Below are 72,089 nucleotides of genomic sequence, written 5' to 3'. Positions count from 1 at the left end.
AATGTTTTAAATGAAATCCAAATCTTTGAGACAAATTGTAAAAGTAAAAAAGAAAATAGTATGTACACTGACAAATCTGTACAGTGTTTATGGTATCTGGGAAGAGACCGAGAAGCAATTGGATATTGTTATGGCAGTAGGTGTCTGATTTATTACTTTGCACAGGATTCCATTTTTCAAAAATCCTACTCTTTTGACTCTGGAAATATATACAGTAATAGTATGGAATTATCAGACATTCAAGTAAGTCAGACCTCTAGTGAGTGATGTCAGAGGTGGATAGCTATTCCTGGTGACAGATAAGACACAAGGAATTCAAAAATATATAGGTGTCCAGCAAGATGCAACCCTCTCCCCCAAAAAAGAGAAATCAATATTTTGTATACTGTAATATTTCTGATTTTTGTATGTCATGTGGGTTGTTGAGCAAAAAATGCTGCAGTATGCAGCATTTATATTGTCTTTAGTTGGTTTGCTTCATTCATTCATTGCATTAAAGAATGCATTAATTGATTAATAGGTTTGGATTGTGAAGCATAGTTTAAACGTGCTGCATTTAGTACTCTAAATGTCTTGCATTTTAGTAACATATTTTTGGACTACCTTCTTTACATCCTCCAGCAACTGCAAAGGGTTGACTTTTTTTCAGGTCATATAGTCTGCATTTTTTGGAGTAATATTCAGAACTTTCTGGTCTTCAGCATCCCTTATATAATCATTGTTACATATTATTGTGATGCAGTCTTCTCTGCAAGATTGGATTGCAAAGGATTTCTGCATTTAGTTGAAAGTTGTTACTTTAGCAGTCAACACAAAGGACTAAAGGTCGGACTTGTTAATGAGCTGCTTCCTGTGGCATAAGTGCAGGGTTTCAATCTTTCCTCCTTAGTTTACATCCTGTGTGACATCAAGCAAGTCTCTTAACCTGACAGTGCTTTGGAGCAATTGGGAATCTGAATTTATGAATCCACTTTATAATTTGAGTTGTTTTTGCAGGCACACGGGCATGTGAAATGCACTGTGCTTGTCTACAAGAGTCTGTCTGATACTTAATTCAGATGACTAAGGCTATGAGCTGTAAATGAGCTGCTTCTATAGTGTGTGGTATGATCTCTCCAGCCTTCATTTGTCAACTGCGTTACTCTAATTTCGGCAGTTAGCCAGACAATACCCCTAAAAAGGGACTTGCATCCAGTGAGCTGTCCCAAGCTGTAAGCAAAGGCATTACATGTTTTTTTTAATTCTTGCACCATTTATATCCTCCAGATTCACAAAGCTCCATGCAAGAATAAGACTATACTTGCATGGAGTGGTTTGTGTCTATTTAGAACAGCAGCATGCCTTGCATATTCATTAAGGAGTGCTGTTGTTTAATCTACCTGTGCACATGTCAGCATGAGTAGGTGTATCTGGCCCCCCCTCATAACAACAGACATGGGATGCAAAATGTCAGTTAAATAAGCTGTACATATTGTGCACGTGTGTAATCATAGTTAATATGCATCCAACACAGTGACATTTCTACAGCTACTGGTTGTTACATTGCCATGACACCACCATAGGTACTACAATAGACATGATTATCTGTTTGAAATTGGAGAGGTGTCTAACTGTGTTATGACTGTGTGTCCATGCCTACTACAAACAGCTATATGAACACCAACATAGTTGTATGGACTCAGCAATACCTTACTTGTAAAACCTGCCTCCACCAATGTAGAATAATCCCCTTTGCTGGACAGCAGCAATGCACAAACCACAGACTTGGTCCCTATATTGGCTGTACAGGGCAAATTAGGAGCTGACATCAACTTGGCATCAAGTCAACCTTTGTCTAATAAAACATATAAGGTCACAGGTGGAGTACCCTAAGGCTAACTATGAGTATAAATTTGGCACATCCACCAAGGCCAATCAGAAGATCATCTTCACATATGTCTGCAATCTCAGAGGCAACAAACCAACCCACCCTGTAATAGTGGTAAATCAGAACACATACACATACAACACAGCTATAGCCAATCTGCTGCAGATAGATTTAGGGCAAACATCACCCCCTGGCTCAGCATCATTATTGGTGGATATGCACAGCACCCACACCCCTCCCCTCATCACGAGTGAGCAGGTACACATTGCCTACTGAAAGGCAACAAACGTACATATCCTTGGGACCTGATAACATCCCTGTCTACATCCTACATGAACTCAGGCATGTGCTCTCAGCTCCATTACACACTGTAGTCACACCAAGCCTTGGCACCATCCACACCCCATCAACATGGCAGATGGCCAATGTCATCCCTCTACACAGACATGAATGAGGAGTAGAGGATTATGAAATTAACTAGCCCTCATTGGGGGGAATATGACACATTAGGACCAGCAGTGTAATGCAAGCAGATACAGTGCTGATAGATTATAGGGGTATGTTGTGGTTGTGAATGGTGGCTTCTGGTATTTAATGTAGCTGTACAGGTTCTGTATATACTGTTGCCAAATGTATGAGGTCCTGTGATGTGTTTCACTTTTTATGTCTTCCAGGTGCAATGTCGCATCAGCAAAGGTCTAATTCTCAGTGACTGAGACAAATATAATCATAGAAGCCATACCACAGAACCATGCCATAATGTTTGACCAGAGCCAGCAACATCTGCGGGAGAGGACCGGCCTGTGGGATGACCTTGTTCAAAGGGTAAATGATGTTGGCCTGCATGCACGTACATATGAGCAGCTCCGGCATTGTGCAAATGACCTCATACTCCATGCCTGGCAAAGGGATGCTGCAATGGCCAGTGACCGCACAGCCACAGATGGGGGCCCAGCCATGCAGTCCCCACTGACATACACTGAGGAGCTCCTTGTCAACCTTGGGGCACCCATCACAGTACAACATCAGGGTACAGACCCCACACATGCTGGAGGTGGGTGGCACCCAGACAATGGAAGAGGAGTGTACAGGTAAGGCCCCAGTGGAGATTACTAGACTAGTGTAGCAGACATACTTGTATTTGTAGAGTATATATGTGCATGTGTCAGGTCACATTGCAGTTCTGGAAGGAGTTTTCTAATGCATAGAAGCACATATCTATGGTGAATGACAGCAAATTGTGTAGTATTGGGGGTTGTACTGTAAATGTGTAGACATGCTGCATCCATCCTGTACTAATGCCACATGTGCGTCTGTTGGCAGTACTTCTCTCCCACAACTGCCTAGGTCCATCTGGTCTTTATGTGGGACGGCAGCCTGAAGCTGGTGTGTATGGAATTGTTCTGTTGTGGTTTGCCAATACCCCAGGCATGTGAAGGCCATGCAATGTACCATGCACAAAACTGTCACTCATAGCCATATTGCTTTATGTGCATGATCACTTGTGGTGGGGTTAACTGCATTGCATCATAGTGGCCACCACAGGGGCCTATCTGAAGAGAATGTAACATCCCTGTAGCATACCTCACAATCTATCAGTGCAAGACTTCTGGACAGAGACCAACAAAATGGGGGCCAAACGGCCTAAGATAGGGACATGTGTGAAACATTTCTCTAATAAAGTGGATATAAACAGTGTACACACCCCTATTAAAATGCCAGGTGTTTGTGATATATATACAAATTGAGACCACAATATGTCAGTCCACACATTTTTCAGTCTGTAATGTGACCTATGACATGACAAATTCACTTGTTAAACCAATAAATCTGTTGGGCACCAAATATGGAGTATACAAACATTGCAATAAGCTGGATGCATATGTGTGCACACCCTTCAAATAATATTTTATTGCAGCAGCTTGTGATATACTGACAGCCTTCAGTCTGCTTGGGTATCACCTGCCATCAAGTAAAAGCACTCTGAGTAACACCAAATAACAGCCTGCTGTCCAAGTAGGATATTCATGACATTTACTCAGTTGCCTGCAACAGCAAAAGTCATGGCTTGCCGACAGCTTACAAAGCAGCAAAGGGATCTCATATTTCAAATGTATCAGTCAAGAGTAGGGTACAACAACATTACCACAGCATTGCATACACTGTGGAACACAGTGGAGGCAGTTGTCAAAAGGTGGATTGAATATGGGACAACAGTGCTGTTGAAAAGAACCTCACGTCCCTCCAAAAATGATCACAAAACATGTCAAAACCTAGTCAGGGAGGCTGTCAGGAGACATACAGCAACACTGAGGGAGTTGCAGGAATTTCCTGCAAGTACTGGTGTTGTGTACTATATGTGAGCACACTCTCCCATATTCTGCATATGTCTGGCCTATGGTGTATGGTCAGAAGATGGAAGCATTTCCCCACACCAAAAAACATCCAGGGGTGAACACAATTTGCACTACAGCACATCAAGTCTCCCAAAGGCATGTGTGAAAATGTGTTATGGTGTAATGAGACTATGGATCGACCTTGCAGCCACAATACCAAAAGGAATGTGTGGTGCACAAGCAACACCCCTCTTAACCTGAACACCAACATCCCCATTGTGAATCATTTATTTATTTATTTATTTATTTGCAGTTGGTTTGTTTGTTGTGCTGTGTTCACAGAAAGAGGAGGAGGGTTTGAGAGGTTGGGATGGAGGATACGGATAAAAAGATTGTGTGGAGAGGATGAAAATTGGGTTCAAAGATATATGAGTTGAGTAAGAGATGAGATTTGGGTAGAGAAAGAATGATCAGTTGAGTTTTAGTTGAAATAGGATATAATTTTTGAGAGATGAAAGACTGGTTTCAGATTTTGTGAGGAGCTGTGTTATTGAGAGAAGAGAAGACTTTGAAGAGAGTGTGATTGTGAGTTCAGATGATAAAGAGTGTGAGAGTGAGAGGAGTGATAGAAGAGTATGGGTTCAGGGTGAGGGTATGTGTGATAAAGTATTTTGGGTAGAAAGTGGTGAGAAAGATATGATATTTTTATGATATTAGAGGATGAAAAGGATGGCAGAAAAAGGATGGGTAAAAAGTGTTAAATAATGTGTATTATAATGTGTTTGTGCAGGTGATAAGAGAATATAATGTGTATTATTAGAAGGGGAGGAGCAAGAAAAGAAAAAATGTAGCAAATGTGGAGTAGAAGGAGGAGTATTAGTAGATATGAGTAGAAATCAGAGGTGAGTGTGAGTGGATTAATTGGATTATAAGATCTAGGGGTGTGTGGGTGGTAGGTTGATGGGGGTGTGGGTGGAGGTGGGATGTGGGTGTGAATGGCGAAGGATTGGTGGAGGTGTGCACTGGGGGTGGGATACTAGAAGTGGGTAGGAAGGCCGGAGTTGGGTGGGAAAGGGCGAAGCAGGAGGGAGGAGTGAGCCCGAAGAGAGGATCGAGAGGGCCGAGAGTCCGCAGGAGATGAGAGAGAGTAAGTAGGGACAAGAGGAGCAAGAGTAGTGTAAGTAAGCAAGGAAAGCAAGGTTCCTGTATTTATGAGGGTGGGGGCTAGTGAAGTGAGTATGAGGAAAGCAGAGTGTGAGATAATATAGGTGTATAATATAGAGGGGAACAAGTAGTGAGTGATCAGGTAAACTTTTTGGGTGGCCTACTAGAGAGGGTTTGGACTATAGAGGATGGAAGGGGGACAGTTAGGATGGACAAGAGAGGATGGAGAAGAGATGTTGAGGAGCAGAGAAAAGTGTTTGACCTGGTAGTGTGACCTGTGACTTTAATATTGGACAATATTATCAAGCAGGAGTTACAATGGTAGAATAAGTGGCAACAGCTAGTGGTGGTGGCCTGCTGTGGGGATGGCGTTCAAAGCCAGAACTGGGCCTGTAGTCATGGTGGTGGGAATTCTGAACAGTTCCAAATAACACCCATGTCTGGCTGAAATCCATCAAGGATCTGCAAGAACTCTGAGGATGAGGAGGGGTGTCAGCCTTCAACATGACAAAGACTCAAAACATACATCCAAAGCTACCTAAGAAAGGCTCCACCTGAACACACTCATGGTTATGGATTGGCCCAGCCAGAGCCTAGACCTACACCAGATAGACAGACCCCACTGTAACCTGATGAGGGTTGTGCACATGAGCTGCCCTTGCAATTTGGCAGAGTTGGCTGACCTTTGCATGGAAGAGTGGCCAAATAATGCTAAGTCAAGATGTGCCATGCTGATAGACACCTTCAGAAGAAGAGTGAATGCTTTAAGTCACTTACAAGGTGCTTCAACAAAGTATAATTTTAAGGGTGTGCACACTTATGTAACCACCATATTGTACATATTGTAGTCATTATATTTTACCCATAACACATTTGTTTGCTTATAGATTAGACTGCACAGGTCATATTTTACATGAAAGGTGTGTAAAATATTTGAATGCATTATTGCGGTGTCATCTCATATATTATAAGAACATGGCATGTTAACAGGGTTGTGTACACTTATCATATTCACAGTGAGCTTAGAAGGTTGGTGGTGTAACAGGAATTGTGTGACCAAACATTTACTGCTGGTTTGGAGGTCTGACACTCAAATGTATGTCATTAATCAGTGATGTCACTCCTCCGATCATCCCAATTATGTATCATAGAAACACAGGGGTTATGAGAAACAGGGCAAACATATGAGCCAGACATCTACACATCCTGCGAGGATCTGTACAGTTGTGAGGTATGTTGTGTAGTACTTGCCACTGTGCTATACAGGTGAACAGCAATGATGTGTACATGGGTGCAGTATTTTCTGGGGAAGGGCCATCACCTACTAACACTAATCATATATCCCAGATCTATATTGTTAGTTACATTTAGTAAAACTGGCTGCAATGCATGATGTTGCAGGCAGTGTGTCATGTATGTCACCATTTGTGTAATGTGTGATCTGTGTAACAGATTTGTGCAACCTCACCTGTAAGTGCGTGTGTGTTCTGTGTGTGTGTGCGTGTGTGTGTGTGTGTGTGTGTGTGTGTGTGTGTGTGTGTGTGTGTGTGCATACCAGCCAACCTCAAAGTGCAGGTATTAATGTGGTTAAGTTGTCTTTCCCTCACAGGTGGCGATGGGGTTTAGGGTCCCTCCCACTTGGAAATTGATGTAATTGTCTCTGTAGACTCTGACAATGATGATAGGAATATTGAGGCACATGTGGGGTTGGCAGGGGCTGAATCTGTGCCATTGGTTGGCATCCCACTCTTGTTCACACCATCCCCGCACACAGTGACAATGCCCACACATACCCCATCACCAGTGGTCACAGATGATGGACAGTTGGCAGGTGGTGGCATTGAACAGGCTAGTGTAGTGACTATGGCAGGTGTGAGTGTAGACACTGGCCATAGCCAGAATGCAGGTGAGGTCCTACACAGGTAGATAGACAGGGGTGCTCACAGGAGGACCGCTGCTCATCAATCCGCTGTCACAAGTGCCACAGCAGGAGTCACCAGATGAATGTTTCAAGTTGTCATGGATGCACTACCATGTAGTGAATGCCATGCCAGAAAAATACTCAGGGTGATGGATGCGACTCTTCCTGATTTACATGGTGACATACATGACATTGATGAGGCTACACATCAAAATACTGAGGTCATGAATAGATGGTGGGGTGAGACAATGGCAATCCTCGACCATGGCATGTCTGTGCTACAGAGTGTGGTGGAAGATGGGCATCAACCACATGGACGTAGATCAGCACCAACAACAGCTGAGAGTCTATGGGGCCATGTGTCTTTACACTCCCATAGTAGCAATGACACCAGCACTACCAAAAGGGGGTTGCTGTCCACATCACACAGGAGCAGGCCATGGTAAGGTGGTCCTGTCCGGTCCTGTCAGGGGCATGCATCCAGCAGACAGCAGTCATTATCAGGAACCAGTACTGCATCTGGCCTTGGGCCTGGTGGTGCCAGTGATACCCCTGGCAGGACTAGTTCCCACGTCCATGGCCAGAGATGATGAACTGGACACCCTGCCATTTACGGTCCACAGCTGTCCAATGTACCCCTGTGTAGGACAGCCACATGGTGTGACTCTGTGTATACATGTACACACACATCTGTGTCATAGGCAGGTCACCTCCAGACACACACAGCATGCTGCACAGCCCATCTATTGGATACCCTTGCAAACACACACACACATGATGTCAACTGTCTGGCCCAGCCTAGACCTCTGGCAAACCCACACCACAACCTGTGCATATGATGATACTTGTACCACATCCCTGTCATCCATACCATCAAAGCAGGGACATGCTAATAATTCACAGGGTGAATATAGTACAGTGTAGCTATGTAATACTATGTAAGGTGCTGTCTGCTTGCATTTATTATGGGTACACATACAGGTCTATGTACCTTATTAGCCAGGAAGCATTATTGCTGTTAGTACCACTGACTGAATGTAGTCTGACATGTTGTGTTCTGTTTGTGTTCCAGGTGCCTGTGTGCCTCCAGGCTGTGGCCCTGCAGACATTCACAAGAGGGAGTATGGCAGGATGGGAATACACTGACCATGTCATAGGCAAGGTACACCTTTATATGTACATGTACCAGGTGTGTATGCATGCAACAGTGTGTGATGGACACTGTTGTCAGACAGTGTGACCTTGCATACATACCTCTTCTCACAGTCAGGTAGCCTTCAAACATGTCAGCTTAGTGTTGTGTAGTAACACAGGTTCATGCATGCAGAACAGGTTACTGCAGTACTGTCAGCAGGTCCCTCACAAATGTAGCATTTACATTAACTGCAACAGATTCACCTGTCAACACCTGTTGGCTCTGCCATTTCTTTCCCATACACTCAACCCTAATGCAGTTGATGAGGGCATGCATGATACTGTGTATGATAGGTTTGTGGTATGCATTCCTGAGTTCACCGGGTGGAACAAGGAGACAAAATGATATATCCTATGCATACACACAGTAAGGACTGACACAGTGGATGTGCACACAGTAACATAAACACAGTTGGCAATACACAGATTAGTAAACCTACATTCCCACCTTGATGTACTGTACTACTACATACACATGACAAGCCCCACATAGGTTATATGCATGGGACATACACTACAACATGTAATGTTCTGAATGCCTTCATGGATGGTGAAATAACCCACCAGAAATAGGATGTGGAGTCACATATTGCTCCTACAAGCCTGGACAAGTGATACTGTAGCAGATGTTGTAGCAGCATGATGTTTCAGTCAGGTATGATGCCTGATGCTGGCATGTGTGTCACTACACTTACTGTGGCTAATTTGACAATAATATCACATACATGGGCATTGTTAAGGGACACAGACAGCATATAGGTTGCAAACATTTGGATATTCTATAGACATCTGTACAGAGGACTGGTATGGCGTGTACAATGGTTTAATATGCTGCATGTGAGGCAGATGCTGTTACCACGCTATATAAAGCAATGCTATTGGGAGGTGGTAAACAGGCATGGATGGTACATGAATCAAAATGGTATCAGCAAACAGGATATGATCTTCACCCAAAGATACACATACACAGATGCCAGTATTGAAATTAGAACTCCAACCTATCTATTTATTTCCACTATAGTGTTATGTAGTTATCAGATGTGTCACGTTGCTTACATGATTTCACCTAGTCCCAAGGTACTTCTAAGGTGAATGACATCAGCAAGCCTAGTAAAGTAGGGTGATGGGAAGTTTACAGTGTGGTACAGAACTCAAAATACTATAACCCACACAGTATATGATTCTCACACAAACACTTGACAGTAGTGAGATTAGAACCTCTACGTATCTAGTTGTTTTTACTATAGTGTTACACAGTTATCAGATGCACCAGGGAGCTTACATGATTTCAGCTATCCCAAAGTACATCTAAGGCAAATGACATCAGCAGACCTAGTAAAGTAGGTGATGGGAAGTTTACAGGGTGGTACACAACTCAAAATGGTATAACCTACACAGTATATGATTACCACACAAACACAAACAGTTGATAACAGTGAGATTAGAACCCCTATCTATCTATGTAGTTATTTCTACTATAGCATTACGCATTTATCAGATGCACCATGGAGCTTACATGATTTCAACTACTCCCAAGGTGCTTCTAAGGTGAATGACATCAGCAGGCCTAGTAAAGTGGGTGATGGAAAGTTTACAGGCTGATACAGAACTCAAAATGGTATAAACCACAAATAATATAATTCTCACACAAACACACCTGTCAGTATTGAGATTAGAACCCCTGCCTAACTAGTTGTTTGTACTATAGTATTACACAGTTATCACATGCACTACAGAGCTTACTGTGCTGACAATTGGCCAAAGATGCTAACTGCAGAGCTAAGGTAAACTGTTGCAAATGCCAGAAAGTCTGCCTTCAGTTTTTCCCTTAGATCTTGCTAGTTCTTTCTCTCCTGCACTTCAAATAGCCTAACAGCTTTGCACTTCACCAGTTTTTTTATCAATTATTCTAGCACCCCTGAGAGCCATCATCAGTAGTCATTCATCATGGAATTAGCTCCAGTACTTATTTGTTTGACCACCCACCTGGCATGATTAAAGTTCAGTTCTCTATGCTTTTGCCCATTAACCTGGTGCACTTGGGCATTCTGAGGCACTGTTTCAACTGCCTCATGTATACAGACAACCTCTCCTCTAAACTCCCAACACTTAGACTTGTGAGAGATAGCCCTATATCACTGAATTGAAAGATATGCACTCTCCAGCAAAGACTGGACTAGCTGGTCAAGAAGAGAACTGTCAACACCTGCAACACACCACATGGAACACATACCCATCCAGAACACCCACTATCACAGCTCTGACATACAAACAACCACACACACCTTCACAGAGGGACTCAATAGACATTTATCCAAACAGCAGAGACCAGCAAGACAGACACCCACTCAACCACCACAACACAGCACAAACCACAAGACACATATCTCACCAACACAGGGTGCCCGTCAACCTAAGCCCCAAAGGTCAACCACCTTGCCTAATACAGTAATCATAGGTGAATCAACAGTGAGGCACACAGATGTCCCACTCACTAGGTTGAACATGGGAGGAGGTAACAGTCAGCTGTCTATAAGGTGCCAAAATCCAGCACATAACACACCTAGTCAGGTCACTCCTCAACAACTACAAGTATCACTCTGTCAATCTCCATGTGTGTGTGAATGATCAGAGACGCACCTCCATGGATTATATGAAAAGAGACGTGGTGGAGCTCTCAGATTATGTGAGCCAGGCGGGTATGACAGTAGCCTTGAGCAGTATACTACTGTCACCCAGAATGATACAGCAGGACAAACAACAAATGATTGACTTCAACAATTGGATTAAGTGTCTGGTGTCACTCTCATGAGATCCAGTATCTGTCTGCTTGGGATGACATGATTGACAGACTGCGATGGCTCACCAGAGATGGCCTGCATCTGTGGTTTCCAGATACTGGCTAAGTGCCTTGCCACCCCTATAGTGCCTTTTTAGGCAGTGTTCCAAATCAAATTACCACTGCAACAGCTATACATATATGTAGTCTGAGGGTCATGCTGCTCAACATTAGACATCTACATCTCAAGATGCAGCCACTTGAAGAACTCCTCAAAACGGAGAACATTGACATTTGTGCTGTAATGGAGACCTGGTTTACAGCAGCAGACAATACCCCTGCACTTCTTGCATATAACTCATTCCACATCTGTCAGCGCCAAAACTTGGACCACAGCTACAAAGGCAATGGTGTCTCCATATTAATAACAAATATGCACACATCCAGAGTAGTATCCCAGCATAATGCATATAGGTTCATAGGTTCATAGATTCATACTAAGCTAACTGCCCTTGAGAGCCATTTTAAGCCTAGCCAATTATCCCTTGTGAGACTCAAACCCTGCACCTTGTGTTTGTAAGGCAAACACCATAACCATTAGGCCACCCTCCCAACCCCTTATGAGTTACTTCAGGTACAACTGGTATTGGGTAATGGTGCAATCCAGGTCATAGCCAGTTATAGGTCCACATCCATGTCCCTAGACTCTCAATCCACATTCCTAAACAACCTGGAATTTATCAGACTCGTGAGGCTACTGGACTGATAATTCCCAGGGTTTGTAGTTGCCACACCACAACAGTCTCATACTAGGAAAGTTTAACTACCCCCTCCATCAACTGGGTAAAATACTCAAGCACCAATACACTGGCCCAACACTTCCTGGTATTGATCAGTTTCAATGCCCTGTACCAGCTCCTTCTGACACCCAGTAGAGGAAGCAACATATTTTACCTGTGTTGATTACTAACATATGGGACCATTGCTTGACAACAGTAGTCAATCACTACCTGGTCAGATTCAACATAGAGTAATCACCATGGAAATCCACATCTCACCCACAACCCCACAAAGGTAACCATCTTGAAAAACTTCTCCAAAGCTGACTTTGGACTCATAAGAACAGAGGTGGCTAACTTCATAGCACCCATGCCAATGGAAAACACCTGCATGACTGCCGAATCCTAGACAAATGCACTGTACAAACATGTACATCAATGCATGGAACTAGCCATACCCAACAGAACCATGACACTCTCCTCCAAACACTGGAGGCCAATCTGGTGGTCCCCTTCCATTAATAACCTGTACAACAGAAGGAAGAAACTGTTGCAGAAAAAGGTGCAGTCCAAGAGTGGTAAAACTCCCTTATTAGCCTCAACAACTTGAGATCCCCTCATGAAATCACTGAAAGCTGCCTATGATGACAGAATTACAGCAGACACTGACAAGAATCACAGATCCTTTGATAGTGATATCAAGAACCTCCATGCCAATACCCAGAAGTGCTCTCAGTTACTCCACAATGCTATCTCCTATACTGAACCAAGAGATTTTGCCAACATTCTTGCCAACACATTCAGTGCAAGTTTTACCCCTCTCACCCCCTCCAGGGGAACAGTCAGAATGCCAGAAGAGTTCCAGGCACCCAGGATTACTGCCACCCAGGTTACATCTGCATTGTCCATGGGCAAGGATCCCAAATTATTCCTGGCTGTGCTCTACATGAACTACAAAAATACCTGGCACCACATCTGTGTGCTCTGTTCAGTCACAGCTTCACATCAGGCTTTGCCCCTCCCAAATGTCACACTACTAAAGTCATCCATCTCCATAAAGGTGTGGCAACTACAAACCCTGGGAATTATCAGTCCAGTAGCCTCACGAGTCTGATATGTACAGCTATAGAGTGCATCCTCAGGAATATGTTCAACAAACATATAGGTGATCTCCTAACACTGGACCCCACACAGTTTGGCTTTGTGAAAGGGAGATCATGCCTGCTCAACCTGGTTGACTTCTTTGAGTCAGTCACCAGGGCTGTGTATGACAGTAAGGCACTGCATAGAGCCTACATCAATCTGGCCAAGGCTCTTGATACCATTCCTCAGTCAGGAATTATGGATGAAACCACCAAACTAGGCATCAACCCCTATATCACTGGGGGGGGGTTGCAAATTGGCTCACAGATGGAACACACAATGTGAAAGTAGCGAGTTCCAAATCAGACTGTCAGCCAGTCACGAGTGGAGTCCCATAGGGATCAGTCCTGGGTACTCTCCTGTTCAGCCTGTACTTCTCAGGAGTCCAGGCCAACACAAAGGAACTCTGGCTGTCCAAGTTCACAGACAACTGCAAGCTGGGAGCCATCATTAACTCCACAAGTGATGCAGACATCATACAGAAAGGCCTCACTGAGACCACTGACTGGTGTGGAAACCATGGCCTGAAGCTTAACACCACAAAATGCATCATCAGCCCCTTTGATAAAATCTCAGTTCCCACTAAGTACCACATCGATGGAAGTCCACTGAACACTGTAGGCTTTATAAGAGATCTGTGGACACAGGTTGACAGCAATCTCTACTTTAACCACCACATTGCCACTGTGGTCAGGAAATCCTTCTATGTGGCACATGTCATTACTGAGGATTTTGCATCCAGGAAGAAGTAGGTCATCGTCTCTACGTAGTCTTCCCTCATTACACCAATCAAGTATAATGGCCCATTTGGCATGTACCTCTCTAGACACCTGCAATAGCTGGAGAGGCCACAGAAGTACCTCACAATGAGAATCCTAGGCATTAAACACATGTCCTACACAGACAAACACAAAAGACTCCAGCTATTCTCAGTTTCATTATCACCTATTTAGAGGCGATCTCTGCTTGACTTTCAAAGCCATGTTTGACCCAGCTCTTTTACAAATGCTACATCTAAAGACATCCCAATCGCACTGCACCACACACTGCAGGGACCTTGAACTCATTGCCACAATCAACACAACATGCTGGAGGGACAGGTTCTTCACCCAAAGACTGCACGTGCTCTGGAATAGACTTCCCATACATGTTAAGCAAAGCACCTAGATGACCCCGTTCCAGAGAGATCTTGATGAGTGAATGGGTAATACAAAGTTCACCCCAGGGATCACTCCAGTGGCTCTACTTGATGGGGTCACTGGGAAATAACATTGGGTAGCACAATGGCAGGGCACTTCTATGGGCTAGGCTTGTAATGGCTCCAGAGCCATTAGCCTAGTACACACCTATGAACCTATAAGGGGAGTGACGTCAGCATGACTGATAAAATAGGCCAGTGGGTGGGCAACATATCAAAATACTTCTTCCTGCAAACATATACAGTTGCACACATACTTATACACCCACACACATTTCCCAGATCTGAGAGTAGAACCCCTGTCTATCTAGTTATTTGTTTTATAGTGTTACACAGTTATCACACGCATTACAGAGCTTACTGGACTGACATCTGGCCAAAGGTGCTGATAAGTGGAATGACATCAGCAGGACTGATAAAGTATGCCAGTGGGTGGGAAACTTCAAAATACTTCTCCCTACAAACTTACACACTTTCACACACACTTAGACACCCACACACACATTTGCCAGATCTGACAGTAGAACTAGTGCCTATATAGTTATTTGTACTATAGTGTTACACAGTTATCACATGTGTTACAGAGCTTACTGGGCTAACAACTGGCCAAGGGCGCTGATAAGGGGAATGACTTCAGCAGGACTGATAAAATAGGGCAGTGGGTGTGAGCCTTATCAAAATGCTTCTTCTTACAAACATACACACACACACTCATTTGCCAGATCTGAGATTAGAACCCATATCTAGCTAGGTATTTGTATTATTGTGTTACACAGTTATCACACACACTACAGAGCTTATTGGACTGATAACTGGCCAAAGGTGCTAATAAGGGGAATGACATCAGCAAGACTGATAAAGAAGGGCAGTGGTGGGAGGTTTATCAATATACTTCTTGCAAACATACACACACACTATTTTGTTATATTTAAGAATAGAACCCGTCTAGCCAGTGATTTGTACTATTGTGTTACGCAGTTATCACACATGCTACAGAGCTTATTTTGCTCACAACTGTCCAAAGGTGCTGATAAGGGGAATGACATCAGCGGGAGTGATAAAGTAGGGCAGTGGGTGAGAGACTTATCAAAATACTTCTTCGTACAAACATACACAACCACTCATTTGCCAGATCTGAGATTAGAACTGCTATTTAGCTAATGATTTGTACTATTGTGTTATGCAGTTATCACACACACTATGGATTTTACTGGGCTGACAACTGGTCAAAGGTGCCGATAAGGGGAATGACATCAGCAGGACTACAAAAGTGGGGCACTGGGAAGTGTTGTGGGTGGGAATGACCTAAAACTGTTTCACCTACAAACACATCCTCACCCTCACATACACAGCTGTCTTACACACACACGCACACACACACACACACACACACACACACACACACACACACACACACACACACACACACACACACACACACACACACACACACACACACACACCAGTACTGAGATTAAAACCCCTACTTATCTAGTTATTTCTACTATAGTGTTACTTAGTTATTGCATGCACTACAGAGCTTATAGGAGTGATTGGTGTCCAATGGTACTTCTAAGGTGAATGGAAGCAGCAGATCTTGTGAAGTAGGGCAATGTGAATTGCACTGAGTGGGAAGAGTCTCCTAACACTTGGACCTATGGAGACACACAAACAGGTAGATGATGTGATATTATAAACTCAACCTCAGTACTGTTACACAATTGTGCTCACCTTTTATACTGGCATGTGTGACTGTTTACAACTGGTATGCCACTGTCCACAGTAGGACATCACTGTATGCCATTCAGGATATCCATGTGTGTGACTCACTCTGTCTGTGTCCCCGTGTCTCTCTCTCTCTCTCTCTCTCTGTATCACTGTGTCTCAGTTCCCCCACGTCTATGTGTGTGTATGCTTGACATATGTTGTTATCTGTTGCCCATATATACTGTATGTGTGTATCTCTTGCAACAGATGCAGATATATCACATATGGGCCTCCTACAGCTAGCTGAGGGTAATCCTGTCTGGTGTGTGTGTGTGTGTGGGAGGGGGGATAGTTGAGGTGTACATAGCTGTCTGTATGCATGGACATATCTACACAATATAGGCATATATTCTGATGTGGGTTCCAACATGTCCTTTGATTCTCTAAATGTAGAAGCATGCCCAGTGTGACCTTCTATAATTAGGGTGGGACTCCATTCCAGAGATAGGCATACTCCTGTCCAGGGTTTTGTCTGCTACAGCCATACCTCTCAGGAGTACACAGGACGTTCCTGAGGGTACTTGTTTTGTTTAGCAGACATTTTCTGACATATCTGTAGTCTGAAACTGCAATGTATTGTGTCATTACCTAGTGCCAGATATCCTCAGATAATCACTGTGCTTTATCAGAGGAATACTAGTTGTATGATGCATAGAACAATATTATGAGGGCAACTATGTAAATTCTTTCCCTACACGGCCATTTGTGAGGTGCGGCTACAGCCAGTGCAGTAATGACAAACAGCTGTGTAAACAGTCCAGAAACCTGGTGATATACTGCCTGGGGATCTCCTGCTTGTGTGGTATCTTTCTAACTTGAGATGTCATATCCTTGTGTGTGCATACCTCTGACCTGTACATTTTGTGGCAGGTTGTCCAGGTGTTTGGCTAGAGGTTTCATCCTTTCTATGTAAACTTGTGTTTTTATGGCAAGTTAGTTACATATAATTGAAGTGTGATGTTACAAAATAATACAAACATTACTGTTTCAGAATACATAACTTTCAGGCAATTTCTGCTACTGCAAAACCCTTACCCTACCAACCTTCTCATTATGTAAGAGCGATATTTACAACACATGCCTATCATTGTGCCTTTGCTCCACTTTTCTTTCTGCCCTTATCCAGACATCTTGCTGTCAGAGGTTGCGAGTTATGGGTGTGGATACAGAGTGCATTCAACTGTGCAGGTATGTCCATTATTTGTGAAAGCAAACATAAGAAAAAGGATTATTGAGAATGACCACTGGCAACAATGCCACAAAGCACTTATATTCACAAAATCCTTGGAACCTCTGCTACACATCCTTCAAGATGTCACTAATATGTGTAGCCTATTCCACATAGCATTGTGACTTCCAGGTATGTCAATGGCAGAGTAGTGGGTCTCATTGACATGCATAACAGTTGACACTGCAGTTATCTGCACATGGCCTTGTCAAAGGCAGCACTGTACCCAGGGCAGTACAAGATGACTGCCAGGAGAATGTGCTGGCCAGATCCAGACAGTATTAACCACACATACACACAGCTCATTGACCTCTGCATATTGTGGACAGGCAACATGTTTTCATGTGTATTTGTACAGCCTTGCCAATGTGTGCTATCCTGCTACTTCCATGCAAACATATATGTTGCTGCATTTGTGTGGGTATATGGGGGGCACACCTGTCCACTGTATACATTTGCACAGACTGTACTGATATTTACTTTACATTTTGGTTCCATTTACCATACTATTGTGCCCTGTCTTGGGGACTGAAGGCATATCAGTAAAGAGCCCAGGTCAGATTGTACTGGCATACATTTGAGTTTCAGACTTCTTACCCTTCATAGCCTTACTGCAACTGCAGGTCCTGTTGTGCTATCACTGTGTGAGTCTGTAGGGGGGTAATTCAACATTTCTGCCATTTGTGTGCCTTTACCAGACATTTCTCTGTGCTTTTCTACAGCTGACTTGCTATGTGGGTGTGAGGGGTGGTTATGGGACCTCCACCCTGACATCCATTGCTGTGATCTATGACCCCCCCACTTAGATGTCCCCACACATATACTGCAATGGGATTTGTCACATTGGGTGATACTGCATAGTGTGTGGAGGCCAGTTTTCACCAGACATTTCCTGGTGTCCCACATAGCTGTCAGTTGTGTGCTGCTATCCCAGTAGGCCACTCCAGTCTCTTGCATGCATGCATTACCATAGATATGTTAGCAGAACATACTATTCCATTCATTTATTGTTAAGAAGACTGAATTACCTTATATTTGCAGCAATTCTGGGGACGGTGCTTGAGGGCTGCCTACGTTGGATGCACACAGTACACTGCTTATACATGGTAAGTTACAGGTAATGTGATGTATGTGTCATCCATTTTATGTTTGTGTGAGTCAGAGAAAGGTGTCAGTCGCTGTGGTACCTACAGTGTCAGTGTGTGTGCTATGCATTGCCTCTTTGCCAAGGCATGAGCATAATTGGCATACCTCTGTCTGCCTACAGGAGCAGGCTCAGGGGCCTCCTCCTGTGAGTCCCTTTGTCATTGTGGGGACGTTGGTAATGTTGGTGGGCTGTTAGCTATTTCCCTTGCTGTTCCTGCTGCAGCTGTTTCCACGTGATCATATTGTGTAGCATGGTACATACTATGAACATGTGTAGACATGTGGCTAAAGAGTACTGCAAGGTTCCACCAGATATGTCAAGGCAGAGGAACCATGGCTTGAGCATCCCAAACACATGCTCTATAATGATCCTGGTTTGTGTGTGTACCTCATTATAGCATTCTTGTGTTGGTCTGTGTGCATTTCTGATGGGTGTCAACATCCATGGTTCATAGGTTCATAGGTTCATACTAGGCTATCTGCCCGAGGGCATTTACAAGCCCTACAAGCCTAGTTTAGCCTTCGCCACCCCTTTAGTACCCTTTAGTATGGGGAACTATTTGCTGTGCCTGCTGTGCCTCTGTCAGTGACACTGAGGTAATCTGGGGGTATATCTGCGATCTTCCATCCATTGGTCAAGATTTCTCTCCACGCCTTGTGGCTCTGATGGATCTATTTTTTTGAGGTGAAGCATATTCATCAAATCTGGGTTTGACATGGCCTTGTATGTTAGGCAAAGGTCACTTTCAGTCGGGCAGCATAGGACAGATGTTTGAGACCCTTTATCCTTTTGGTGAGGAACTTTTGTGGCCTCTCCAGCTGCTGCCAATCATTGGTCTGATGAGTGATGGATAAGGTGGGCATGTAGAAGGTCTTCGAATGACAGACTACCTATCAAACCTGGTCCCCAGGTCCCTGATAACTTCTTCTGTGCTCAGTGGATTGCCACCTATTTGGTAGCTAGTTCTGAAGGATATCTGTGATGTGTTTTTTTCTCTATATAGCCCAGTTTGCAGTCATCTGCAAACTTTGTCACCCATCTTGTGATGTATGGGTTAACATTTAAGCTGATGAGGCCTTTGACAAAGCCAAACTGGGATGGACAGGGTCCATTATGATCCTCTCCATGGCTTTGCAGATAAGTATAGATATTCTCCTTTTTGGGGGGGGAGAAGTTTGCACTGAACCTGTCAAAAATTGCTTTGGATGATTTTTTGAGAGCTCTTTTTTTTTTTTACTTAGTGTGAGTGTGTCTTACCTTTTAAGGATTTTGCTCTATCTTGTAGCTTCCTCCTTTGTTGTAGAGTTTGTTTATGGCTGGGTCCACCAGACTGGACATTGCCTTATCCATGCAGACTGTGGTCTTTTGATCTGATCACAGTGAGTGAGGGTATTACTCCGTTGAACATTTGTGCTCCATGTCTGTGATGTGATGATCAAGTATTTTTCCCTCTTGTGGGATGGTGACTAGTTGTTCCATGGCATTTGAGTTTATGAATTCCAGGAACTTTGGGTCAATGTCTCTTTTAGTCCAGAGGTACGTCTCAGGTCGCTTTACACCAGCTGGACAATGACTGAGTCTTCCTGGTGGTGGTTGTTTGGGTGTCTGCTTTGGTGGCCTCTGCTGTTTTGGTAGATTTTGAACTAGACAAAAACTTTAAAAGAGATTCTGGGGGACGTGTGACCCGAGAAATGGGGTTTTGCTTTTTGGGGTGCTACTCCAGTGCATAGCCAGCATCCCCCACCAGATGGCAATATGGAATGCCTCCACTGGCAAATTCCTGGTACAGCTGTGACAAATGCCAGATGTGAGAGTCATGATAGCTTCCAGGGCTGGCAGCACACCCATTCATGATAATGCCCTGGGCATTGCATTAGTCCTGACAGTTGATGGAGGGGAATCACTTTCAGTTTATGTAGACCCTACTCTGTTTACTGGGTGGTGCTTTGATGTGGATGTGCATGCAGTCTATGGCACCCACTATCTCTAGGTATTCTGCTACATGGTGGAAGAGACGCATATTGCTGGTCCTCTCCTCACGGGTGTTGGGGAAGTAAATGTGCTCACCGGCATGTGGTAGCATGGCATCCAGTAACTGGTGGAGTACCCTGAATGCAGATGCCTATAAGACCCCATTCATGTCCCCAGTAGGTCTTTGGAAAGTAGCTGTAGCTAGAATTCTTATGGTACACATACCTTGGTATCCACTGGGATGGGTTCCCTTCCGTTGGTTCTAGCTCTGAGTTGAGGCCGGCACAGCTCGGTGATTTGCTGACGTATGTCTCTGTCCATCCTGTAGCTCTCCAATATCTCCAGATCATGTAGCCCCTGGTAGGTTACCCTGGGTCTGAACACTCTTCTCCTCCTCCTTGGTCTGTGGTGGTTGTCAGCATTATCCTCCTCTCTGCCATCAGACTCTAGCACATACTGATGGATCAAAGCAATGGCAGCCCCTAACATTTTATCAGTTAAAATTCCCCCGCATGTATACACCAATGGTGCAGAGTTTGTGGGAAAAAACAGACTATAAGGTGTTTCCATACTTTATACTGTTGTGCTGCAGATGCTGCCTGTATGATTGGCTGACTATGATACATTCCAGCTGCCACCTATATTACTCATGCTTTGATTTGGCCAATGTGAGTGTTAGAGGCATTACTGGTAATTTGTGCATGATTGTCTTTATTCTACTGTTGCCATTTTTTTATTTATTTTTTACTTATATCTCCTATCATTTTCTGCTATGCAGCCACCTGCCAGCTGAATTATTGTGTGATTTACATGGCCCATTGAAAGCTGCAAGAGTCCCATATTAGTGATTTCTACTTCATTTCTCCTTTATTGTGCTGTTGCCCTTTATTTTTTTTTACACCTCCTCCCATTTTCAGCTATGCAGCCTCCTACCACCTGTATTATTGAATGCGTTCAATGACTCATTGTGAGTTGCAGAATCCCATATTGCTGATATGTACTGCATTTCTTTTGTTCTGCTATTTCCTTTCTTTCCTATATCCTTCCTGTTTAAGCACCGGCATGCTGCACAGACCCATTTAGCTAGTGTAAACAGCAAGAAATGTCCCTCCCTTGGGCACAAACATGCTCTTCATTTTAAGAGTATACAGCCTCAGACACACTACCTCACTTAGCTGTGCTTAGCTAAACACAAACCCAGGCAAAGGAGCTCCAATGTGCTTATAGCAACCATGACACACCCCCTTTTCATGTTAGTTGCTCCTCCTATCTACACGGTGGTGTTAGAGCACCTACACGGTTAGGTGCAGTGTGACACTTAGGAGAATTTTGTGATTCAGTATAGGTTCCTCATTAACATACGCCACTGCCTTACTCCATAGTTACTGCACTACACAAGAGCCTCCCCCTTACAACCACTGTTCCCTGCCATTGTTGTGATTCTGCTTGCCATTGACTATAATGGCGAAATGCAGGTTTCCCTTAAAATGGACTTTTCAACTTATTTTTTTTATTTTCCCCATGATCCTGTTTGTGCGGTGCTTCCCTATGCTTAAACAGCCGAGATAGGCCAAAAAAAACCTTTTATTTTTAAAACATTAAACACTTTAACATGCCAATGACCATATATTTGGCCATTGGCATGCCTACAAATTAAGGTATATGCTTTTATTGGAGTTGTCATGGCTCCGTTTCCATTTTTGCAGAAATGTATTCGGCTAGTAGTCAAATTCATTTCTGCAGCTTACACTGTTCCTGCATGGTTACCTACCTGCTTCCTGGATCAATATTTTACCTCATTTGCATAGTTTTCACCAAGAAATGAGGTAATTAGCATCCTGCATGGATTTCCATGCAATAACAGTGTCAACTCGCTTGTGCACATTAATACGGCATGTTCCTGGATCGCTTGCCAGCTACACTGTTCTTGTATGGAAAATAAATGTTTGTGAATCTGGCTGATTGACAATAATTAATGCTTCACCATATGCTATTTGACTATGAATCCCATCAATATGCTGATAAATACATCAAAAACTAAGCATATGAGATTTGGGAGACATAAACTGAAAGGTGAATATTTAGTACAGCACACAGTGATTAAAACTGTAGACTCATTTAAGGACCTGGGTATATGGGTAGATTCAGCTATGAGTTTTTCTAAACATATCTACCAATTAGCTAATGATAGTTATAGAACTATAGGTTGTATAAAAAGATTTATAAAGTCTAGGAAATCAAACATAATGAAGTCATTGTTTGTTAGTTACATTAGACCCAAACTTGAATATAGAATAACAATATGGAAACCCTATAGGAAAACAAGCATTAATAAACTAGAAAGAGTACAGCGTAAATATACTAAGGGCATTCATGGATGTGAAAATCTAAGTTATTATGAAAGACTAAAATATCTGAACTTGTACAGTGTTTCTTACAGATATTTAAGAGGAGATCTTATTCAGGTATATAGGGCATTTAGGGACAACTACCTCTGGGAATGTTTGTGGTTATCAAAAAGTACTAGAAAATCATCAGATAACCTATGTAGAAGATTCTATAGGAACGAGAAGTGTACTAATTGGTTCTCTGACAGATTAGCTGATGCTTGGAAAAGACTACCAAATTACATTAAAGCAAGTACTAGTTTAGATATTTTTAAGAACAGCCTGGACATTTATTATTGGAACAAGTGTTTTGGCATATTGGCAAGCTAGAAGGGCTTTAATGCCCATGCTTGAAGCATTTGTATGTATGTATCATGTATCTTTAAGTCTAAAGGGTTGCTTAATGCATTTTCAATAAATATGAGTTTTAAGGGAAGAGATGTTTACTGTTGTTCATGCTAAGTCTGTTTTCAATGTAAGAGTATTTTACTTAACAAATTACTGTCATTATTTTTATGTATATGAAATAAAAGTTTTAAATGAAATGCAAGTCACTTGAAATATAAAAATATTGATGTATTGATATAAATAGGCTTTTCAATGTCATTTACTGCAAGAAAATAAGAATGACAGAGATGGATTTTGTGTAAGTGTGTATGTTTCTGTGTGTGTGTGTGTGTGTGTGTGTGTGTGTGTGTGTGTGTGTGTGTGTGTGTGTGTGTGTGTGTGTGTGTGTGTGTGTGTGTGTGTGTGTTTTATGTGTGTGTGTGTGTGTGTGTGTGTGTGTGTGTGTGTGTGTGTGTGTGTGTGTGCGTGTGTGTGTGCGTGTGTGTGTGTGTGTGTGTGTGTGTGTGTGTGTGTGTGTGTGTGTGTGTACGTCTGTCTGTTTGTGTGTGATGCCCTATAGAGAATTACCAAATGTGTAGTAGCAGTGACTTTCTACAGGTAGATGCACAGCATAATGAAAACTATAATCAATAAAATGAGAAATAAAAAACATACAGAAACGTTGAAAGAATGAGAATTTTCTCTTTAAACAGCCACGTTGTGAAGATTTGCTTTTCTAGCTTTTAGTCTTTTCCTTATTTTTTGGTTATCATCATGGAACTTATAAACAATGACACTGGTAATTTCCAAACTCTGGACCCCACCCAGTTCGGGTTTGGAAAAGGCAGATCATGTCTCCTAAACCTGATAGACTTCTTTGAAGCAATCACCAAAGCAGTAGATGAGGATAAGGTGGTTCACACAGCCTATCTAGATCTCGCCAAGGATTTCAACACTATCCCCCCCTCTGGAATTATAGATAAACTCACTAAACTAGGTATAAAGCCCTATGTCACAAGATGGGTTGCCAACTGTCTCACTAACAGAACCCACACTGTGAAAGTAGTAGACTTCAAATCCAACTTCAGACGAGTGACAAGTGGAGTACCACAGGGTTCAGTCCTGGGTCCTCTCCTGTTTGGTATCTACTTCTCAGAAGTTCTGGCTAACACAGAAGGTCTTTGACTAACAAAGTTCACAGATGACTGAAGACTAGGAGCCATAACTGAAACTCCTAATGATGTGGACATCCTACAAAAGGGCCTCACTGAGACAGATGCCTGGTGTCAAAGCCATTGCCTCAAGCTCAATGCCAAAAAGTGCACTGTCATCACCTTTGGTAAAAACTCTGTACCCATGAACTACCACATAGGCGGTAGTCTACATAACACTGAAAGTGTGATAAGAGACCTTGGGACACAGGTGGACAGTAGTTTCTCCTTTGATAATCACATCGTCATGGCACACCTCATCACAAAAGGTTTCTCATCCAGGAACAAAGAGGTCATTGTTGCCCTCTATTCTTCACTCATTAGACCCATTATAGAGTACAATGCCCCTTTTGGTATGTACCTCACAAGACATCTACAACAACTAGAAAGGCTGCAGAAATACCTCACAAAGAGGATTACCGGCCTCAAACAGATGTCCTACACAGACCATCTAAAAAAAACTCCGGCTTTACTCCGTCACATATCACCTACTCAGAGGCGATCTCTGCCTAACATACAAAGCTATGTGAAACCCAGAGCTGTTGGACATGCTTCACTTAAAGAAATCCCAATCCCTCCGAGCTACACCCTCTAGGGACCTAAAGCTTGTCACCACAATAAATAGAACATGCCGGAGGGATAGCTTACTGTCCCAGAGACTTCCCATACTCTGGAACAAACTACCTATCTATATCAAACAAAGCTCCCCATTAGCACTTTTCAATAAAAATCTTGATGATTTGATGGGAGATAGGAAATACACCCTGGGGATCACTTCTGTGGCTCTGCTCGACAGGGGCACATGAAAATAATTTTCTTGGGTTGCAAAGCCAGGGTACCTTTTTGGCTAGGCTTATATAGGCCCTAGGGCCAATAGCCTAGTACCTACCTATGAAGCTATGAACCTATGTTTTCTTAATTTATTCAATGGAAAATAGTTGTGACTATATTCTACTGCAATCTGCTATTACCTTTTCAGCTTTCTTCTTTCTTTCTAAGAAGTTATGACTATGTTATTTCTTCTAGTATACTGCAACTTTCAGAAAAGCTTCAGTCTGTCACTTTACCAGCATGAATAGCAAAATGAATCCTTCTCCAAGGCACAGAGAAACAGATCCCTAACTGTAACTGTTTGAATTAGTAGCACTGTCAATGGGCCAGTCAGACAGGAAGAGACACTTGTAAAGAGACCAATGCTTCTGCCTCTCTCGTGGGGAGGATATGGGGAGTGTTTGCTTGTGCACACTTTCAGTGGATAAAGTTATAGTGGCACCCATGGCTTGGGCTTAGGTGTACAGGAAGGCTAGGCCTTGATTACATCATACAGAGAAGCATGGACTACAGCAAGAGAGCCCACTGTATTCTAACCTCTTTAACATGTTATGGGCAATTGCACTGGAAGGTTACTACAGAAAATAGATAAAAAAACAAGGAAATTAAACTAAAGCTAAAGAGCATATAATCTCAGAAAAAGAAAAGACAAGACTATCCCTTCCAAAATGTACTTCTCAATGAATTGAAGTAAGCATTATAACCTTTACATTAAAATGTGTAGAAACTGTCTACCCAATTTGTTGGAAGTACTGAATATTTGGCTGAATTAGTTTCTAGGATTGTGGAATCTGAGACAAAGATTTCGACCTGCAAGGACAATATAAGTGTGTGTGTGTGTGTGTGTGTGTGTGTGTGTGTGTGTGTGTGTGTGTGTGTGTGTGTGTGTGTGTGTGTGTGTGTGTGTGTGTTGTGGGGGCTGGGTATGTAGAAATGCATACATATATTAATGGATCAACTGAAGTTAATTAAAACTTCAGCAGATAGAAGACCTAAATGTTGACAACAGAAGGCTGACAAATGGGTATTTAGGGGATGGCATACTAGTTAAGCTGCTTACCTCCAAGACACAAGGTGCTGGATTTGATTCTTGAAAAGTATGGCTAAATTAAAAATGCCTCCATCAGCCTTGTAATCACCTATAAAAATTAACAATCCTCTGAGTATATTCCAGGACAAAACCTCAGAGCATGCAAATTAAAAAAACAATGTTTTCACCTCAGAGCATGTAAAATAAAAGAATGTTTTTGCCCCCCCCATTCCAGTTAAAACGTATAGCAATTCCAAGGCAACACAATACCAGAGAAAGGGCATATTTCCCACTCCCCAATTATGCTGATCTCATGAAAAAGTCACTCAGATTTCCCGTTGACAAAATGCAACAGGCTGAAAAGCTGCCAACTAAAAGTTCAGTAGACTAACTTTAGGATCACCATATAGTAAGTGTTGTTCATGTCATATATAGTGTATGTCTGAGTGTGTCTGTTAGTGCTGCTGGAAGGTTTTCTCTAAAGGTAAGTGCAGGGCTGGGAGTTAAAGACAGGGACAAAGTTTAGCTTAGGGTTAGCACACGTTAGTAAGGTAAGGTGGTGCAAGAAGGCATCTAGTTGCTTCCTTGGTATGTCACACAAAATAGATGTCTAGCAAATCTAATATGTCACCTCACGTTTGTGGATGAACACTCTAACAGTCAACAGATCGAAGAGGTTCTGAACTGCTACAGCAATTGATCACTGACTTCCCCATTACTCCACCTTAAAATTTGAGGCTTTCAAAAGGACTGGAAAATATTTAGACTAAGAATTCCCGAACAAACTAGGTTGAACACCAAAAGGAAGTCCTTAAATAATATAAGTATTCATAGTCCCACAATTCACATAACAGTGTGGACACTCAGAGAAAAGTACCACAGTGCTTATACGTAAAGTGGCTAAATGCAAGCAAACAACTCTGATTATATAAAGTCTCAGTCCTGCATAGGAACATCCACAGGTGATGGCATAAAACAGTAAAATAGATAAAAAAAATGGTATAATTATGCATAGTGGAAGACATATGTATTTAAAGAATCATTTTTTGGCCACTTTTATTTGCCAAAGTACTCAAACCAACACACACCATCCTAAAATCATTTCAGAAAATGTGTGCTCAGCATTGATCAGCACAACTCTACAACAGTAAATTAAAACACTGTCTGGTTATTGGTTAGATGTGCAATACTCTGCAGACTGATTGCCTAGTATTTACCTGTGAAGCAATTACCTGGTGGGACATACAAGCACAACAGGTAGGCAGAAGGCAATTGCCTGCTGTAACACTGGTGATGGACCATTCACCTTTCAACCTTTGACTCCAGATGGGGATTACCTTCTTTGTATAAGGAGTAAGATATTTGATGCATATGAGGATGCCAGTGAAATCTTCAGAGGTGCTATAGCCACAGTTATTTTCAGACCACAGCAACAACAGTAGTCATACCATGCGCTCCATGTGATAACAGGTGGATAATTGTATAGGCAATGACACGAGTTTATACATTCGGTAGTAATATGACAGCACGGTGAGGGGAACACCATCCAGCTCATCATCAATGTCTTGTGAACAGCCAGAGCAACTGAATGAAGACACCACCATTTCAGAAATGTGCCCACTGTAACAACAGTTTACAGGGATGCCAGGTGAAGGCACATGTCATAGTTAGCTAATGAGAAACAAAAGGCCTAAGCCACCCAGCACCAGATGTGCTGTGACATAGTTCCAACATGGCCCACTGCCATTGAGAGTGAGTAAGAGATGGTAGAGTGTAACATGGCATATATGAGGAATTTCACCACTACATGCAAAAGATGGAGGCCAGAGACAATGCCATGATGTTCCTCATGCACAGTACAGTGACACACACAGTGGCCATATCCATCTCTATGTACACACTAGTAAAGACTTTTACCTGACTCATAGGTTCATATGTTGTTACTAGGTTAATGATCACTAGATCCTGTACAAGTCAAGCTGCACACTTCAAACCATTTGGGTCCCGAATATCATGGGCTTCAAAATGGTGGTGGGGGGGGGCATGTTAATAGTGAAGTTACAAAGGATTTGCAGGGTGGGTGTTATGGTAATACTTCTCCTATTGACAACCTCTGTCCATAAGGGATATGGGGGCCAGATTGGTGGTAAATATATATATACTGTGATTACAGGTGACACAAAGAAAAAGAAAGCTGTCAGGCCTCATCAGCCTTCCACAACAGTTGCTACACAATCTCAGATGGGTCAACATTATGCAGCACAGTCATATCATTGTCTAGAGGTTCCACTGCATCCAGTAGATCTTGCAATTATAGCAACTTAGCCCCACATAGCAGCACTTGCTCACAATCCATGGTACCATCATGCACACTTTCCTTATTTGACATTGTGTATGACACATTAGGTATGTAAGTCATGTTATAGTCCTCAATCAGTCGAAGGCAGGACTCACCCAACAGTCAATTTTTTTCACAAGGATGTCCATGCACAACTCTTCTCAACATTTGAAGATCAGTGATGACAAAGTGCTAAACAAATAAAAAAAAAATAATCAACTTTTAAAGAGCACTCTCATATACAGTACATCAAAATGTTCCCTTTTATGTGTGCAATTAGTCAGATAATGACAGCGATACAATTATACTGAGCATTTATGCTATACAAATATAATTTAACTACAGTTTATCAGGCACCCTTTTGATTCTTTGGAAAAATTAGAAATATTCCTGTCATACCAATGCGGCAACATGAAAATCTCACCACAGCAATTCAACCGTAAAATCCACAGCTAAGAGTATTATAAACAAAGAGTTTTCAAATCACAGCATGATAGTACAATAAGAAGTAGGCCTAACCAGTATTAACCCTATCAGCAGGCCACCCCAAAGACGAGTTGACACTGCAGCCATGCACCAAAAAGTGAGACACACCAGGAGAGCCAATGAGACAATATGTAACAGTGCAGCCACACACCAGCAAGTGGGAAGTAACAGGAGAAACAAGAAGAAAATATATACATTGCAGCCATGTACCAGTAAGGGGAAAGTACCAGGAGAGACAAGGAAACTATATGTAACACTGCATCCGCACACCAGCAAGTGGGAAGTAACTGGAGAGCCAAAGCAAAAATATATATAACAATGCAGCCACGTGCCAGTACATGGGAAATACCAGAAAAGCCAAGGAGACAATATGTAACAGTGCAGACATGCACCAGTTAGTGGGAAGTACCAGGAGAGCCACTGAAAAAATATATAACACTCCATCCCCATACCACTAAGTAGGAAGTAACAGGAGAACCAAAGAGAAAATATATCACACTGTAGCCACGTGCCAGTATGTGGGAAATACCAGGAAAGTCAAGGAGACAATATATAACAGTGCAGCCACGTACTACTAAGTGGGAAGTACCAGTAGAGCCAAGGAAAAAATATATAACACTGCAGCCACGTACCAGTAAGGGGAAAGTACAAGGAGAGCCATTGAGAAAATAGTTAACACTGCACATGCACGAGAAAGTAAGAAACAATTCCTAATAGATAATCAGAAAAAGAAAAAATGTCTCCTATTCATTGTGGATCCAAATCTCAGCACACTGGTCACTGACCATGCATCTCATGAAAAATAATGCATACGTTATAAAAGGAGACAAAAAGTAATTATAAATATACTGAAATGTAGCCAAGACTGCAGCCACATAATAAATGTTATTTGCATTCAGAAGTTGGAAGTGTAGAACCATTTGAAGCACTCTGCAAAGAAAAACATAGCAACTTTCATGTCAGTCTCACATCTCATTACCATGATAAACAAATTCAGTTCTACTTATCTTGAAACAGGAAAAGCATTTATGCAGGAACTTTGAATACAGGAAGCCATAAAGATCATGTTCAAACCTCTGTCAGAGTGAATGAACACAATCATGTTGCAAGTTTTCCTGAAGCTGAAGACCTCCTGATACCAATTATCACACTAACTAGAATGCAGTGATTACATGTAGCTCAGTAAATGTAAATTAAAATCACCTCATCATTCTGGCTGTTTTAGCTTGCACATCGTTTTCATTCAGCATTGCCACATCAGCGAGCAGACTGTGTATTTGGAATTCAGGCCCACAGAGTAGTACTTCAGTGACAGCAGGCAGCAGGGGACAAAGATATATTCTAACACAATACTCATGTGCATATGTGGGCCTATTCCATCCACCTCACACACTGACACAGAAGTCACAAGCAGGTAGCTGCACCATGTGCAGGAAAAACATAACCAGGTGCAACATGAATCACAAACAGAAATTTCAGAGTTAACTATAACTCCTGCACCTCCAACACTTCCCCAATGCTGAGAGGACTTTCACCCCTCTGCTACTCTCTCTCTCTCTCTCTATATATATATATATATATATATATATATATATATATATATAGCTATACATACATATATCACAAAATGTCCACTGATGCTTCCATTCTAGGCACAAAGATATTCCCTTCTGTCTTGTAACCAATCAGAATAATTTAATAATTAATAATTTAACAATAGTGAAATTAATTATAACTTCTCCATTCAAATTGTGCTTCCCTCTTGTTCCAGCAGCACCTGTTAAAACTCCACTACACTTCAAACACTAGAAATCAAAATTTGTAATCTTTTTTCTCATTTCTCCAGAAATGAATACCACTGTATATCTAGAAAAAGCAAACTGGCTCTGAGTCAAGCAAACAGCTGACCTTCCACTAGGCTCACAATTGTTAATGTTATGTGAACATTCTCTCTCTCTCTCCTTTAACCTCAAAACTAATATGACAACTCCTGCAATCATCCTCAGAAACCTGAATCATACTGACACATTAACACAAATCCTAATTTTCCAAATGACAGGCCTCTGACCATCAGTTCTCAATTCTGGATCCAAAAATATTCAAACCTAAAGACACCTCATCTTACCGAAGGTTCAGTGGACTAATAAAGTCTCATCTACTTGATCAAGCTAAAGTTTTCTGCAACCAAGCAGGCTAAAAACCTAAATCAGTCTTTCCTCTATTCTAACTGCTTTATTAGTTTCCATTGTTTCACTTCTCCCACCTCTATAGACCAGACACATACATACACACACACACACACACACACACACACACACATATATATATATATATATATATATATATATATACATATATATATATATATACACACACATATATATATATATATATATATATATGTATCATCATTCATCATCTTCTTTCGGCTGTTCCCGTTAGGGGTCGCCACAGCGGATCTTCTGTTTCCATTTCTTTCTGTCCTCTGCATCATGCTCATTCACACCAACCGCCTGCATGTCCTCTCTCACCAAATCCATAAACCTTATCTTAGGCCTTCCTCTTTTCCTCTTACCTAGCAGCTGCATCCTTAGCATCCTTTTCCCAATATACCCAGCATCCCTCCTCAGCACATGTCCAAACCAACGCAATCTCGCCTCTCTTGCTTTGTCTCCAAACTGTCCAACCTGAGCTGACCCTCTAATATACTGATTCCTAATCCTGTCCATCCTAGTCACACCCAGTGCAAATCTTAACATCTTTTAACTCTGCCACATCCAGCTCTGACTCCTGCCTTTTCGTCAATGCCACCGTCTCCAACCCATATAACATAGCTGGTCTCACTACCCTCTTGTAGACCTTCCCTTTCACTCTTACTGGTACCCGTCTGTCACAAATCACTCCTGATACTCTTCTCCACCTATTCTACCCTGTCTGTACTCTCTTCTTCACCTCCCTTCCACACTCACCATTACTCTGAACTGTTGATCCCAAGTACTTAAACACATCCACCTTTGCCAACTCTACTCCCTGCATCCTCACCAGTCCACTACCCTCCCTCACATTTACACACATATATTCTGTTTTAGCCCTGCTGACATTCATTCCTCTCCTCTCTAAAGCATATCTCCACCTCTCCAGGGTCTCCTCAACCTGGTCCCTACTCTCACTACATATCACAATGTCATCTGTAAACATCATAGTCCACGGGGCCTCCTGTCTGATCTCATCTGTCAACCTGTCCATCACCACTGCAAATAAGAAAGGGCTCAGAGCTGATCCTTGATGTAATCCCACCTCCACCTTAAACGTATCTGTCACTCCCACTGCAGTCCTCACCAATGTCACACTACCCTCGTACTTATCCTGTACCACTCTTACATACTTCTCTGCCACTCCCGACTTCCTCATACAATACCACAGCTCCTCTATAGGCACCCTGTCATATGCTTTCTCTAAGTCCACAAAGACACAATGCAACTCCTCCTGACCTTCTCTGTATTTCTCCAACAACACTCTCAGAACAAATATTGCATCTGTAGTGCTCTTTCCTGGCATGAAACCATACTACTGATCACTAATCATCACCTCCCTTCTTAACCTAGCTTCCACTACGCTTTCCCATAACTTCAAGCTGTGACTGATCAATTGTATCCCTCTGTAGTTACTGCAGCTCTGCACATCACCCTTATTCTTAAAGATAGGTACCAAAACACTTTTTCTCCACTCCTCAAGCATCCTCTGACTTTCCAAAATTTCATTAAACAATCTGGTTAAAAATTCCACTGCCATTTCACCTAAGCACCTCCATGCTTCCACTGGTATATCATCTGGGCCAACAGCCTTTCCATTCTTCATCCTCTTCTTAGCTGACCTTACTTCCTCCTTGCTAATCTGTTTCACTTCCTGATTCACTATCCCCACATCATCCAACCTTCTTTCTCTCTCATTCTCTTCATTCATCAGCCCTTCAGTGTACTCTTTCCATCTACTCAACACACTTTCCTCACTTGTGAGTACATTTCTCTCACTGTCTTTTATCACCCTTACCTGCTGCACATCTTTCCCAGCTCGGTCCCTCTGTCTAGCCAATCAGTACAGGTCCTCTTCTCCCTCTTTAGTGTCCAATCTCTCATACAACTCTCCATATGCCTTATCCTTAGCCTTTGCCACCTCTCTCTTTCCCATGCGTCTAGCTCCTTATACTCATGTCTACTTTCTTCATCTCTTTGACAATCCCACTTCTTCTTCACCAGCCTCTTCCTCTGTATACTCTCCTGCACTTCCTCATTCCACCACCAGGTATCCTTGTCCTCCTTCCTCTGTCCAGAGGTCACACCAAGCTCCTTTCTAGCAGTCTCCCTTACTAACTCTGCTGTAGTTACCCAGCTATTCGGTAACCCTTCACTGCCTCCCAGTGCCTGTCTTAACTTTTCCCTGAACTCCACCTCACAATCACCCTTGTTTAACTTCTACCATTTAATCCTCGGCACTGCTTTCACACTCCTCCTCCTCTTTTGATCACCAGCGTCATCCTACAGACCACCAATCTATGCTGCTTAACTACACTTTCCCCTGTCACCACTTTACAGTCTCCAATCTCCTTCAGACTGGCCCTCTTACATAGGATATAATCCACTTGTGTGCATCTTCCTCCACTCTTGTACATCACCCTATGCTCCTCCCTCTTCTTAAAATACGTATTCACCACAGCCATGTCCATCCTTTTTGCAAAATCCACAGTCGCCTGACCTTCTGCATTCCTCTCCTTAACACCATACCTACCCATCACTTCTTCATCTCCTCTGTTCACTTCACCAACATGCCCATTGAGGTCCACTCCAATCACTAGTCTCTCACCCTTGGGTACACTCACCACCACTTCATCCAACTCACTCAAAAATTTTTTTTTCTCATCCATCACACACCCAACTTGTGGAGCATATGCACTAACAACATTCATCATTACACCATCAATTTCAAGCTTCATAAACATCACTCTATCAGACACTCTCTTCACCTCCAAAACACTCTTGACATACTGTTCCTTTAGGATAACCCCTACCCCATTTCTCCTGCCATCCACACCATGACAGAACAATTTGAACCTGCCTCCTATACACCTGGCCTTACTTCCCTTCCATCTGGTCTCTTGCACGCACAATATATCAACCTTCCTTCTCTCCATCATATCAGCTAGCTCTCTCCCTACACCAGTCATACTGCCAACATTCAAAGTTCCTACCCTCACTACTACACTCCTAACCTTCCACCTTTCTTCCTGCCTCCAGGCATGCCTTTCCCCTCCTCTTCTCCTTCGGCCAACATTAGCCCAATTTCCACCAGCACCCTGTTGGCTAACAGTACTGGTGGCGGTCGTTGTTAACCTGGGCCTCGACCGATCCTGTATGAAAATATGAAATGTTCTCTGCATAAGTAATTTGGCAGAGGTTTTACGCCAGATGCCCTTCCTGACACAACCCTCCCCATTTATCTGGGCTTGGGACCGGCACAAAGAAATGCATAGTGTTCTAACTTCCTAAGTGTAAAGCAAACTTTTGTACTTAATGTATATTGATATCCATGTAATGTTATGCTCTTAACTTTACAGATTTATGTAGTTTTGTGTTCTTAGCATTGCACATTCTGTATTTCATTCACTGTTGCTTCATGTTTTACTTACCTCACATACTCTGGATCAGTGGCCATGTTGTTGACCCTGGGTTGAAATTGGTCAGAACCAATACCTACTCTAGCCTGATTAACAAAATCACTCAATCAGGCTTTACTGGAAAGGCTCACCGGGATTCTTCTACAGTTTGCTGTGATGGAAAGGGTAGTTTGCTTTTTATTTGTTCTGTTTTGTATTACTTTATTGCCTTTTCTATTTTGTATAATGTGATTTGTTTTCTTTACACTGTGTTTTACTTGTATTCTGCTTTTAACTGCATATTAAAACTTGAAAAGAGACCACAGCCTGTCTCTTGTGAGTCAGACAGAAATTAGAAGAGGCCAGTTAAGGAGTCACACATAAGTTACAACAGATCAGCTAATGTGAATCATCTGTGAACTGAGGGGGTGAAGCTAGGAACAAAACCTTCTATTTAATTGGTAAAATAAAGCATTTCAGAGCTTTACTGGAAAGGCTCACCCAGATTCTGCTACAGTTTGCCGTAAGGGAAAGGTTAGTTGTTTTTTTATTTGTTGTGTTTTGTATTACTTTATTGCCTTTTTCTATTTTGTATACAGTGGTTTCTTTTCTGTACACTGTGTTTTACTTGTATTCTGCTTTTAACTGCATACTAAAACTTGAAAAGAGACCATAGCTTGTCTCTTCTGAGTCAGACCGAAATTAGAAGAGGTCAGTTAAGGAGTCACACATATGTTACAACAGGTCAGCTAAGATTAATCATCTGTGAACTGAGGGGGTGGAGCTAGAAACTAAACCTTCTATTTAAGGGGTAAAATAAAACATTTCAGAGATTTACTGAAAAGGCTCACCCAGATTCTGCTACAGTTTGCTGTGAGGGAAATGTTAGTTTGCTATTTATTTGTTGTGTTTTGTATTACTTTATTGCCTTTTTCTATTTCGTATACTGTGATTTGTTTTCATAACACTGTGTTTTACTTTTATTCTGTTTTTAACTGCCTACTAAAACTTGAAAAGAGACCACAGCCTGCCTCTTGTGAGTCAGACAGAAATTAGAAGAGGTCAGTTAAGGAGTCACAGATAATTTGCAATAGGTTAGCTAAGGTTAATCCTCTGTGAACTGAGGGGGTGGAACTAGGAACTAAACCTTTTATTTAAGGGGTAAAATAAAACATTACAAAACACAAATCCAAAAGCAGCTGGGGATGAAGCTCTCTCAACAAAGCAAAATGCAATCACAAAAGTCCAAAATGGGAGTAAACAAGCACAGCTCTCTTGATAATAAATAATAGACAAAAAAAAAATTTTATTCAGGTACAAACTAGTGAGCGCTTCCGTGCCTCCTGGCACTTCTTCTTCTTTTTTTTTTTAAATAAAACAGTTCAGAGCTTTACTGGAAATGCTCATCCAGATTCTGCCACAGTTTGCAGAATCTGGAAAGGTTCATTTGCTTTTTATTTGTTGCTTTTTTTGCATTACTTTATTGCCTTTTTTTATTTTGTACACTGTGATTTGTTTTGTTTACACCGAGCTTTACTTGTATTCTGCTTTTAACTGCCTATTAAAACTTGAAAAGAGACCACAGCCTGTCTCTTGTGAGTCAGACAAAAATTAGAAGAGGTCAGTTAAGGAGTCACACATAAGTTACAACAGTTCAGCTCAGGTTAATCATCTGTGAACTCAGGGGGTGGAGCTAGGAACTAAACCTTCTATTTAAGGGGTAAAATAAAACATTTCAGAGATTTACTGGAAAGTCTCACTCCGATTCTGCTGTAGTTTACTGTAAGGGAAAGGTTCATTTGCTTTTTATTTGTTGTGTTCTTTGCATTATTTTATTGACTATTTCTATTTTGTATACTGTGAAGTCATGGGAAAGAGTAGTGGAAGCTAGGTTAAGAAGGGACATGATGATTAGTGATCAGCAGTATGGTTTCATGCCAGGAAAGAGCACTACAGATGCAATGTTTGCTCTGTGAGTGTTGATAGAGAAGTACAGAGAAGGTCAGAAGGAGTTGCATTGTGTCTTTGTAGACTTAGAGAAAGCATATGACAGGGTGCATAGAGAGGAGTTGTGGTATTGTATGAGGAAGTTGGGAGTGTTATAGAAGTATCTAAGAGTCGTACAGGATATGCACTAGGGTAGTGTGACAGTGGTAAGATCTGCAGTGGGAGTGATGGATGCATTTAAGGTGGAAGTGGGATTACATCAAGGATCAGCTTTGAGCCCTTTTTTATTTGCAATGGTGATGGACAGGTTGACAGACGAGATCAGACAGGAGTCCCCATGAACTATGATGTTTGCAGATGACATTGTGATCTATAGTGAGAGTAGGGAACAGGTGGAGGAGACCCTGGAGAGATGGAGATATGCTCTAGAGAGAAGAGAAATGAAGGTCAGCAAGACTAAGACAGAATATATGTATGTGAATGAGAGGGAGGATAGAGGAATGGTGAAGATGCAAGGAGTAGAGGTGGCAAAGGTGGATGAGTTTAAATACTTAGGATCAATAGTTCTGAGTAATGGTGAGTGTGGAAGAGAGGTGAAGAAGAGAGTACAGGCAAGATGGAGTGGGTGGAGAAGAGTGTCAGGAGTGATTTGTGATGTATGAGTACCAGTAAGAGTGAAAGAGAAGGTCTACATGAGGGTAGTGAGACCAGCTGTGTTATATGGGGTGGAGACAGTGGCATTGACAAAAAGGCAGGAGTTAGAGCTGGATGTGTCAGAGTTAAAGATGTTAAGATCTGCACTGGGTGTTATGAGGGTGGACATGATTAGGAATAAGTATATTAGAGGGTCAGCCCAGGCTGGAAGGTTTGGAGACAAAGTCAGAGAGGCAAGAATACCTTGGTTTTGACATGTGCTGAGGAGGGATGCTGAGTATACTGGGAAAAAGATGCTAAGGATGAAGCTGCCAGGTAACAGGAAAAGAGGAAGGCCTAAGATAAGATTTATGGATGTGGTGAGAGAGAACATGCAAGTGGTTGGTGTGACAGAGCAAGATGCAGAGGACAGGAAGAAATGGAAACAGATGATTTGCTGTGGCGACCCCTAACGGGAACAGCCAAAAGAAGATGATGATGATACCATGATTTGTTTTGTTTACACTGAGTTTTACTTGTATTCTGCTTTTAACTGCATACTAAAACTTGAAAAGAGACCACAGCCTGTCTCTTGTGAGTCAAACAGAAATTAGATGACGTCAGTCAAGGAGTCAGACACAAGTTACAACAGGGCAGCTAAGGTTAACCATCTGTGAACTGAGGGGGTGGAGCTAGGAACTAAATCTTCTATTTAAGGAGTAAAGTAAAACATTTTAGAGCTTTACTGGAAAGGCTCACCAACATTCTGCTGTAGTTTGCTGTGTCAGAAAGGTTAGTTTGCTTTTTATTTGCTGTGTTTTGTATTACTTTATTGCCTTTTTCTATTTTGTATACTGTGATTTGTTTTTTTACACTGTGTTTTACTTGTATTCTGCTTTTAACTGCATACTAAAACATGAAAAGAGACAACAGCCTGTCTCTTGTGAATCAGACAGAAATTAGAACAGGTCAATTAAGGAGTCACACATAAGTTACAACAGGTCAGCTAAGGTTAATCATCTGTGAACTGAGGGGGTAGAGCTAGGAACTAAACCTTCTATTCAAGGGGTAAAATAAAACATTTTAGAGATTTGCTGGAAAGGCTCACCCAGATTTAGCTACAGTTTGCGGTGAGGGAAAGGTTAGTTTGCTTTTTATTTGTTGTGTTTTGTATTGCTTTATTGCCTTTTTCTATTTTGTATACTGTGATTTGTTTTGTTTATACTGAGTTTTACTTTTATTCTGCTTTTAACTGCATACTAAAACTTGAAATGAGACCACAGTCTGTCTCTTGTGAGTCAGACAGAAATTAGAAGAAGTCAATTAAGGAGTTACACATAAGTTACAACAGATCAGCTAAGGTTAATCATCTGTGAACTGAGGGGGTGGAGCTAGGGACTAAACCTTCTGTTTAAGGGATAAAATAAAACATTTCAGAGCTTTACTGGAAAGGCTCACCCAGATTCTATTACAGTTTGCTGTGAAGGAAAAGTTTGTTTGCTTTTTATTTGTTTGGTTTTGTATTAATTTATTGCCTTTTTTCCATTTTGTATACTGTGATTTGTTTTCTTTCCACTGTGTTTTACTTGTATTCTCCTTTTAACTGCATACTATAACTTGAAAAGAGACCACAGCCTGTTTCTTGTGAGTCAGACATAATTTTTTCCCCAGCATCCCACCTGGATACTGTTGTGTTCTTAAACAACAATGTCTTTATAGTGGCCTGCCCCTTATGTTCATTTGACCATATATCTCATTTCCTCTATGCTTTTCCTGGCTGGTGTGAGTAAGCACAAAAATTATCATTTTGTGAAATAACTCCCCTTCACCTATTTAAATTTATTGGCCATCCCATTGTATTCCATAGTACCAGAATACAAAAGTGACCAGCCCCTTTCAATCTATATTGCTGTTTTAAAAATAGTGACTCTCCACTAAAACTTAACTTTTAGACAGGTAAAACTTCAGTTACCTACTTTCTCATCTATCTCCTCTAGTGCACACTGCAGTGTTTAGGATACACTTTTTTTTTCATCTTACCTTTAAGCATCTATTGGAAGACCACCAGTTATTGTAGAGCCCACATTCTGCCTCTCAGTAGTCAACTTGGGATTAGTGCTTCTGTTTTCTCCTTGTGAAAGAAGGAGTGTAGTTACATTATTTCCTGGAGACTGCTAGTCACCAGAAAGCTTAATAACTGCTTTATAGGTGACAGCTTAGAATCTGTGCTTATATTCTGATCCTAGTGAGAGTAGGAGTAGAATCCATTGATTCCTTACTCTTTCTGGTTGGAAAGTGAGTGTGCTTAACATACCTGAATGGTCTGGTTGCTATTTAAGGTATCTACCAGAAAAAGGCTACAAGCCTGCAGACCCTTGCATCATCTGGGACAAGACTGTGGATCACCAAATAGGCTGTGACCTGCTTCTCTTCTTGGGATTGGTGCTAAAACTAGCTAATTTTAGCTGGAAATAGCACATTTTTTAGTTTCAGCACTCAAAATGGTTTCCTTGTGCTCAGCACTTGCTCCAAATTCGTTGTAAGTACTAAATAAACTGCAAATTACTACAGCACTCGACTTTCCTCACTTTCAAGAGGAAAACAGTTTTTAGTACTTCAATTAATAAGCACCTATCCAGGCATGTCCATGAGTCAGCTCCCGGTGTTTTCTCCAGTCCATCTGATGAATCTGGGCATCTTGGGGCAATGTAGCAATTGCTTATGTACACTGACAACCCTTTTCTCCTAACACCCAACACTACAACCTGTGAGATATGCAATTATATAGCCAAACTGGAAGTCAAGCTCTCTCCAGCCAAGACTGGACTAGACAGTCAAGAGGAGAAGGCTAACATCTGCATCACACCACACTCAACACATAGCCCTTCAAAACCCACACTACCAAAATCCACACATAGAAACACAACACACACACACACATTCATAGAGGCTTTCAATAAATATTTTTCCAAGCAAGAGAGACCTCCAAAGCTGAAATACAGACAACCACCACCCCCAACACTACCCAAATGACACATAGCTCACAAAATCAGTGTGCCACTCAAACTCAGCCCATAAGGCAAAACAACATACCCAACACACTAGTCATAGGTGACTCTATAGTCAGGCACACATGTCCCACTCACCAGAATAAACAAAGAGAAAGTTACTGTCAGCACCCTGTCAGGTGCCAGAATTTGCCACATGATGCACGCACTCAGGTCACTCCACAACAAGTACAAATATGACTCTGTCCTTGACCATGTTGGTGTGAATGACCTGAGACTTACCTCCCTGGACTACTTGAAAAGAGACATGGAGGAGTTCTCAGATCTTGCAGCCCAGACAGGTATGACCCTAGCCCTGAGTAGCATCCTGCCATTGCCCAGAATTATATCACAGTACAAGGACAAAATGAGTGACTTCAACAATTGGCTAAGCTTCTGATGTCATTCTATGGGGATCCAGTATCTATCTGCCTGGGAAAACATGGTCGTCAGACCACAATGCTTTGCCAGAGATGGCCTGCACCTGTCACCCCTGGGATTCCGGATACTGGCTAAGGCTCTTGCCACCCCTATAGTGCCTTTTTTAGGCAAGATTCAAATGCTAAATTCACCACAGTAACAGGTACAAGCAAGCAAACTCTAAAGGTAATGCTACTCAATGCAAGAATTCTAAACTTCAAAATGCACTCCCTCAAGGCACTCCTCAAAATGGAGAACATCAACATCTGTGCAGTGACAGAGACCTGGTTCAAGACTCCAGAGGGCACCCCTGCATTACCAGGCTATAATTCATACCAACCTTTTGGCCACCAAACCTGGACCAAAACACTAAAGGCAGAGGCGTGTCCATATTCATTAAGGATATCCACACCTCCAACTGGCTCACTGGCAGAACCCACACAGCAAAGGTTGCTGACTCCAAGTCTGACTTCAGACCAGTGATGAGTGGAATAACACAGGGTTTGGTCCCAGGTCATCTCCTGTTTGGCATCTACTTCTCTGAAGTGCAGGCCAACACAGAAGGTCTTTGACTAACAAAGTTTGCAGATGACTGCAAAATCGGAGCCATAATAGAATCACCTAATGATGTAGACATTCTACAAAAGGGCTTCACAGAGACAGATGCTTGGTGTCAAAGTCAAGGCCTCAAGCTCAATGCCAAGAAGTGCATTGTCATCCCCTTTGGTAAAAACTTGGTACCTATGAACTACCACATAGGCAGTAGCTCACTAAGCACTGAAAGTGTGATAAGAGACCTCGGGAAACAGGTAGACAGTAGCCTTTCCTTTGATAACCACATCACCACAGTAGTCAGGAAATCCTTCTACATGGGACCAGACGGTGTCCCAAGAAGAGCTAAACCCAAACATAAAACTACTGTTCAATCTCAACCTTACTACAGGATATGTACCCAAAGAGTGGCGTACACAACAGTGGTCGCTCTCAACAAAGGTGGTGCCTCAACGGATCCTGGAAACTATCACCCCATAAACCTGACTAGCTTGGTCTGCAAAGCTATGGAAAGGATCATCATGAACCTCATAAATAAAGATATTGGGGACCTACAGACACTGGATCCTACCCAGTTTGGCTTTGTTAAGGGCAGATCCTGCCTCTTAAACCTGGTTGATTTCTTTGAAACAGTCACTAAGGCCATTGACGAGGGGAAGGTGGTCCACCCAGCCTACCTGGACCTCGCAAAAGCCTTCGATACAATACCCCACTCGGGCATTATAGATAAGCTCACCAGCTTAAATATAAACCCCTATGTCACTAGATGGATTGCAAACTGGCTCAAGGACAGAACCCACATGGTTAGAATTGCTGGAGCCATGTCAGACTCCAAACCAGTTACAAGTGGCGTCCCACAAGGCTCAGTCCTGGGACCTCTCTTGTTCGGTATATATTTCTCGGAGGTACAGGTCAACATGGAAGGACTGTGGCTGACCAAGTTTGCAGATGACTGCAAACTGGGCACCATAATCGACACTCCAGCCGACACAAGCATCCTCCAAAGGGGCCTCATAGAAACAGACAACTGGTGCCAGAGCCATGGCCTCAAGCTAAACGCCAAAAAGTGTATAGTCATCCCTTTTGGCAAAAACAAAGTGCCCACAAATTACCACATAGGTGGTAATCCATTAAGTACAGAAGAAGTAATTAGGGACCTGGGGACCCAAGTTGATAGCAATCTCTCATTTGACAACCACGTGGCCAAAGTGGTTAGAAAAACATTTTATATAGCCCACCTAATCATGAAGGGATTCACATCTAGATCAGGGGAGGTCATCGTGCCTCTTTACTCATCCCTCATCAGGCCCATAATTGAGTACAATGCCCCTTTTGGGATGTACCTTACCAGACACCTGCAGCAACTGGAAAGACCCCAAAAGTACCTCACCAGGAGGATCAACGGGCTCAAACAGATGCCATATGCTGCCTGGTTAAAGAAACTCCAGCTCTACTCAATGGCATACCGCCTGCTCAGAGGCAATCTGTGCCTGACGTATAAAGCCATGTCCAATCTGGAATTAATGGACATGCTGCACCTCAGAAAATCCAAATCCCATCGAGCTACGCGCTCGAGAGACTTGAACCTCAGCACTGAAATAAATAGGACATGCTGGAGGGACAGATTCATAACCCAGAGGCTCCTTTCACTCTGGAATAAAATCCCATTGCAGGTTAGGCAGAGTCCCTCATTGACTCTCTTCAAGAGGAATCTTGATGAGTGGATGGGAGATCATAGGTATACCCCGGGTATCACTTCTGTGTCACTGTTAGACAGAGGCACAGTATACTAACCTCGAAAAAGGGCATAGCAAAATTATTTTAAAATGGGTGGCAAAAGCCAAACACACTCTGGCTAGGCTTATAAATGCCCTAGGGCAGATAGCCTCGTATGAACCTATGAACCTATGAACCTATGAACATGGCCCACCTTATCATAAAAGACTTCTCTTCTAGAAAAAAGGAGATCATTGTCCCTCTCTATTTATCCCTCATCAGACCCATTATAGAGTACAATGCCCCATTTGGCATGTATCTCACAAGATATGTACAACAATTGGAAAGGCCACAGAAATACCTCACAAAGAGGATTACTGGCCTCAAACAGATGCCATACACAGACCATCACAAAAACCTCCAGCTCTACTCCATTACATATCGCCTACTGAGAGATGATCTCTGCCTAACATACAAAGCTATGTCAAACCCAGAGCTGTTGGACATGCTACACTTAAAGACATCCCAATCTATCCAAACCACTTGCTCCAGGGACCTAAACCTTGTCATCACAATAAACAGAACATGCTGGAGGGATATATTCCTGTCCCAGAGACTTCCCATACTCTGGAACAAACTACCCATTCATGTGAAGCAAAGCTCCTCCTTGGCCCTCTTTAAGAAATATCTTGACGACTAGATGGGAAATAGAAAATTCATGCTGGGCATCACTTCTGCGGCACTACTTAACAGGGGCACAGAAAAATTATTTTCTTGGGTGGCGAAAGCCAGGCAACCTTTTTGGCTAGGCTTATATAGTCCCCAGCGCCAGTAGCTTAGTACCTACCTATGAATCTATAAGCAATCAATCAATCAATCAATCAATAAACCTGGTATGTGAAATGTCTGTTTGTAATATAGCTCTGGAACCAGACAGTGTAATCAGGGATGATGCCTATTTCAGACATGTAGAGAATGAGGGAGAGGTAGTTTATTAGGCTGAAGGCTCTGCTAAGATCTATGTTCTGATGAAGTCTGTGTAGACGAAAGCAAATAAAAAGTTTTCTACACTTATCCATTGGTTGCTCTTAGTTTGAGTCTCTTCTGAGCTGCTTTGGTGGAATTCTTGTTTTAAAATGTTTCTGAGTATTTTTTTACTTTCTGAGGGCTTTTTTAGTTTTAAGATCTATGAAAATGCATGCAACTAGCATTAACTGATACGAGAGTGTCATCTATGTGTCCATATGGCCGACAAACTTTTTAAGTTGGATGTAGACATTTTGTTTCAAAGATCTTGCACAAGGTTGGAAGAATAGAAATGGAGCAATAGTGGGATGGGAATGTGGGATGTTTTTTGTTGTTTAGGCAGTTGTTTTACTAAGTTTTCCAGATATTGGGCCTGGTACTGGTACTGAGACAGAGATTAAAGATGTGTTGTAGAGTTTTACAACATGGCCTTAACAGTGATAAACAAACCAGCAATGGGGGCTGTTGATACCTGGAAATCCATAGTTACATTTTTTCAGTAGTGGTATGATATATTTAGATGTGACCCATTTGAAATGGAAGAGAGAAAGATATTCATTAGTGGTGAGAGGGGTATCTGGATGGGGGTATCTGACACAGATGTAGAGGTCACAGAAGTGTTGCTGGAAATCATCTGCTGACAGGGAAGAGGAAGTAGTTTGATTTGAGTGAGGAAGGCTGCATCCAGTGAGGTTGTTTTCTTTCCAAAGGGTGAGGTTCTTTAAATCTGGGCTTCCAAATGTGCCGTGATTTATCTCTGTATCAGAAGAGGGATTTTGATTCAAGGGTTAACCAATTTTTTTTTTGGTTAGCATTGGACAGTTTACAGATTAAGGGAAAGTATTAGTCTTGCAGGGAGGTGAGAATGTTTATAAGGAGTTGATTGTCTTTGTTTGAATCAGTGAGGGGAAGTGATAAAAGTAGTAATTTTTTTATGTTAGTATTAGATTTTGATGTGGAAGTGATTCACTTGGGGCTGATCTTAGGAGTTAGGCAAAGGGTGTGAAAGCATATGCGCAGTGACATGGATGAAACATTTGAAAAGACTAACGCAGTATTTGCATGCTAAACTTATACATAAAGGAATACTGTGCCAGAACAGGCACAATCTTTCCACACATGCTTTGCTTTAACCACAAGTACTGATCAACACCCCCTGTAACACCAAGAATAGTGCAAATATAATGTCAGAGATAGCTGAAAAAGAAAAATGAGACATAAATGATATATATATATATATATATAAATACATATATATATATATATATATATATATATATATGTATTTATATATATATATATATATATATATATGTATTTATATATATATATATATATATATATATATATATATTGTTTACCATCCATCCCCAATAACATTATTCTAATAAGATGGTGACCTAAAGAAAATGCAGCTTAGAATGCCTTATTATATAATTTATAATCAGACTGAAAGTTACATGTGGTGCATCCTTGGCTGTTCTTCATCCAATCTCTAAAAATATAATGTCAGCTGAATCATACTCCATCTAATCAGATAATCAAACATCCTAACACCCAAATGGAAAGACCAGTCTACCCTGGTCAGATATCAACTATTTTAAAGCACTGCTCAGGACTTCAGGTGAGCATTATAATCTGGAAATGAAGACCAATAATACAGAAGACAGTACGTGACAATCAATCCATTTACCACATGTATCCCAAGCAAGCCCTATCACCTAGCATCACTCTCTTCAAGGACATTTAAGAGAGACTTGTACCACAATAGAAAATAATCCAGTGATGCACACTCAGCTGCATGACTCTCACCACTGCTGTTATATGTATCATGCTCCTTACCCACCTATGTCCCCACTGCTGTTACATGTATCATGCTCCTTATCCACCTATGTCACCACTGCTGTTATATGTACCATGCTCATTATCCACCTATGTCACCACTGCTGTTACATGTATCATGCTCTTTATCCACCTATGTCCCCACTGCTATTACATGAATCATGCTCCTTATCCACCTATGCCACCACTGCTGTTATATGTACCATGCTCCTTATCCACCTATGTCACCACTGCTGTTACATGTATCATGCTCCTTATCCACATATGTCACCACTGCTGTTACATGTATCATGCTCCTTATCCACATATGTCACCACTGCTGTTATATGTATCATGCTTCTTATCCACCTATGTAACATCTCCCCTGTTTACGCTATGGCAAGCCATACTGGACATGAAGCACAAGTTGAATGTATACAGCAAAAGACAAATAATTGAGGTATTACAACCTTGCATTGTCTCACTAATACTACTCCAAACCATTGATATCATCCTAAACACCATAAACATATAAAGAAAAGATAGTAAATACAGTCCATGCCTTGAATATATCTTAGAGTGATGTTTCCAGTTTGCTTGCACTGGTATCTGCTTCTAGGGAAGACAGCCATGTGTAATGGCATATGCCTTTTTCAGATAAAATATTTAAACCTGAATTTGATCACTGGTGTTGCTAAGTTACAAATCCACTCTTACATGCTCCCATCTGCTGCTGAGAAGTTTTAATAATTTAGCACTGTTCTGGTCCCCAGTAGTAGCTCTTGGATATCATGCCTTCTCCCAGCAATTTAAAAATAGGTTTAGGCTAAGAACCCAATGAGCTCACTCAGTGATATACTTTGAACACGAACAGAAATACCTCACAAAGAGGAATACCAGCCTCAAACAGATGCCCTACGCAGACCATCTTAAAAAACTGCAGCTTTACTCTGTCGCATATCGCCTACTCAGAGGTGATCTCTGCCTAACACACAAAGCTATGTCAAACCCAGAGCTTTTGGAAATGCTCCACTTAAAGAAATCCCAATCCCTCTGAGCTACACACTCTAGGGACCTAAACCTTTTCACCACAATAAACAGAACATGCTGGAGGGATAGATTCCTGTCCCAGAGACTTCCCATACTCTGAAACAAACTACCTATCTATATCAAACAAAGCTCCTCATTAGCACTCTTCAAGAAAAATCTTCATGATTGGACGGGATATAGGAAATTCACCCAGGGGATCACTTCTGTGGCTCTGCTTGATAGTGGCACAGGAAAATAATTTTCTTGGGTGGCGAAAGCCAGGGTACCTTTTGGCTAGGCTTATATAGGTCCTAGGGCCAATAGTCTAGTACCTACCTATGAACCTATGAAGAATTGTTTCTATTTTTAAGAAAAAAAATCTATAAAACTGAATAATAATGTCAGTTTTTCTGTCTTCAGGTAAGCCAAGGAGTAATATTTATTTCCTCCTAGAAGTGTTACTTAAGATGATCTGCTAAGTTAAAAGTGTTTATGTCATTCTTTCAAAGTGTGCATTTCAGTATCCATTTTAGTTGCCTGTTGAACTTAAAAAGCTACATTGCTTCTTAAAACAAATGTGATAGATTTGGCTTCTTCATGTCCTGATTTCACATTTATTGGCTTTGCATTTAGTGTGGTGGAAAAACATGTCAACGTCTGTGGATTTCCTCCAAAAATCTTTGTTCTGAAGGAGTCACTAAGATAGCTATCTTTTTGTTTATTTTAACATTTCTGTTTTTTTATCCTCCTCAAGATCAGACTTCCTGACATTATCTCCAGCCTGACACTGCTATTTTGCAAAGAGCTCCTCATTCAAGCTATGTGGAGATTGTGAGGATGAGAATCTTGCAACACAAAAGAGACTTATGAGGTTGTATAGAAGACATAAAGCAAGTGCAAGCTAACAAGGCTAACAAGGATGATGGAACAGGTTACATTTTAATCTTATATATATATATATATATATATATATATATATATATAGATATATATATATATATATATATATATATATATATATATATATATATATATATATATATAGTATATATATATATATATATATATATATATATAGATACACACTTTAAAAAGAGAAAGTTTCAAAATGTGCCACTTAGAAATCTAAAGTAGATGTGAACGCATACGGTAACAATTTTCATTCAAATTGTTCAGACTTGAATTCCTGCATGTTCCTATTAACTAACACAAGAATATCTCATCACAAAGAAAACTAATAGTCATAAAGTAAATTGAACCTACATTAATAACTAAGCCACATCTTAATTTGTTAATAATTTGTTTACTTGGATAACTAATGAATATGCTTTGGTTCAGATATAAAAATATTTCTGTTTGGTTATAAAGGCTCAGAATGTACAAATGATGAAACAGTAAATATACTGTGGTGAAAACTTTTGAAAATTGTATCAGAGAACAAGGCTAATATGTAAATATAAATACTAGCAGGGTATTTTGGCACAGGCACTATTGCAAGTTGTGATTATGTATAGATGTGGATTTAACAGAACCTTCTTCGTCTGCCCTTTGTAGCACCAAATTTGATAGTTTCCTTATCTCATCCAAATAAGTGACATCGTTGGATACTAACCATGACAACTTAACTAGCTGACCTTTGATCACATTCGTCTTCATGTGTAATAGATTATTATTGTAATTATGGAAGTAATTAATGGAAAAGTACAGTTGTGTAAGTTGAACTTACCATAACACTAGATGCTAGAATGATCACTGCTGCAGTAGTCTTAGCTATATGGGTGATATCCTGCCAGGGATATAACAGCCCACCAGCTTCCAACGCTTCATTGCAGATTCCATACACCCAGACCATCAAGCAGCTCAAGCTTAGTTGACTAAAAGTAAAGTTCAGAGCTTTCCTGCCAGCAGAGAGAGAGGGGAGTTGAGCCCTGAAAGGACAATGCTAGAAATAACAAAAAATAAATATCCACACCCTGGCATAAAAATCACAACAAAAAACAAAGGGGATGGAGGGAGGGAGCGGCTACTGCAGCAGTGATCATTTGAACATCTACTGTTATGGTAAGTTCAGCTTACACAATTGTACAACATTCTTCATTTCAAACACTGTTGCAAGTAGCCTTAGTTATATGGGTAGATTACTATAGCTAACTATATTTGGAAGGTGGAAGGAGAAGAATCCAGTAGCACCAGGAGAATGATCCTAGCAAAGCATGATCTAGACCTAGAGAAAGAATTAAGCTTAAAGAGCATTGTAAAAGTATATACAGAGGAACACGTTTCAGCTTCTAGAATGCTTCTAGAATCCAACCTTTTCCAAAAAGCCATAGGAGAAGCCATGGTCTTTGTAGATTTGTCACGGTGAGTATAGCAAAAGATGATAGCCTTAGACAACCATTTGGTACACAGACTGCCCCTTCTTGACAGAAAAAAGGAAAAACAACCACAATCATGTACCGATAACACTTAATATACAAAGCTTTCAGGTAGCCTAAACCCTTCCTCAGTGCTAAAAACAATACAATAACATCATGCTTAAATAGTAGAGATAAAACACACAGCCAATAACACTCCATATACAATCAATCAATTAAAATGATATCACAATGCATTTAAGGGAACAGCAGAAATTATTTCAGACTCATTTGTTTAAGCATAAGTGCAGGTTTTAATGTAGCAGTTTGGTTAATACCAGGTGTATAATCAGCTTGAAGTTCTAAGATCCACTTATACTCCTTAACTTCAAGTTTATTATTCATATCACCCCTCCTAATAGTGCTACCAAGAATATCTATAACCCTAAAAGTAAATATGTGTGATGAACCACCTTCCTGAACATGTTTGGCTAGCGAATTTGTTAGTACATCCCTCCTAATCTCAGAATTATATTCAGTAATTCTGTATTTTAATCTTTGCACATACTTCCCCACATATAAGCTGATACATGCTTTGTATGTAGCAAGCTGTACTACACAATTAGTATTACAAGTTGAAAAACACTTGAAAGTATGTACATTATTAGTCACAGGGTGTATACAATTTGGATTCTGTTCAATAAGACCACAACAACAGTAATTATAGCATGGAAATAGTTCCAACTGTAGTTGTTTTTTTTAGATATTGTATTGCCATGTACAGCTTTATGGCATAATCACTGTTTAAGATTAGAACAATTACGGTAAGTAAACATAGGTTTATTCCCAATTAATTTTTGTAACTCGGGCATAGTTCTTAAAATGCCCCAGTTATCAGAGATAATACTCTCAATACCTTCACTACACTCACTATAGGTTTTTAGATAACATACAATGTTATATTTCTTGGTGACCTCAACTATATGCATTCCTACAGAATCATTTCCAAAATATGGTCTAGTTGTAAAATCTCTTGAAGCGATAACATCTTGTTTAATACTAGTTAACAATCCGGCTTCATATTCCTATCAACAAATTCATGTATCATCTCTTCTATTTGTTGCTTACAACAATTCAAATCAGTATTCAACCCACTTACTCATGTCATCTGTGTCTTAACAATTCCCTTAACCATATGAGAAGAGTGCATACTTCTCCTGTGTAAATATTTATTCTTATGTACAGCTTTCCTATACACAGATGTATGCATATTGGTCCCAACATATTTAAAGGCAACATTTAAAAATTATATACAATTTGAAGATGAATGCATGGAAAACTTTAAAAAACTAGTACTAGTGTTCAAATATTCCACAAACTGTACAAGTTCACTGACTTCCCCTTACCAAATTAAAAACACATCATCCACGAATCATTTAAAAAAAACCTTACCTTACTTGAGTAATACTCAGGACCATTACAAATAGTCTCATTCTCCCATCCATTTAATATCAAATTAGCATAAGTATTAGTGATGGAAGTACCCATCACTACTCACGAGACCTGGTAATAATACTTTTTATCAAAAATAAAAATATTATTCTCCAACACAATTTCAAGTAGTTCACATAATGTCTGTACCTGTTTACTTGAAATCTGACCATAGGCACATAAAAAATCCCTAATGAATGATATTCCATATTCATTTGGTATCACCGTGAATAGTGATTTTATGTCAAGAACAACCATTTGGAAGTGATCACATGTTCTCCTTTCAAACCAATCTTTCAACTGCTTAAGAAAATCAGCACTATCTTTAATATAACTCCTCATATATTTAAGATACGAGCACAATGTAGTCTGCAAATATTTAGACATAGGCTCAGTAGACCAACCCCTCCCAAAAACAATAGTTCTCATGGGGGTGTGGTCAATGATTTATGTATTTTAGGCAACCCATACAATACTGGTATCACAGGACAGGAAATAGTAAAAAAGCTGAAGGTGTCAGTCATAATATCATTCATTAACTGGACATCATAGATCAACATGTTAATATTATTAATAAACTTACTAACATCCAGGTACATTATTTCCCTAAAAGCTTTCTTTTCTGTTAGAATAATAGACATTAAGTAATCAGTGTAATGCCCCTTCTTCTTCTTGCCCACTTGAGCATTGTTGACAGACTCAAGAGGTGAGGTACAAACCCTTATGTCATCTGGTGGATAGCCAAATGGATCACAGAGAAGACCCAGGAAGTTAGAATTGGGGAGTCCACCTCTACAAAGAGGCCAGTTACAATCAAAATCCCTCAGGGATTGGTTTTGGGACTGCTCCTTTTTGACATTTACTTCTCTGAAGTCAAAGGCAATATTATTGGCCTCTGGCAGACTACATTTGCAGATGATTGCAAATTAGGAAATGTCATTGAATCCCACACTGATACAAACATTCTTCAGGAACACCTGGCAGAGAAAAAGAACTAGTGTCAGAGCCATAGAGTAAAACTAAATGGTTCATGTGCCCAATGCCTCTATATTTTAGAAGTACAAAACCTAACATTAGAAAATGATTTAGGCTCTAAAGTTGTATTTTTAAGATGGAATTGCCAATTGAAAGCAGTAGTATATCTTGTTAAGTGCTTAAGTTGCTCATCTTTTTATGTGGGTAAAACCAACAGATGTCTCAGAAAAAGAATATATGAGCATATGTATCAAAATGGCAAACACAATGAAAACAACACTTTATATAAGTGTTCTAGAGTTTGCACCAGCTTTAAAAACTCCTGTTTTGGTATTTTAGATCAAATTAAAGGTAACCCTGGGCAGTGACACAAAGACCAAGTTAGGAGAAAGGGAAGTGAAATGGCAGCTTAGGCTTCATGTATCACACTACTTTGGTATTAACGAAAACATTTATTTACAACCTTTACTAATCATGAAAGCTAGCATTTTTAATGTATTTTTTATGTATTTTTAATGAATTTTAAATACTTAGAGTTACATGACGTTTTAGAAAGTGTTCTTATATATTTGTTTAGATTTAATTGTTATTTACCTGGAGCGGTTTTATTAATTGAACTGTTTCTTTAAGGAAATTCTGTTTAATTAATTAGTGGTCTATAGAGATATAAAAGGAGGAAGTCTTTAGCGAAAAATAATTTTGATGAAGTCCTAGCATGTTCAAGATGAAAGCACTCAATCATTCTATTTCTTAACTAACATGTTATTTTTACTTTTCAGACTTAAAGTGTTTTATTTAGAGAAAGAGGTTAAGTCCTGTTTTTGACTGCAGCAGTACATTTGAGAAAATTAGTTGGTAATAGTATTGTTACACTACTAGTGTTAAAGTAGTTCTTTTGGTGGTAACAGTCAGCAATGGACTCCTTAGATGACGTTCCATCAGTATTTTCTCCAGTGCACCAAGAGGAAACACAGAGGGTGGAGTCCGAATTAACAGTTGTAAAGGGTGAACTAACTCAGATGCTAGACATTTTCACCCAACCAGAAAATGGATCTTGGAAGGGGTGGAACAAGAATGGCCCCACAGTGTTAGCTCTGAATGGAGAACACGATACAGTAACTCCTGGTGTGGGGACTGGAGCAATCGGAGGATGCAACTTGTTCAAAGGAGAACTGTATGGTGATGTGATGATATGTAGTAGGATTCAGGAAGAGGTTAATAAAAGTGGCTCTTGCAATAAAGGTACTGTACCAAAGAGAACTTATGCAGCTGCTGTTAAAGCTCCACCTTGCTTTAACGATAAGATTGTTCAGGACCACCCCACCAACAGTAAGAATGGCGAAGTTATACATAACTTTCATAAACAGATTGACAATGTTCATGCAAAGGTAACTGTTAAGTTGGACCAATAACTGGCAGAACTTTTGATTTTTCTTCAGGTGTGACATATCACGTAGATCCCACTAGACTTTTGGCTTTTCCCAGTTAGGGGTCGCCACAGCGGAACTCCGGTCCGCTCATGATTGGCAGTGGATTTTTACGGTGCTGAGTTGCCAGCCTGACACCCAGCCTTCAGAGAAGTCACGCCCATTCATGCTTGCACCTACCTGCATATCTTTAATGTCACTTGACTACAGGGAGAACATGCAGACTCCACACAGAAAGCGCTCCAGCCGAGAATCAGACAGGATAACCTCTTGCTGTGAGGCGACAATGCTAACCGCTGCACCACCACGGCCTATCACCCTAATCTCAGCACTGGAAGTTCCCATAAAGAATTAATCTATAGACTTGAAAAAAAACTGTTTAAAATCAAAACTCTACAAATAAACAATAGTTACTTGATGAGGTGCTCAGAACTTAAAATAGTGCCTCAAAAACTTTGCATTTTTAAATTCCCCTTCAAACTCAATGTTACTGATGTAATGTCAAAGAGCTTATAGTCATGTTCAACAGGCATTTTTTTAATTAATAGAGAAAATTATGAAGTTTAATGATGCTGATATTTTTCTTTTGTTAAAGGAAGTTGAAAAGCTTAATCTAAATTTTAAAAATGCCTTGATTTTTCATCAGTGGGAAGGGTTTTGCAACAAACAAGTCAATACTGTAGAAAGGAAACCTGTAAATGTTTTTAAAAGAAAACAGAAAAAAACTAGAGAGAGATGTGAAACAATATGTGGAACAGTGAGCTTATGTATTTCATTTTTTATTTAGTTATTTTACATTTGTTTACTGGGATAGTCAGACTGGATACATGTCCATTTTCAGCGGAGGCCCATGGAGAAAAGCTCCAAAAAGACTCAACAAACTGTTACATTTTTACAGTTTAAAACACAAAATAAAACACAAATAAAAGGATTTTTACACAGATGTAAACAAACACAAAAATATATACACAAACAAATGATTACATTTTTACTCAGATGGAAAATTCTAGACAGTGTTTTAAGAATGATAGGGTATTGAATGACTAGTAGGCTAACTTGGTAGTCGATCCAAGGAGATCATAGGATTTATAAGTTAAGAAACAATAAAGGGTAGGCAGAAGTCCTCCATGTGCACATGAGTGATGGTTATAGTTAGTCTGGATTAGGGCAAGGACATATCCATCGTTTTTTAAAGTACTTAATCAGACTTTTCTTGAATTAAGGTAGAGAGAGTTCAGATGTAAGATTAGCAGGAAGAGAATTCCAAGTTTTGCCAACAGAGTTAGCAAATAGAGATTTACCGGCTGTGTTGTTGGATTTCAGAGTTTGAACTAGTAGTCTTTCAGATTAACAAAGTGCACTAAGGTTACTGTAGGAGTTGATGAGGTTTCCAAGTACAGGTGTATTATCTGGTTGGTACAGGATCATGTGTGCAACTATTAGTTGGTTAACCTGAAGTAGGTTAGGCAGTTCAAGCCATCCTAGTAGATTTAGGTTATGACAGTGATAAGTTCTGTCAGCTGCATTGGTAGCAAATCTAGCAATGTGATTGTAGCTGCTAGAAAGTTTATTAAGGTCAGTTTTGTTGAGGTTTGTAAATAGAGGGGAAGCATAGAGGAGGGTGGAGAGTAGATGTGTACGAGCAATTACAGTTCTGGCTAATGGTGTTAGGAAAGGCTTGATCCCATATAGTGAGCCAAGTTTTTTATTAATTGTTTTAATAGTTTTATTGATATGCAGATCAAACTTAAGGTTATTATCTATTATAACTCCTAACAGTTTGGTTGAGGAATCTGGGGAAATAATGGTGCCGTTGTTGGATTTTAATGTAAAGGTTATAGGGGCAAACCTGTGAGTGGGGGAGAAAAGCAGCAGTTTGGTTTTATTAGGATTAACATGAGACGATGGTTAAGGAGCCAATTTTCAACTGTGTTAAAAGTATTTTGGGATAGAATCTGCAACTCTGTAGGTGAAGTGTTGGAGCATACTAAAGTGGAGTCATCTGCATATTGAATGCATGTTGCATTTGAGATGACTTTATACAAATCATTGATGAAAATGGAAAATAATAGCAGACCTAGTATGGAGCCTTGGGGTACTCCGTGGGTGATGGGTAAAAGGGTGGATAGTTTGCTCTGCCATAGGACAGCCTGTTGTCTACCACTGAGATATGATTGAAACCATTGGATGGCCTGGTCCTCTAGGAAGATGGATTTCAAAGTGTTTATGAGTATTTGGTGATTTACCATATCAAAGGCTTTTTAAAGATCAAGAAAGATAGCAGAGGAAAGTTTTATTATTTTTCGGTGTTGGTTAATGATGTTAGAGAAGGAGAGGCGGACTGAGGTTGTACTATGGAATGGTCTAAAGACATGTTGGGTGTTGGCTAGAAGATTATTACGGTAAGATAGTTCAGGAGTTGATTGTGGATGCATTTTTCCATAATTTTAGCCAAGGGTGACAGAATAGCTGTGGGTGTATAGTTTGAAAGTTCAATAGAGCTGCCCCTTTATGGAGTGGGATGACATGGGATATCTTCCAGATGGAGGGAATGGATGCTTCAGTTATAGTTCTATTGATCAGGATAGTAATGGGGTATGCTATGGCATCTGCAACTTTTTGTAGATATTCTGCAGAGAGGAGATCAGCTGACAGGGTGGTAGGCTTTAATTTTTTAGGTAATTTTCGGACCAAAGATGAGCAAACTGGCTTGAAGTTAAAGGGGAGTTGGGAGCAGGGTGCAGTGGCTGGAGAATATGAGCATCCAGGGGATAATTGGTTAACTAGGTTCTGGATGGTTGTTGTAAAGAAGCTGTTAAAGGTATTGACAAATTTCTGCTGGGGGGTTTTGGTTAGAATCCAAGGGGGGTAGGAGTGGAGGACTGTCCTGGACTAAGGAGTTTGTTTATACCTACCCAAAGCTTTTGTGGCTTGTTTTGGTGTTTTTCTTGTAGATGACAGTAATAGTTTTTCTTGTCTAACGTGGTGGATTTTTTGTTTCATTTCTTAGTTGTCTGTATCTAAGTTGATCTATGGGTTTTTTTGTGGTCCTTGAAGTGGCCCAAGCCCTATTTCTAAGTAGAATTTTATGTCTGGTTTCTTTTGAGAGCCAAAGAGCAACTTTTGTTTTGGTTCTAATAGTCCGTGCTGGTGCATGGGTGTCAAGGATGGATAGGAATTTGGTATTAAAGTAATTTACTGCACCTTCAAGTGGTAATTGTTTCAGAACTGACCAATGGCAAGATTTGAGTTCATTTTGGAAATTTGTGCAGTTGAAATTCTTACTGTTCCTTATTGTTTTAAAAATGGACTGGTTGTGGATATCAGCTTTTTGCTTGATTAAATAGGTAAGGAGGTGATCACTTACATCATCAGGCAGGGTCCCACTCTTGTATTTGAGGGGATGGATGTTCACAAGAATCCAACCCCGAATACTTGCTTTATTGTTGGGTTTACTGATCCTAGTGGGGGAGGATATGACCTATGAGAACCCATAAAGGTTTATGTGATGAGTGGTGCTTCTGAGGAACGCATGTTCCAGCCTATGTTGAAGTCCCCAAGTACAATAGTTTCTTGGGGGTAATTGCTGGATAATCAATGTAGGATATCTTCAAGGGTATTTATGTTATTGCCTGGGGAAATATACACACAGACAATATTTATGTATTTGTTCTTATTAATGTGGAGGTTAGTGATAAGAATTTCAGCATTGCCAAACAGGGATGTTTGCAGGGCATTATTGGACACTTCAATCATGGATTTGTACAAAACAACTACCCCACCTCCCTTTCTATTGGTTCGATCAAACCTTAGGATGTTATATCCTGGTGGTATAACTTCTTTATCTGAAGTAGAAGGTTTTAGCCAGGTTTCAGTAAGACTTAGTATGTCTGGGGAACGAGCATCTAAGAGGGCATGTAGGTGTTGAATCTTATTGTTTACACGTCTGCTATTTAGGTGACTGATCAAGAGCGAGTTTGGGGGTTTGTGTAGTAGTGGGACAGTTAGTAAAGGGCCTAGAGCCAGTGGATGAGGATGAGTCAGGATTTGGGTGGATATCTCCATCCATTGTCAAGTTGCATTTAATCTGATTGTGAGCTTCCAGATTTTAATTAATAGACTTTGGTATCTTTTGGTTTTAGGGTTGGCATATCTTGTTCTAATGGGATGCTGATACCTAGTAAGTAAGGAGTTAGATGAAAGTAAGGAGTTAGATGAGAGGGGATGTATTAAGTGTTCAAGCTTGTGTGGAGCTATAAAAGTGGAGTTTTGGCCTTTTGGGTAGTGGAAACCTTATCCAGTTTCTGCAAAAGACTTTAAAACAAGCGGAAACACTCAGAAAGGAACATATAACATAGGTCATCAGGGAACATCCAAGCTCCATTACAGATAAGATGGGGTAAAAGTTAACACCTTTTTTTCCAACCTGGTATGTTCAGAGACCAACAGAGGGAAACCAAAGATTTCTCGACTCAGGTCAATGGAAGAACCAGTTTCCACCCAGAAACAAATGGCTGTAAGGGTAGGGTTGGGCTCCCCGATAGTCTAAATGAATGATATTGTTCACTCATATCACTGTTTCCACATTTATAATTATACCAACAAACATATTTCAAAAGACTACTTTTCTCTCTTTTTGAAGGCGTTGAAATTTGTCCCCTCAAAAGAATGTGACTTGGTAGATTCCCTAGTAGAAACTAAATTTTACATTAGGAACCTTAACCCGGCAGTATTTTTAATGACAATGTTAATGGTGAAAAGGGTAAAGTGAATGTCAAAGAGGGAGAAGTAAGAAAGAAAAGTGTGTTTAACCCCCATTACATCCCACCCTTAGTGTATTTGAGAAAGCCGTTTCTGATGACCTTTTTAAACCACATGTTAGGAACAGAAACTAATGCCTAAATTATTCTAATCTAAATAAGGGTGAGAGAGAATTTTTTGAACAACTCAGGAATGTTTGAACTGTATGTATTATGAAACCAGATAAGGGTGGGAGCATTGTTCTGTTTGACTCCCTTGTTTGTTCTAAAGCAATATTTGATTTATTAAATCATGTAGAAATCTATTCTAGTGCTTCTATCAATGAGGTTAATATAAGTTATCAAAGATTAGACTGTTACTTGGAAGAGTACTTATTGGATCAGAGAATTACTATTGATATTTTTAATGTATTGAAGGCTCAGAACCCAATTGTTGTTACAATCTTAAGTATCCCTAAAATCCATGAAAACATGCAAAAAACACCTTTAAGACTACAGTTGCAGGTTGAGGGCCTAAGATATATCCCATTGGGGTCTGTATTGATAGATGGCTAAAATCAGCCTATGAAAGTGTTAACCATCTAATCACTGACTCCTGGGATTTTTTAGGATTTTTTAGGGAGATTCACAACTGACCTTTGGGCTGAAGAAATTATTTTTTTAACCATAGATGTTATGAACCTTTTCACTACAATCCCCAAAAAGAAGGTTTGAAACACTTTTATAATGGTTTAATTACTTAACTGCCTTCCTGGTAATAAGTTATGAAACACATTAAGCACAGAATCACCACTGGCTAAGTTATGTTAAAATTTTTTATACAACTTTTTTGCTTTCATCCAGAGTTAGATACCACATTTACCTCTTCATTGATAACCTGGGTAAAGCCCCCTAAGGCCCTTCTCTTCTTTCTTCAGACCTCATCAGAATCATCAAGAGTATTAAAATCAACTTCATCATTATATAACCCTCCCTTAATATCCCTAATTACAACACCTACTCCATCATAGTTACCGCCTAAGTCAGGATTACCAGTAAGATTTAACCTATGTGCAGGAGTCAAGACAGGGCCCAATTCACAGGTGCAAGAATTACCAGAAAAAATATCCTTATCTATATTATAGCATACTGCTGTATAACTTCCCTGGTCAGAAACTGCCTTAGGGTCCATTTCCGAAACAATCATTTCGACTTCCTGTTTTTTTTTTTTTTTTTTAATTTTTACCTCAGGATATATACTTGACAACTGGCAAAGCTATCTCAACCTTTTTTCCCAGCATCTACCTTGTCAGTAGCACTTTCAGCAGTTTGATCACCCGACTGTCCTTCTTCTAAAGTTACCAACTTTATGCATGTCATACACATCATAACTTTGTCATCCTTGTCATCCCTAACAGTATCTAACATTTTATAATACCCACATTGATGCAAAAATCCTTTTCAAGTAAGCCTTGAAGACAAAATCTATTATAGGTAGTTACTTGGCATGCATTCCAAGAGACTGTTGAGGAGCCTAGGATAAATTCACAGTTGACCCCCAGCACTGTCAGGTTAAGTGCTTTACTCAAAGGCAAATAAGAGCTAATGCAATTAAACCCTGTATTGTAGGAATTACAGCTCACGGCCTTAATCTTCTGTGACAACTATAAAAAAGTAAAAATGCAATCTTAGCACTGTAAAATTTCTAACATGCTTAACAAGCAATGAATCTACAGGCATCTTTGGGTCTTCATGTCAGTGTAAGCTGCACAGATATGTTCATTCCTGAACACCTTTTAGCTATGTGGCCCCTGGCTGTTTGATGAAATACCTACCCCTAAAACACTGCCCATATACAGGTTCACTTCCCTAGCCCTTAAAAGGAATCAGATAAAGCCCTAACTAGCCATAAAATCTAAGGTATGACTGCAGAAAAATAAGTTAGGGCAGCCACCTTTTCAGTAAACAATCACTCCTCATATGTATAGTCACTTTTTGAGGTAGATTTACACTGTGCACATGGGGCATATAGAAAGCAAACTCATGCCGTTTCTCATCTTGCTCATGCCAAAACCAGGTATGCCCAGTGGTGAAGGCGAAGATGTAGGCTAAGGCTGACCCTTCTGAACATTGCTGGTCAGGAAATCTTGGACAGGTTTAGAATAGACAGGGATACACTATGGGCTATATTGAGATTCTATGGCCACAGACAGGGATTGGGGTGTGTGTGCCCTCCCTATACATGTGTATAGCAATGAATGTATAGCCCTCACTAGACTTGCCATGGGGATCTTCCAGAGAGACAAATTGGGTGTATGTCTGGTATCTCACAAGCTTCTCCCTTAATGATACTTTAACATTTCCTTGACATACTCTTATCACATATGGATTTATACCTCTATTTCCCAGTGACATCTCAGGACTAAGCCAGTACCATGTGTGCCTTCTATGGGATGGCTTAATATCCTGAGGCGGTTGGTAAGATAGATTGTAGCCATGTTGCTAATTTATTTTTTTTTATTTTATTTTTTATTTTTATTTAACATTTGTTGACTGAGGAAGTCTGACTAGGTTCCACAAATCCTGTTTTCAGCAGAGGCCCGGGGAGAAATGCTCCAGAAGCATGTCTTTAGAATAAATTACTTGCATTGTAATTTTTTTCCTGTGGTATTTTCTCTTTAGCATTTTTCATCTATAAGTAAGAAGAGCAGCAGTGGCTGTGTCCAGAAAATTACTAAAGGGCGAGTACTGTTTCCCTATTACAGACATTGAAAATGTAAGTTATATTTGGAAGGTGTCATGCACAATGTCCTCCAAGGATAGTGTGGATGATGACCCTCAAAGATCAAGTGCTGGCATACAAAGTTGATGCTGCAGTGCTATGATGATGGGAACTGCTAGATGCAGGGGAATCTCTTGACACTGACTTAACCAAGCTGCAGACCTAGACCTTGACTGAGGTGGTCCACTATATATTGCTGACGTCTGATGAGGTCTTGCTGCCTTTCTTTTGGTTGAAGCCACATGAATGCCTGCAGCATAACTGATGATAATGTTGGATCCTGGTCATTGCTAACTTAGCAAAACTTAGCAAAAATAAATAAAGTCCTCTTTCTTGAGAAAAAAAAACAGCCCATTTAAGGGTTTACACAGATATTTATTGAACAATGGATGAGTGTTCAGTACAACGATTATGGCATCATCATTGACAGTCATTCTGTTGTCAACATCATCATTCTGTGCCAGGACACAGGATCTAGATGTTTCTGGTGCTGACCCTGTGAAGTAATGTATCATGATGTGGCTAATGTGACCTGTGACAGGTGGAGTCAGTTTTACATAAAGGTAGGATGACCACGCTTACCAACCTTTGCCTATAGAATTTATGCCACATCTGACATTGATGGCATACTTAAGAAAACATGTAAACACAATACATACACAGGAATCCTGCCAACTGATTCACAGCAAATGTACTAAAATCAGATACACACTAGTCATCGACAATGTCCAACTGTGGTTGTCCCAGGGATCTGAAAATACTGGTGTCCATACTACATCTAATGATTACAGCATCATCTGTGTCTATATCAGTGTCATCACACCTTATAGAGAGATGGTATCCTCATCTGGGATTGAAGGTTGGAGTGTGGAAGGTCCACCACCAATACTGCTATGGGAAATTACATTCTGTCTAGCTTTTGTCCTATCATGTTCAACTCATTATTTTCCTACAGTGAGCCAATGTATGGTTCCTTCCCTACAGCACTGATGTCAACCATTACTTGATTCCACACCTTAAATCTTTTTGCCTGTCTTGGGCTGTTTTTCCATATGTCCTCAGATCATCCATGAAGATATGATTTCCCTTAAGACTGAAGTTGTTTCTCTTGTGTCTTATTCCCTGCTGCAGCATTTTGCAACCTGCATTCAAATATTGTGGCAAAAGTGCACCTGTCCCTCTTATATGATACTTTAAAGAATTATGGCTCACGCATGCTGGAGTATTATAAAATGATACATATGATACAGATAATAGAGGTCGGGGGATGGAGTAATGTTTAAGGTGTTTATCTCATAGACATAAGATACAGAGTTTGAGGGCCAGATTCAATAATGTCTACCCTAAGTGTACACTGTTATGAGTGTACAGACAACACAGACAAAACTCACACCTTCTTCCTCCTAATTTTAGTTTCCTACTGATATTCTTGCAACTTTAAATATTGACAGGGATTCATAAAGGTTACCACAAAATGTAGACAACATGTACAATTAGTGTAATCTATCTGAGAGACTAGAAAGAACAAAAAATGTGATAAGAATTTTATTGAATAACTTAGTGTACACTTAATGTAAGCTTTATTGAATCTGCTCTTTCGACAAAGGCAAGTCTTCATCAGAAAGTGATCTTAAACAAAAAACAGAACATTTAAATAGCCATTCAATATCATGATTCAATTAATCCAATTAAAATCTAACCAATAAAAATCTCTAGTACTGAAATGTCTATTCAAACTTCTTTAACAGTACTATTTATGTAAAAGTTTGTAAGTACAATAAATAAAATTTTTAATGCACAATATAATTATAGGGGCACAATTCTGAGGAAAAAAATGAGGTTGGACACACCTAAGAAAATCCCAAGATTTGATTAACCTACATACCAGGGTCCCTTCAGTTTTTGGGATACCCAAGGTCCATAAGGACCAAGTGGACCCTCCTCTTAGAGTTATTGTGGCCTCGGAAGGTTCTGCTACTACTTCACTGGCTAAATTTGTGGATGACAAACTAAAAAAGCTTTCTTATGAGGGTCCAACTGTACTAAAGGACTCTTGGGATTTTCTTAGGTGTGTCCAACCTCATTTATTTTCCTCAGAATTGTCCTTTGTTACTTTAGATGTGGTAGATTTGTTTGGATACATTCCTCATAATGTTGGGCTTCAGTGGCTAGAAGATGGTATGAGGGATAACAAATCATTTTCAGGGGACGACTTTAGGAACTGTTTAACGTTCATGGACACAATTCTCGCCAACAATTATATGTTTTTCCAAGGAGAATTTTTTAAGCAAAAGAGGGGAGTTGCAATGGGGACTAAATGTGAACCCACATACGCGAACATAATTGGGAAGAATTATACGTATTAAACAGTCCTTTTATTGGGTGCTGGTCTTTATATAAAAGGTTCCTGGACAATATAGTCATATTTTGGACAGATACACATCAAAGATTTATTGAATTTTTAGATTATTTAAAAAGTTCCACCACTTTTTTAGATTTCACTTATAGTTATAATTCAGAAACCCTCATTTATTTGGATGTTTTCATTTCCAAAAAAGCTGATGGCTTCTCTTCTTGTATTTACCGTAAGGAAACATTCTCCAGCTCTTACCTACATTTTAAGAGCAGCCACCCATTTTTCCAGAAGAAGAATCTGGTTAAGGGACAGTTAGTAAGAGTTAGTAGAATGACTTCAGATGATCATGACTTCATCATTAAAAGTGGTAAAGTTTTAGAAATGTTTAACAGACATGGTTACTCTGATATGTTATTACAAGAGATGTTTGATTTATTGGCCCAGGGAAGAAAATATAGATTTGCCCCTATTTTAGGACAAACCATTCAAGCTGCAGGACATACAAATACCCACATGAATGAGCTTAAGAAATGGGATGATGCATTCATTTTAGATTATTCAGGGGATGCAGCTGTAATTAAGGAAGTTATTTTTAATGAATGGAACAGGTTTGTGGAAATTTCCAATTTAAATGTATTCAAAAACAAATCTTTGAAGTTTACTTATCGGAAAGACTTAAATTTTAAACAATTATTTGAGTTTGGTATACAGAATAAGGCTAGGGCATCTTTAAAAAGAGCGGGTACTTTCAAATGTGGATCCTGCTCACAGTGCCCCTATATAGCTAATAAAACCAGCATTTACATTACAGCAAGAGACAAGGAGATTACTAGTGATAGTTTCTCTAACTGTAATACTTATGGTGTGGTTTACATTGCTATATGTAAAATGTGTAGTTCTTACTACGTTGGAAAAACCGAGAGAAAGTTAAAAAAATGTATATACGAGCATTTGTATGAAATAAAGAAACAAAATAGTAAAAATGCCCTTTTTTGATTTGTTCCCAGGCTACATTTCTTTTCTTTGTCTTAGAAATTATTCCAAAGGAAATAAGAGGTGGCATGTGGGAAGCCAAACTCGAATATAGAGAGTTGTACTGGCAGATTATTTTGGATTCCACCAAGTTACCTGGTTTGAATGACATGATTTCCATTTCCTCAGTTCTTAAATTAAGGGCTGCTAAATTGTGATTTTAGGTTTTAGCCACAAGGTGGCTATGGAAATATGGAATTAGGGCTAGATTTTTTAAACTTCAAACTATTTTTAAACAACTGCAATAGTAACTTCATATATATATATATATATAAAGGGAAGATACAATTTTTAACTAATTTATATGTATTTTGAATAATTATGTTGTGTATTAAAATTTTATTTATTGTACTTACAAACTTTTACGTAAATAGTACTGTTAAAGAAGTTTGAATAGACATTTCAGTACTAGAGATTTTTATTGGTTAGATTTTAATTGGATTAATTGAATCATGATATTGAATGGCTATTTAAATGTTCTGTTTTTTGTTTAAGATCACTTTCTGATGAAGACTTGCCTTTGTCAAAAACATATAGATTGGTTTGGCGTTATTGGTGTTTTGTGATTTTCAATAAAAGATCCTTTTAAGAAGGAATCCTGGTTTCCGACCTCTATTTGGACACTCCTTGCAAGTCTTTATTTTTGGTTTTGGTTGTCGTTTGACTTGCTTCCATCTTTTGGTTTGTTTTTTACTGAATCTGGCCCTGTGTCTTTCCATTATCAAGGGGGTAGGTTTGCTATAATGAGTAAGGTCATCACCTCAAAGACAGAAGGTATAGGGTTTGGTTCTCACCAGGGATTATTTGTTATGCTTAAAATTGCCCTTCATAAACCTACCTACCATTTTCCTATGAAACTATGAACATATGAAAAAATTGTGATAAGAACACTGAAGCATTAATTCTGAGTTATGGATTTGAGTTTTCCAGGAAGTAATGACTGTGTTATGCATTTCTCTACAACAATGGGTGTATAATATTTATAGTGAGGGTGTGGTACAGAGTGTATTAAATTATAGCTTCTATACGTCAGTACTTAATTTAATTATGGTAGACTTAGAGAGGGCCCTGGGAATTACAGACTAAAAGAGACCATTGTCTAGTTTTAGCTAATTGATGGTAGTAGACAACACTAAGAATGGTATCTTACACATTCCCAAGCATTTCATTAGTAATCAGGCAAATATAATATTTCATGTATTATCAATAAATAAAGAATACTATTGAGTGGGTAACAGTGGAGTGGAGGGCAGTGGAGTTTTTAACCAGATTGTTTAATGAAATCTTGGAAAGTGAGAGGATGCCTGAGGAATGGAGAAAAAGTGTTTTGGTACCGATTTTTAAGAATAAGGGTGATGTGCAGAGCTGTAGTAACTACAGAGGGATTAAACTGATCAGTCACAGCATGAAGTTATGGCAAAGAGTAGTGGAAGCCAGGTTAAGAAGGGACGTGATGATTAGTGATCAGCAGTATGGTTTGATGCCAGGAAAGAGCACTACAGATGCGATGTTTGCTCTGAGAGTGTTGATGGAGAAATACAGTGAAGGTCAGAAGGAGTTGCATTGTGTTTTTGTAGACTTAGAGAAAGCATATGACAGGGTGCCTAGAGAGGTGTTGTGGTATTGTATGAGGAAGTTGGGAGTGTCAGGGAAGTATGTAAGAGTGGTACAGGATATGTACGAGGGTAGTGTGACAGCAGTGAGGTCTGTAGTGGGAGTGAAGGATGCGTTTAAGGTGGAGGTGGGATTACATCAAGGATCAGCTCTAAGCCCTTTCTTATTTGCAATGGTGATGGACAGGTTGACAGATGAGATCAGACAGGAGGCTCCTTGGACTATAATGTTTGCAGATGACATTGTGATCTGTAGTGAGAGTAGGGAACAGGTGCAAGAGACCCTGGAGAGATGGAGATATGCTCTAGAGAGAAGAGGAATGAAGGTCAGCAAGACTAAGACAGAATCTATGTGTGTGAATGAGATGGAAGATAGAGGAATGGTGAGGATGCAAGGAATATAGGTGGCGAAGGTGGATGAGTTTAAATACTTGGGATCAATAGTTTAGAGTAATGGTGAGTGTGGAAGAGAGGTGAAGAAGAGAGTAAAGGCAGGATGGAGTGGGTGGAGAAGAGTGCCATGAGTGATTTGTGACAGACGAGTATCAGTAAGAGTGAAAGGGAAGGTCTACAAGAAGGTAGTGAGACCAGCTATGTTATATGAGTTGGAGACAGTGGCATTGACAAAAAGGTAGGAGTTAGAGCTGGATATGGCAGAGTTAAAGATGTTAAGATTTGCACTAGGTGTGACGAGGGTGGACATGATTAGGAATAAGTATATTAGAGGGTCAGCCCAGGTTGGAAGGTTTGGAGACAAAGCCAGAGAGGCAAGATTACATTGGTTTGGACATGTGCTGAGGAGGGATGCTGAGTATATTGGGAAAAATATGTTAAGGATGAAGCTACCAGGTAACAGGAAAAGAGGAAGGCTTAAGATAAGGTTTATGGATGTGGTGAGAGAGGACATGCAAGTGGTTGGTGTGACAGAGCAAGATGCAAAGGACAAGAAGAAATGGAAACAGATGATCCACTGAGGTGACCCCTAATGGGAACAGCCGAAAGAAGATGATGATGATGATGATGATGATGATGATTGAGTGGGTAACACTAAATTACAATGATAACTACTAATATTTCCTAAATATTCTTGTTGTCTCTGATTTTAATAAATGCTGATATTTTATTCTTGCTTTTCATGGACTTTTGTGGAGACCTGCAGCTAGTGATGCTTAAAATGGTGGAGTCAAATATCAAAGCTGGAGCTGATTTGAAAGGATATCATGTAAATAAGACTAAACCAGGCTGAGCACCATATATCATATCATATCATAATGCAGATGTGATTTCCCTCTTTTGGGAGGAAGTGCATTCAGCTTACTGTGCACAAAATATGGTTTGCTTATATATGCGGGTCAATGGGCCATTTGTCCCTTAGCTGCTATTAAGCATGCTGTGATGATCCACCACTGGACCATGGAGCCTCAATCCTCACAACTGGCACCAGTGGAGGACCTACAATGGGAAGATGACAGTTACACACAGTATTTCCAGATGCAGCTCTCTGCATCATGTGCAATTTCCCCTAAGAGCACACCGAGACCGCAGTCAGTCTGGAATTCTCTGCCTTCCTCCAGATCCCCAGTAAGACTCCCCACAGGCACAGCTATAGGCTTCAGATCTCAGATGAGTGACCAAGCCAAGTCCTCCAGCACCCTGTCTATTCAACCAGTGCTTTGTGTCCCAGCCCAAGTAGTTGACCCACAAACACACTCCTTGAAGTTGGATTCACACACACATACACACCTGAGAAAGGCTGGGACAGATTTTCTAGCTATGACCCTTTTTGCCCAGACTATAAGGTAGCTTCTACTGCCACCAGTCACTTCTTATCTGTTACTTTAAGGCCCTTAATAATGGGTTCCCAGTTTTTCTGTATAAAAGTAATGTTAATACAAATGGTAGTTTGACCAAGGTCAAGGCTATTAGGAGTGACCCACCCAGTGTCACCAAGTAAATATATAAGTGCTCTCAAAACTTAAATATCTCTACACAGATAAGCCACAATGACAGGTTTAAATATATTTAATAATAAATACTAAAAGTACAAGACAATACTATATATATATATATATATATATATATATATATATATATATATATATATATATATATATATACACAGTGACATCAGAGTTCAAAACCACAAAAAATATTTAAAATAACATTGCAGGACAGTCTCAAATAAATAAATAAAGAAAAATATCATAACTAAGCTTCACTATATTCCTAACTGAATCTAAGAGAATTATACTGTTCCCAGCAAACTTAGGGCAAGGCACTTCATTAGAGCAAGGCACATGTGTTGAATGGATTTGCTAGTTTTTTCAGGTCCAATGCAGAAAACAAAATGTCCTGTCTCACTAAGAGACTTATCAAATTAATATTTCAAATATTAGTTCTGGGATAGGTTGCAGTATGACACCATTTCTTGTCATCTGACTGCTAGTTCCCAGGCTAAACAACCATTGATGAGGCTGGCAGTATTTAGCATCTACCTGAAAATATACAGACAAAGGGTTCTCCTCAGATCTCTGGCAGATGCTGGAAGTCAAAAAACAATTGCATTCCTTCATGCTTTCAAAAATAGCAATTAGTTCTCCCTAAAGACAATACAGAAAGTTTCCTAGTACTGACATTGTGTCTCTTGCTGCACTGAAAACTGAAAGATACTATCTTTTATGTTCTAGCCATGAAGTGATTTAATTTCAGTTGTTTTTTTTTTCTCAGATTTACTAGACTGAGGTTAACTTCCTGTATCCCAGTTTCCACTATTAAACTATATACATTTTAACAGCTACAATAGTGCATGTACATTTCTGTTCGCTTCCAGTAGGGCCCATTGCGGTTGCATTTCAGACAGCACTTTGCAAAAACCTTTTCAACACACATGTCTGTGCAAGCAGTTTGATATACACATGACATACAGTTGTAATACATTTGTATCACAAGTATCTTATATAAATAATTTCAATATTTACCAATGACTTATAATTATTTGCAAAATTCCAGTTAGCTGGGGAGGCAGTATCTCCTTTCGCCACACTTCTTCCCCCATTCGAAGACTCAAGCTAGTTTTTCAAGTGACCCTTGAGAAATGTTGCTTGAGAGAAATGAGCCTATCTGGGAATATATTACCCCAGTTCCTGTCTTGAGATTCTAGCTGCCTTTGCATTGCTGACCCCATTACAGTGTTGCACTGTCATATCATATGCCTGCAACTCTAGGCTCCACCGTACTAACTTGGGATTTTGCTGTCTGGATCTCTGTAGCCATTGATCTACCTCAGACTCCTCCTGCCTTCTACTGCAAATACTTAACACCAGGGCTTTCCTATCATGGTAAGGTTTCATGATGTTAACATGGTACAATTTGTGGCCCTGTCTCCTGCCTAGCAGTTCTACCATGTAGTTAACACTACTGACCTTCCTTACAAATTGGAAGGGACCCCCCCCCCCAAGCTGCCTACAGCTTATTGTGTCTGACAGGAATGAGAAACATAACCTGCTATGCCACATCATCCTCTCTAGCTTGAGCATTCCTGTTATACCAGACATTTTCATTGTTTGGCTTCTGCCAGGTTCTCCTGGGCCAAGCCCATGACTTCCCTGAGCCTGGTCCTGAGGTTTAGGACATATGCCACAACAGACTCCTTTTGGGATTCACACTCACACTCCCAGTCATCACAAATCAAATCTAGAGGCTTTCTCACCTTATGCCCATACAGCAAATCAAAGGGTGAAAAACCTGTGGATTTCTGGGGCACCTCTCTGTAAGCAAACAACAGATGTGGCAAATATTTGTCCTTGTATCTCAAACTGCTCTGCAAATGCCCGTAACATGGTCTTTAATGCATAGTTTAACTTCTCCACAAGATTATTAGTCTGGGGATGGTAGGGGGTGGTCTTTAGGTGCTTCACCCCACAGTGTTTCCACAGACAAGCCAACAGGTCTGAAATGAAATTGGTACCTCTGTCAGTCAGTATTTCTTTTGGGAAACCTACTCTGCTGAAAATCTCTAACAAAGCATTTGCCACCTTTTCTGCCTCAGTAGAGGACAGGGCCACTGCCTCAGGGTATCTGGTAGCATAGTCTACTACCACTAGAATATACTTCTTCCCTGTGGAATTTGTGTACTCAGAGGCCCCACAGTATCCATAACTACCCTCTGAAATGGCTCCACAATCACAGGCAAAGGTATCAAAGTAGCTTTGACTTTGTCTCCTGCTTTTCCTACCTTTTGGCACTTCTCACAGGTCCGGCAGTACCCTGTTACATCCCAGGAAATCTCAGGCCAATAAAAGTTCTGCATAATACATCTGTCAGTGTGCTTTATGTCTTTATGACCTGCAATGGGAATGCCATGGGCTATGGCTAGAAGTGCCAGGCATTAGGCTCTGGGCACTACCAACTGCTGTATTTTCTCACCCTCAACCCTCCCTCAGGGGTCCACGCTCTATACAGTAACCCTTTGTCCCAGTACACAGATTCCCCCTTTTCTTGAGAATCAGGTGCCTCCCTGTCTACCTCCCTCAAGCTTGTAATGTAAGGTATGAGAGCCGAGCCTGTCTCAACTATCTCTTTGTAACCTTCTCTAACTCATCTTCTGCAGAAAGTCAGGAATCCTCTGATAGCGGTGCCTCACTGTGAATCTGGGTACTACTACTCACCTCTGCCCTTGCAGTCACTCTGTTCAAGAGAACATCAGTACTCACCAGCAGTTGGGGCTCACCTTCAGTCTTACTGCTACAGGATAGATCCATCTGTGAAGTAACCTCTTCACTAGTCCTGGCTTCAAGTGTGTGGTCTCTCTGGGTCCCCTGAGGCTACCAGACTCACATGCTTGTCTCCAAGCCTGAATGCATGTAACTGCACAAACACATGGTACTGCCTTATAAAAATCATTCCCTATCAGGCTATCTGCAGGGATATCCTCAAACACACCTACTTGCTTCCTTTTACACCCTGCCAGACAAAGTAAACACTAGCCAGAGGTATTTTGAATGGTGTCCCTCCTAAAGCTCTTACTAGAGTAGACTGCCCAAGCAAGTAGCGCTCCTCTTTAACCACTGCAAGCTTCACAATGGTTAGGTCAGAGGCTGTGTCTCTCTTAGCAGTGGCCTGTTTCCCATCTACTAAGATAGGATATAACGTATTGTGGTAATTTTGTACCCTTGTTGTTTCCAGACAACTTACTGCTGGCATTCTGTCATACCCACTTACTGGCTCCTCCACCTTTTGTTCCCCACCTTGCCAATGTGGACATCTATATGCTACATGGCCTAACTGGCTGCATTTAAAACATTTAACCCTTGATCCTGGACATGTACCGGAACTTGTGGCTTCCCCTGTTACTGTCTGTCTCTGTTGGGGCAGTTTATGCTGCCCAACATAGTTTCCCTGAGACCCATGCACAGCACTGAGTATCCCTTTCCTGTGCGGTGGTGCCCTGCTTGCTAGGTATAGTTCTCCCATTTTACCCAACTCATCTGCAGTGTTACATTCCCTATCTGACAACCAGATTCTCATGTCCTCAAGAAAAGTGCTAAGGATTTGTTCCCTCACCAAAATGTCTGCCAGTCCTTCAAAAGTGGTGACCTGACACCCATTCATCCATCTATGAAAATAAGTGCTTAACTCAGCAATATATTCACACACACTTTCATCTGCCTTGCGCCTATGCTCACGAAACTTTTTTTTATAAGCTTCTGGTATTAAAACACTCAAACAATTTTTAATGGTATTATAACTTAAGCAATCAGTAGCAGACAATTTAGTAACAGCAGTTACAGCTTTACCATGGAGTAAGGGTGTCAGGAACCGTACCCAGAGCCATTGGTCATCATTATATTGTTTAATACCTTTTCAGACATATGAATTAAACAGTCAAAATTATCACCCTCTGTAAATTGTTGAAGAAATTTACTGACCTTTATTGCTTCTGAGGTTTGGTTACTCCCTTCACCATTACCTCCATGACCCTGAAAAAGAGACAAGATTTCCTTTTCATGTTGCTTTGCCTCTCATTTTCTTTGGCTTCCAGGTGTCTCAGTCTCTCTGATGATTCTGCCTTGTCCTCCAAGCACCATAGCCTCTCTGTTGATTCTAGTTCTAAACATTTGGCCTCCAGTTCAAGTCTCTTTAACAACATAGATTTTTAAGTCCTCTCAGGAAAAATTGAACTGTCCATTTTCTGAGACTTGTACATCCCAAGGCCAGTCTGGTTGTCCTCCTGGTTGCTGGTCTGTGATACAGCTATGGTTAAGGCTGCAGTCATTTCTCCTTTAGTCAGGTTGGCATGGCCCAGTCCTTTGGTTTGGCACATCTCAGACAACTGGTTCCTTTTCATCTTGTCATAATCCTCCGCTGACATCCTTG

Source organism: Protopterus annectens, chromosome 1.part1 (assembly GCF_019279795.1).
Source record: "Protopterus annectens isolate FY-2018-M chromosome 1.part1, PAN1.0, whole genome shotgun sequence".
Lineage (NCBI taxonomy): Eukaryota > Metazoa > Chordata > Ceratodontiformes > Protopteridae > Protopterus > Protopterus annectens.
Note: the sequence above shows the minus strand (reverse complement) of the source record.